The 72089-nt window shown below is 40.8% G+C and overlaps 3 protein-coding genes and 1 long non-coding RNA gene across 5 annotated transcripts; 3 read left to right on the top strand and 1 right to left on the bottom strand.

Moving 5' to 3' along the window:
* Positions 1-16504: 16504 nt before the first annotated feature.
* Positions 16505-47147, top strand: tcf7l1b (transcription factor 7 like 1b). Of its 2 annotated transcripts, none has more exons than XM_075468618.1 (12): positions 16505-17424; positions 17545-17617; positions 17715-17842; positions 34549-34632; positions 41389-41524; positions 41988-42090; positions 42601-42684; positions 44826-44966; positions 45079-45238; positions 45325-45432; positions 45597-45648; positions 46232-47147. In XM_075468618.1, exons 1-12 carry the CDS (start codon positions 17239-17241, stop codon positions 46720-46722), a joined length of 1746 nt encoding a protein of 581 aa, XP_075324733.1. In that variant the 5' UTR covers positions 16505-17238; the 3' UTR covers positions 46723-47147. The 2 variants fall into 2 exon arrangements, with proteins under 2 accessions (XP_075324733.1, XP_075324732.1); XM_075468617.1 differs by having other exon boundaries at positions 45076-45238.
* A 3630-nt stretch (positions 47148-50777) lies between these two features.
* Positions 50778-55177, top strand: tgoln2 (trans-golgi network protein 2). The gene is made up of 4 exons (XM_075468615.1): positions 50778-50986; positions 52340-53235; positions 53849-53932; positions 54020-55177. Exons 1-4 carry the CDS (start codon positions 50932-50934, stop codon positions 54023-54025), a joined length of 1041 nt encoding a protein of 346 aa, XP_075324730.1. The 5' UTR covers positions 50778-50931; the 3' UTR covers positions 54026-55177.
* On the bottom strand, positions 54534-56650 carry LOC142382588 (dual specificity protein phosphatase 18-like). The gene has a single exon (XM_075468616.1). It carries the CDS (start codon positions 56603-56605, stop codon positions 56063-56065), a length of 543 nt encoding a protein of 180 aa, XP_075324731.1. The 5' UTR covers positions 56606-56650; the 3' UTR covers positions 54534-56062.
* Positions 56651-58025: 1375 nt separating this feature from the next.
* On the top strand, positions 58026-63368 carry LOC142382586 (uncharacterized). Its single transcript, XR_012769939.1, has 3 exons — positions 58026-58524; positions 58961-59403; positions 59941-63368. It is a non-coding gene; the product is annotated as an uncharacterized LOC142382586 (long non-coding RNA).
* The last annotated feature ends 8721 nt before the right edge of the window (positions 63369-72089 follow it).

Genomic DNA, 72089 nt, shown 5'->3' with positions numbered 1-72089 from the left:
ATTTTAGTTGGTATGGACCTGTCTTTTTTTTAACCACCTGCATCATATGTTGCTAACATTTGAAATAGTCTTTTTATGTGAAACTTTTACGTTAAACTTTTGTTTTATACTGTGTTCTTGGCCAGGACTCCCCAGAAGAAGATATTTTGTATCTCAATGGGACCTATCTGGCCAAACAAAGTAAATAAACAGATACAAATGATCACCATCAGTACAGTCGTCATCCTCCCAATTAAGTTTGCATGGGAAAACAGAGTTATATTGAAAATGGCTTCAAGGATTACACACTGACTTGAGCACATCAACTGAAGCCAATTGTCCACAAGGTGTCACTATTTGAAAAGAGCAAAACACATAGAAATTACATAAGTGGATTATTTTAGATTGTGAAGTAAGGCTTTGGCAGGAAAGTGTTTCTGCAAGCTTCACCATGTTCATTTACTAACTGAAGACTGCATGCTAAGAACAAAATTACGCGTATAAAGTTCTTCTTTTCAAATGATATTTTTCAAGTGCAGACATGCATAACAATAGATCAGTATACAATGAAGCCAAACACATGTGTCATTTACAAGAGCAAAAAGAATGGAGAAAAAAGTGTTCATTCAATACCCGAACACTGTAAAGGCATATTCATCTGAGTCAGCTGCATGCTCCAGTTTCTGCACAGCCTTGTCTCGCAAAGACTCATGAGCTTCCCTTTATATGTCTTAAACAAGGGGGGAAAAAAGAGCTCTCATTATTTTAGTGAGTATGTATGAATGGGCCGCTGTGTTCATTCTTCTTAAATGGCTGATTCAGTGTCAGGTTGAGGATCCTATCGTCAATGTGACACTGAGAGGGACCATTTTCCTTTGGAAAACTGAAGATTCCTTCAGATAATATCTTATTGTTTGCTCATCTCTGTGCTCTCAATGACCTGTCTGTCCTCAGGGCTTGCCAGTAATCAGATTCAGCTAACAGCAGAGGTAGCAGTTTGGGTCTGGTGCAGCAGGAGCCTTGTTTTCTGAGTTTGTCAACTCAGAAAACAATTTTCCTGGCCATTTATCAGCATGAGGTTTTCAGACACAGTCAAGACCACACTTTGTTGCTTTTAAGCCTCAGCTCACAAAGCCTCTCAAGCTCCCCCTACAGTAGTTTCCTCTGAAATCACATTGGTTTTCTTGCTACCATGTGTCGAAACCTACAAGGTTTGTAGTTTCCAGCAGGACTAGCGATTTCAGCAGTTGAGGCATGCTCGGTGCTGTGTAACAGTTCAAAGCAATAAATAAATATGTTTGTTTCTATAAGGCTTGGCGTCACTGACGTGTGTGGGGAATTCCCCATCTATACCCGGAAGTTGAGTTTTTAGTTACAAGACTGGTGTGCCAAGTTGCAATCTGATGTATGACCTAAGGTGTGATTGTGGCAGAAGTGGGATGATATGGGTGGGGGCAGGAGCTTAGTTGACCTGTCTCTTGAGAGTATTGCCTATAGTGCTGTTATTTGAAACCACAGACTCAGCAGACCCCCGTGATCTGTCTTTTTGGTCACATGAAAGTTCAATTGTATAACAGAAAGCACTCCACTCATTGTGACAATTAAGTCAAAGCTGTGTCTGAGCTTTACTATACACCCATCGATGTCTCTTTTCCCATGGTTGCCATGACAAAGCACATATGCTCACTGTCATTTTCAAAATTAACTTAAATGGGTCTTGCTAATGTCTAAATTATCCAATAAAAGCCCAACCAATTAATGCTGAGCACAAGCTAGGCTCACAGTCCCCAGAGGTGTTCTACCTTCGGTCAGTCTATTAACTTTCTGAGGTCTCTCATATGGAACAAAGATCCATTGTTCCTGCATACTGAGAGATATTTGTTCACTCCTTGTATCAGTGGTCTTGATTTGATTATACACACAGGCAATATGTGCAAGCAGCGCTCATGTTTGCAGTGAAGTCAGCACTCTGCACAATCAAATAATTCTTGAGCTAAGCAACTGGAAAAAGGATCATTATGTATGGAGCAATCAGAGTTTCATGGCTCATTTCCTTAGCTGTGATTTGATTTTGCTTGTCAGTGTTAGAGTGGCCTCTGACCTGGAAAGTCTGAAATTATTCGTCAAATTCCCATTTTTTGCTTTCGTAGGTATTAGTATTGTTGAGTTTTAAAACTTGAATGAATACTTAAAAGTCCATTCAAAGAGTTTTCACTTGAGTATTGAAACAAGCTGGTACATGACAGCATGTTTTTCTTTTTCTTCTTTTCTTTTGGCGAACAAGGTTGACATGATGCAATCACATAAACATTTATAGATTCAAAGATGTGCTTATTAAATGGAGTTAACGAGCATGTAGGTTTAATTTGATGGGATTTCTTATTTACAAGAGGCAGTCCTCGCGCAAAAAAACATTTCTTAATTTTACTGCAAATACCACATTTGGCTTGAGCACGAGTCTTGACTCATTTGCTGAATGATGTTTTTATACTATTCATTCCAAAAACTGTATCAGATTCAACAAGTATCAAAAATACAGATTTTTAAAACTGCTCCCTTAAAAACTTGTGCCATTCTTATCCAATACTTATCTTTGTAGTATTGTTTTTAGATTCCAAGTTCATGAGGTGTTTTGAATTATTAGTGGAGAAGTAAATAGAATGTGGAATTTTTTCTTCACACATTGAAGAAAAACCTGTAACGCTCTTGTCCATGCATACTTCATGATAAAACCAATAGAGCATAACAATGTTAAGTGATATTGATATTAAACACGGTTGTTATTGTAATTTTTTCTTGTGCCTCTCTTGAGACTCAGCAAGCCTCTGTTATGGATTCATTCTCCAAACTGATTTAAGGGTATTTTTGTATTCTTCTGTGATTAACATGATTTAATGTCTCTTCAGAGAAAGCAAAAAGAATGAGATCAGATCCAGTCCCCTGTGTCTTTCCTCATCTGATCCACCCTTATCAGATGTATATCATGTGGAGCACAGACAAAACCACACATATAGTCATAAAGAAGCAGTAATCTGTTGGGGTTAAGCTCTTAAAGAGCAATCCCCAGGGCCCTCTGTGTCTCTCTGTTGCACCACACTTTTGGCAGGATGATTGACAGCTCTGGAAACTGTTTTACTGTGATGCTCTTGCATTGAGTAGTCTCCAGAGCCTAGGTAATAACTAGTGTAGAGTGTTGACTAATACATTTAGTGGTGACTCTCCCTAATCAAATGTTTTCCAGCTGTTTAAGCTCTGATGATAAATTCAGGTTTTCCCAGTTTGCTGAGCTTCCTTGAGAGACAAAGAAGGGATTTCCTCTGAAACAGACAGGCAGTGGCAGCACCAACAAATGGCTTGGTACTCTTTTCAAATAGAAAGTTTGACTAAATATAAACTTATTATCTGCAGCCTGAGCCAGAGGACAAATGAAGCAGAAAGCGACAGCTGTACATGTCTCCGTAGGCTGTATGCTGGAACGGAGAGAGTGGGATTTAATGATAAATGATGCAAACAGTATCCATGTAGCTGCAACATGTTGTGACGTAGGTGGAAGTAAAATATCCTTGTTAACTTTCTCCTTGTGTTACAGCCAAACACAGGAACTTGCAAATGCAGAAGTTTTCTTCATGAAATATGAGACATTTGAGCATAACTTCTGCAACGTGGTTCAAGTTTTAAAGCTGCCACCTGTTGTTTGACAGGGCTTTACTGTGTAGAGGTGTGTAGTTAGTGTCTGTGATTGTGTGTGAAAGTAAGTGACTGGGGCATGGGGGGGCTGTCCATCCTGCTGCACAATAAACAGTTTGTTTCCCAGGAGCACCCCTCATGTTCCTGTTGTTGGCTCCATCGCTGCTCACTGGGAAACGTCCTGGCCTCTATTGTCCAGGAGGTCAGAGGTCACAGGATGCTCCTAAAGGCCCAAAAGGGGAGGTAAGAGGTTGGATAGTGTGGCAAGATAAAGAACTATAGACCCACACAAACTCTTTAAAACAAAACGCTAAAATAGCTTCTGGTCACATCGTCCTTTATTGGAAATCTATGTCACTATCAAGAGTTTCAGGAAATGAAATCACAGCAATGCTCTGACTCACTATTCTATATTGAACATCCTGATTGCTTTAAGTTCATGTTTAGAGCTATGTACTATGTCCATTCTTTGCATTTCTTTGATGGATAGTCCATATGCTTTCTCATACAAAATCAGAATATTCAATCCAAGCAGCAAACAGAGGGGGAAAACCCCCCCAGCCAGGACCAGTTTGGTTGTATTATGTATTATACTTTAACCACAGTTTGAGCTGAAATGCTGGCTGTGTCATTGCGCGGATATGTACCTCTGATTGCAGTGACCTTTTAAAAAGAATATCGCATAAGAAACCAGATTAATCCTGTTTTGCAGTCAAATTAGGTATGTCATGTCAGAAAAACAATTTAGGATAGTTGAACAATGCTGCATTACAAGCAGCATGGGGACTCCGTCTTTTTACTCTCCAGCGACAATATAGAGTACAAACTGAAAGCAGCTAAAGGTGTGTGCCTATTTCAGTTTCTATGTGTGAAGCAGTATTCATGTAGCTTTTTTCAACAGAAGTGTATCTCTTAAGAGATTTGAACCGTCTTTTTTTTTTGACTATGTGTTGAACCTGAGAGCTTTGGGGCCTGCTGCCTGTCCTGTGCCTCAGTGTACTGAAGGAATGGGATGAGAAGACATACTATTCCCTGGATATTCATAGGGACACATTTATCTTTTTTATGGGCTAACTGGAGCTTTGAGTAGTATTCCAGATGATTGCTGCATTGCATTGTATTAGCTGTCTTTCGTCTTATTACAATTATGAGGAAGCAGTAGTGAAACTTACATGTCAAGTAACAATGGCAGTATAACGGTTTGAAAATAGTAAAAGGTTTTTGCTTTATATTGCATGTAGAAAAAATGACCCCACAGCAGTTCATGTTCAGCTGCATAATATGAGTCTTCAGTTTGTGCTGGCCTGTTGAACCCAACATCTGTTTGCACCAACACAAAGCACAAATATTACATCGGAGCATTACTGGATTCTGAACTTGTCTCTACACAATTAGCCAACATAAACCATCCATTTATCCATCTGTTTTCTATACCCGCTTAATCCAATTCAGGATCACAGGGGACTGGAGCCTATCCCAGCTGCCATTGGGCAAAAGGTGGGGTACACCCTGAACGGGTCTCCAGTCCATCACAGGGCCAACACAGAGACAAACAACCACACATGCTCACACTCACACAATTTAGAATCACAAATTATCCTAACATGCATGTTTTGGCAGTGCAAATAACCACACCCCTATGCAGCCTAACATGAACCACAATTTTTGTCAATAAAAGGACGATCCTTTAAGAAAACATTTCATGACATTTCAACTGAGAGGATCTTAAGCCCTAAACTCCAAGTTTTTAAGGTTCGATCCCATGTTTAGTGTCCTGCTTTGGCCTCTCCAGCTCAAGCAGACAGCTGCCACTTTAAATCAGCACATGACCCAGAAGGACAGATGCATTTAGCTTTTAGATATGTCTATTTCTAAATTCAATTTCCAGTTTTACCATCATGTGTTGTCTTGTTCACTTGTTTTAATGTAGATAAGTTTCACAAAGCTAATAAAAAGATACTGTCATCAGCTGATGCTTTTTATGCCAATATGCTCTGTGCCTTTTGCTCTCTACGTGACACTTTTCCTGCATGCAACTAAAGCTTGCTCAAATGTGGTTGGTCAATAACTTGTACTACAAATGAAAACCAGAAGCGTCCAGTATCAAAAATCTTTTCTCTTGCCTACAGATTCTGTATTGTATAGCCTATTTATCTGCAGAAGCTGTTTTAAGAAGTTACCTCTTGAAAGTGTTCTGACAGGAACTGCTGGACACTGAAGAAGTTTCCCTTGAGGATTTCGGTCAGAAAAGCTGTCTAACATGTTGGAAACATTGTGAAAGAACTATTCTAATCTAAACTACAAGTTCTTTTTCCAAACCTCACCACCTAGTCTTGTCACATAAACTCAATAGCCAGCTGATAGAAAGCTATAAATGCTTTCAAGAAATCAAATGATAAGGGCAACTAAGTCTGAAAAAATGTTGCTTCAGATCATTCAGGTTTGTGAACATTTGATTATGCACAGCTCTCTTAAAGTCTCGCCACAACATTTTTATCAGGTTGAGGTCTGGACTTTGACTGGATCATTGCAAAACTTTGATTATTTTCTTTTCAGACATTCTGTTGTAGATTTGCTGCTGTGTTTGGAATCATTGTCTTGTTGTATGACCCTATAGCACTCAAGCTTTAGCTGTTGAACAGATGGCCTCACATTTGACTCAAGAATCTTTGATATACAAAGTTCATGGTCAACTCAGTGACTGCGAAATGCCCAGGTCTACGGTTGTGAAACAAGCGCAAATCATCACCCTTCCATCATCAAGCTTGTCAGTTTGTGTGGGGTACCTGTGCTTACATGCTGTATTTGGTTTTCTCCAACCATGTGCCATGTATTCTGACTAAAGGGCTCCACTTTTGTCTCATTTGTCCAAAGGAAATTGTTTCAGAAGTCTTGTGGTTTGTTCAGAGGAAAATTTGCAAACCCAAGTTGTGCTACCATGTTCATTTTAGAAAGAAGATGTTTTCCTTTGGCATCCCTTAAAAAACTGCTTGAAAAGAACGCAGCAGGACTGGGGCTCAAAATAAATGGAGGGAAAACCAAAATAATGCGAGTTAACAACAAAAGCACAAGTCCCATAAACATCAGGGACAGCCCATTAGAAGAGGTAGACAAATTCACATACCTAGGAAGTGTAATTGCAGTGGATGGTGGAACAGAAGAAGATGTGAAATCAAGAATAGGGAAGGCAAGAACAGCATTCAACATATTAAATAAGATCTGGAAAGCCAAAAACATTTCACTCAACACCAAGCTCAAAATCTTCAACTCCAACGTCAAAACAGTGCTGCTATATGGATCAGAAACCTGGAGGACCACCAAACAAATCACCAATAAGCTGCAGACCTTCACCAACCACTGCCTAAGACGCATCCTCAGGATCTTCTGGCCCAACTGCATCAGCAACACCAGCCTGTGGGAACGCACCAAGCAGGAAAAAATAGAGGCACAGCTCATGAGGAGGAAGTGGAGCTGGATTGGACATACCCTGCGAAAAAACAACACAGCTATAACCAAACAGGCATTAACATGGAACCCACAAGGCAAAAGAAGCAGAGGGAGACCCAAGAACAACTGGAGAAGGAGCACAGAGATGGATGTAAAGAAGAGGGGACTGTCGTGGAAACAGCTTGAGAAAATGGTACAAGACAGACGAGGGTGGAAAGTCTTCATCAATGGCCTATGTTCCGAAAGGAATATAAAGGCCTAAGAAGATCCCTTAAAAAAGCTCATACACACTATACCTTCTGACTGTACTGTCATCAGTACTTTAACATTTCAAGTGCTAACTGAGGGCTGTAGAGTCTGAGATGTAAGTCATGTGGTTGTTTGCTTTTTCTCGAAGCATTGTTCGCTCTGACCTCAGGGTGAACTTGCTGGGACGTCCACTCACAGGAAGAATGACAACTGTCTCGAATGTTCCCACTTGTTAATAATCTTTTTCTTTGTAAAGTGTTGGACTCCAAATTGTTTCGAAATGGCCTTATAATCCTTCCCTCATGAATGAACTTTTCTCAGATCATGCTAATGTTTTACACAATGCTCCAGACCAGCAAACAACCAACATTTCTGATTTTATAGAGGTGCTCACACCTGCTGATGAGCAATTAATCAAGTGCTTTGATTCATGAATTTGATTATCAGCACTTGGCTATTACTTAACTTCCTAATTTCCATGGGAGAGTGAAGAATGTGCTTACATTTTCACATACTGCTTCTGCTTTAGTTTATGTGAAATCAGTAATGACTGTGTAACATGCCATGCGTTGCAGCTCATTCGAGGTTGAATTTTCTCTCATTTTAGGACCTGGTAAGGATTATGTTTCTCATGTTCTGATATGTAAAACCTTACAGTTGAAAAAGGGTGTGGTTTCTTTTTCACATGACTATAGGTTCATATTACACAATTGTGTCACAATTCCGTCATCATGGTTTATCCTTACTAATGGATAGTGTTGATGGATGATAGAAGGGAAATTTGACTGAGAGTATAAACGTCTCTTGGATGAGTCATTTCAAAACACAGTTGGATAGTTTAATGTTGCACATTTAATGTTTTTCTTCTTTTGAAGGTTGATTTCAAAGTGCTAGTACATGAGTTAGTTCAGCAGAAATATAGCTAAGTAATTGAGTAGATTAATCGATTAAATGCAGATGATTGCAGTCCATCTTTACATATTTGTGGTATTCTAATGTTCTTTGGTTATTTGAACACTTGTAGAGTCTAATGTAAGACAAGAAAATCGTGAGGGTAACATGAGAAACAAAAGACACAACACATGGCCGTCTTTATTTTTCAACCACAGGCAATTATGAATATAATGCTCCCAGTTCAAGTTACGTGTTATGAATCTTCCTCGAGGCCTGACCCTCACCTCACTTTGCCCTGTCATATCGGGTTAGGTGTTAGACTGGTGCAAGGATGTGACAGCTGGAAATGGTTTGAGGATATCTGGACAGTTTGTTTTCAAAGCACGCAATGGGACTGGATGAGAGACACGTGTGAGTTCGCCCTTGGCTGCAATCTTTTGTGTCTCATGTTGATTAAATGGTTACTTGGAATGTTGTCACCATTGAATACCTGTAATGCAGCATATTTAGAGAGTACTTAGTGTTCAGTCTGATCGGAACAGTGCAGGTATCCCAGTCACATTATCCCAGTTAATTGGCCTCCTCTGTGTTTTGAGCACTTTGACCTATCGGGGATTCATTTCCTGGTCTGTTGTGTTTCTAAGTGTGCAACAGAGTTTCTGGCATAATTTGCACTCTTACTTCCCAATCCCTCTCAGATGGAGGGGTGCTTTTCCTTTCTTTATGACCAAATAAATCTGACCGGTGCCAAAGAAAAAAAAGTTGGGGGGGATTAAAATTCCCCATTCGCTGTCTTGAGGAGCCCAGCTGCACTGCACTGTTTGTTTTCCACAGTGCACAGTGCAGCTGCAAAGTCGAGCATTACAGAGAGGTAGGCCAAAGCAAAGCAGAAAAAGAGGACTTATTTTTGTTGGCACATATCTTCCCATTCACTGTGATAATTGTGTTGTGGAATTAGAAAGCAAGAGCATGTTTTTCTTCATCTTCACAGAAGCTCTTTTTCTCACAATGAAATTCTCTTTTGTCACCACAGTCAACTTTAGAAGGCGTGGGTCTTCTACTAGCTGCACAAACAGTAGTACGTTAACAGCACGCATAACAACAGAAGTAGACTGTCGCCACAAAACAAAGAAAGATACGTCTACGTGGATTAAAGATTAACAATATTTACAGTGGTTTAGTTACACCAAGATCATTTAACAAACAGAAGTTATTTTATCAGCCACACATGAGTGGACACTCAGTCACACAGCAGAATGAGAGGCGTCGATGTACTTACAGATAACATGGGATGAAATGTGGTGTAGCAGGTAAGACATGTCTGTGAGCAATATTATCTGGGCTGCTCGGGTGATTCTCAGAAAATGCTATCTGAATGTAAATGAGCATGGCTGCCCAGCAGGTTTATAAAACCTCACTTTCTCAGCTGAATGTGATCGCTCAATACCTGCCATGACCTTGGTGCAAACTATGACCGAGAAGACACAAACTGGGGATTGCTCTTTGTTTTATAATTCAGCTATGGTCATGCTGTTTCTCTTGACATGTTTTTTAAAGATTTCTTCTAATTCAGCTGTTCAATTTTGTATTAGCAGTCCCTGAAGGCAAAACTCTTTCACCTCAAATGAACATAGCCCCTACAAAAGACCTAATGTAAGTGATACTTAACAGCACATCTTGAACCCAAATCAGTGTTGAATTGATCAACTTAACAACACGGTATTTCTCATCTTCAACATTACACCTTTGATTGTAAACTTGTTCACATCAAGCAACAGCAACCATGTCTCCATTGGCAGAGCTTGCACTCACACTCACACCCACACACAAACAGACTTTACCAGCTGCAGATATTCAAGCATGAGTCAACCACCATGGAGGGTTGTGCTGTGATGAGGTAGCAAAAAGATGAACCAAAAAGACATCCCTAATAATAAGTTATCCATGAGAAAACAAAAGTTCTTGTGGACTGGGAATTAGTTTGTCTTCTCCTGTGAATACTTGCATACAAAAAACAGCGAGGACGCTAAAAATATTCAAAAAAACTTGTGGTGCAGTTTCCCAAGGCTAGAGAAAGGAAATAGACTGACAGTTTCTCCCTGACCCCTTCACTACCCCCCTGTAACCTCCTAACAACCCCCATGGGGGATCCTGTCTCTATGTGTAAAACAGACAGTCAAAAAGCATCCTGGAAACTTTAGAGGCACAAAAACAAGTGGACATGAGGAAGTCCAATAAGCTTGTACGTGGAGGACCAAGTCGGTAGATAATCTCAAGGCCACACAGACCAGGCGCCAAGCCTACAGAGCCTAAAAGCTGTGCGCCCCCGCTCTGTAGCATGGTCATTGTTGTCTTTGGAAAGTAAGCAGCTCCAGTGAGGCCAGTGGTGTGAAAGCCACCTCTCTTCTTAAGTGTCTGCTCCAGACCCTGATGTTGACATACAGGGCAGGTGCAGCTGCTCTATAACTGCACCAAGTATAACCCCCTCAACACACATGCACACATACTCTCACATTCAAAAACACACACACACACAGCTTGGATGTCACAAGACAGGGTTATTTGGACAAAGACAAATCTACCATTTTCTTTAATATCTCTGCAACAATCAGCGCAGGGCTGCTGAGTTAACACAGAGCCCACAGAGATGAAAACAAAGGATGGATTCTTCTGGCTTGAAGATGGCTATGGGAAATGGCAAGGATGCCAGGGCTGATAAGTGACCGAGGGGCTCAAGTTACTTCCAGCTGTCTGCTGCCATGCATGCCTGTGCGGAATGTATGGTTCACACATAATGCAAACCATTTCATTTGTGTAACGCTCATAAAAATCTGGTGGACATATTAAATAAAGTCAACAGCCTCTGACTTGGGCAGGGTTTGCATCACGGGAACTAATCTCCAGTCCTCTAAGGAGCAATGCAGTCCGTCCTCAGCTGAGAAAACACAGACAGTTGAAGACTGTGACCTTGCAAACGATAAATGGATCAATAAAACCAGGGAATATCCGAAAATCTGGATACAGCATCTGGAAAGAGTCTGACTCAGATTTTCTAGACAATTATGGTAGTTTGCAAGGCTCAACATAGTAAATAATGTCCATGAGGACCTGTTGGCATTGTTGGCTCTGCTTATGTTTTTCCCCTTAACCATAAAAGCCAGATTTCCATATGGACACAGCAGAATGAAAAGTATATTTGTCTTGCATTTAAAAGGATGGTAAATTAAAGCGAATGTAAAATAAAGCCTGTAAAAGACTATTACTTTTTAATACTGGCTGCATTTCTGTGCTGTAAACTGCCATACACACACACACACACACACACATGAAAAAAAAAAAAACAGCGCCACACTGCATTAGCATCACCTCAATACCAGTGAGGGCCTCTTCCTGTCCATTTGGAAAATATAAGTACATTTTCAAGCTGCAGCACACTCCAAAAGGAGAGTGCTTTTGGCAGGCTTTGAAGTTCTCAGAAGTAATGCTCCTTAAAAGCATCCTCTGCAACACAGAAAAACATGAACATGTATTTCAGACAAGAGGTGTGAGTGAGCACTTCTTAGCTGCCATGCAAATCCCTACTGGAGGACTTGGACATGTTTGATGTTTTTTTTTTTTCAAAGGCTGATTATGTTCCACCCTTCATATGAAAAATATTAAACTGGCTTTGTAAACATCCAATTCTGAACGAATCCACTCATTCATTCATCATACTTTGCAGTTTTGATATGATCAAATAGAAATAAACAAAATCCACTCTTTTTTTATTTTTTTTTTATTTGTTGTGGTGGACAATCACTTTCTTGTCTGTAAAACAGGACTGTTCTTGAAAAGGATACTGCAAATGCAACAAAACACCAGAGTCCAAGAGAAAGGCAGGAATAAAACTTTGCAGCACAGTCTTTTATTTTCTCCTCTCTGCACAGTTTAGTGTTTCAGCTACACCCTTTGGGCAGTAAAAACTGTCATCTAATCATATCCTCGCACAGTCTTAAATGCCATATACGCCCATACCAGCCTAGAAAGGGGACCTTTCTGTGGATTAAAACGGATATGAGGTTATTTTTGTGAGATCCATGATTGCATGAGGCACTCCCATCCAGACTTAGTGTGATGACTGAGGAGGTGAGCTAATATGGCACAGTGGTGATGCAAAAGAGTTGTGTAAGTTCAGCAGTGGATCCTGCCCTGAAAAAAACAAATGTAAAGATTTATGTCTTCTATCTGTTCATGGTCTGCCATGTCTGTGAGGCATACGTTGGATATATAAACACTTGTGACATGTGATGTGTGATGAAACCTACAATCAGTCTTTTTCTGATTGTGTTTAGTAGACTTCTCCAAAATCCTGTGATGCAATGATATACAAATAATTAATTTAAATGAAAATTGTTTGACACTGAGAAAATAAAAAGACATTATTCTGAATATCATGTGAGCAATTCATTTAAAAAAAAAAAAAGGTATGTCGTACAATGAAAACAATTTTATAAGAATAGAATTGATGAGAAAAAAAAGTAAGATACATAAAATTAAACATCTGGTGGAATCTATTACAAGCTGTTCGATTCATTAGCAGCAGGTGAGTAACAGTGACTGGGTACAGAAAGAAGTTGCAAGACAAGCGGAGTAAAAAACTCTGGGTCTTCGTAAAAAACATTGAAAGTTATTAAAAGATTGAGAGAAGAGGCAGGATTCTGCAGTGGGAATCACTGCTTAGCCTTAGGAACTTTTCTGGAAAACATTGTCAGTGAACACAGTTTGTTGCTTTATCTAAAATACAGTTCAAGTTCAAACTCAAACTATGGAAAGAAAAAAAGATCAAATATATTTAAAGGGCCAGAAGTGTTGCTGCCTTCGCTGGGTTCAAGCTGATTTAAGATCCACTGAGGTGAAGTGGAAATTCACCGGGCGGTTTAATGAATCAAAATTTAATTTTTTTTTCCTTTTTGGAAATCATAGAACCTGCTTCCTCTGGGCTAAAGAGGGATGAAACCATCTAGCTTGTTATCATCATACAGTCCAAAATCTGCTTCTAAGAGTTGCATTATGCACAAGCCATTGATAACTTGTACATCTGTGAAGGCAACATTATTGATGACTGGTATACAGGTTTTGGAGCAGTGGGCTTTTTTCAGGGTTGGGCTAACTTCTTTATATCCGTAGGTTGATTTTAAGCATCCAAACTTTTTCGGAAGCAAATTTTGTATCATGATTGTTCCATATATGAGGTGCACAATATCCTTCGCCTGAATCACCACATCCTCGAAATTCAAGCTGGGAGACAAACAAATTGCGACAGTCTGGATGGCTCTTTGGATAAATGAAAATAAAAAGGGACTTGATTATGCCTAAGAGTCAAATCAAGTGAGACCTAAATCTTAGGAGGAGAGATAGATAGAAGCAACAGTAGCCCATTGTGTGATTTGACATGTCCTCTGTACACTTTAACTGATTGTATTAGAAAACTTGACAGAGTGGGTTTGGCCTGACAAAGCATGTTGGACACACTGCAGCAGATCAGAGAAAAGACAGGGGAACTGATCTAAAAGCACTGAAACAGTAATGGAAGAATATGGTGAGGAGATGGGAATTACTGCTGAATTAAGCTCCTCTTTGATTGGAAACTGATTGGCCGATGGTTGGCAGAACATGAAAGGATGACCTTGAATTCTCCAAAGCGAGTATGGATTGGCACACGGCATCTCTGTCTCTATCCCCACCTATCCTGCTCTCTCTCCCCCACTCTCACAGTCTTTTTCAAATGTACAAACACACACACACATATACACGCACACACACACACACACACACACACACAACACCGCACAAACATACAAGCACTAGCTGACAGGAACACACTTCACACAGAGGAACACATGCATGCGAGCTGGCACACACCACTGCTCCATCTCTTTTTCACACTCTCTTTAGTGAGAAAAAAAAAATGTACACACAGTCACGTACAACATGCCAGAGTTGAGAGAGCAACTTCAAAGTAAAGCAGATGCAGGGACAGCACCCTCTGAATAAATTTTCTGGCCACCAGTCGATCTGCCCCCAGGCTAAGATTGTGGCTGTTCGCATCTCTCCTGACCCCCTCATCAACTCCATGTTTAAACCAATCCCTCTCACGCATTGCAGTCATAGGGAAAGGGAAGCATACATAGGCAAATTAAAAGAGATAAAAAAAGATTTTATATGTTGCAGGTGTGAGGAAATTAATTTCCACCAAATGTTCGGTAATCAGATTAACCGACAAGCCAAAATGCAGCTGATTCTGAGAGGGGGATTTGTCATAGCATACAATTTAAAAATAAATTGAATGTATATTCCTGTAAACTTATGTTGTTTTCAGCAACAAATGAAGGTGCTTTTTTTTTTTTTTATCAACAGGCACCTGTTTTGCTCTTGAAACTGCAACCTTTTCACACCAGAATAAAAAATGACAGAGAAACTGGATATTCATTCTTTAAATTTTTCATACAAATATGATTTCTTACTGTAGCTTTGCAGCTCACTGCGAACTACAGTCTACATACTGCATGCCACACTGTTGAATCTCTCTGTGTGTAAGGTGTCGCTATTCTAGAAATACTCCTGTAGAGCAACTGCTTCTGCATGTCGTTATTATTTTTCTGTGTTTACTTGTTTTAATATTTGATTTCTTTATTAATCATTCATAAAGCCATGGTGCATGAGCACTGGATAATTGTAATCACACCTGCTGGGACATGAGCAGTGTATCTTTTTTCTGACATATAGGCCTATAAGTTTAAAATAAATGCATTTTCTTTGTTTTGTGTTTGTTCAGGGTGTACCGAAACAGTTCTGTAGATCAGTATAAGGGAGTCACAGCAGATTTGATGAACAAAACTTACTGGAAAACTCAGCCGTTACATTCTCTGCATACTGTGCCCCCCCCCAAAAAAAAATCAACAAAAAAACAATGAAGTGTTGCCCCAAGGCGAAATATTAACCTGTGTATGTTCATGGTAGCACAACAATGTGTATTTCAATGCACACAAAAAAGCCTTTATCAGTAGGCTGCAATACACAGAAGATTGCAGCTACACTATGTTGCTTTTAACTGAATAAAAATACACTTACAGGCATGCGCACACACACACACAACCAGAAGGAATTTGGGGATCTAATGAGGCCCTTGGAGACACTGCCGAATTGTCAGTCAACCCTCAGCTTGCTGACATGCAGTCAACAACATCAATGACTTCTTTTCTCAAACAAGGGCAGACTGTCGAACGTCATCAGCAGTAAGAAAAGTCTGAGGTCCATTGGCAGTGGGCTGAAAAAGGTGAACACAGGATATCAGGAAAATGTTCTTAAAGCATAAAAAACTGCTAACTTGTCTGTATTGAACCTGGGAAAACTTCACTTCCATGTCTTTTTTTAATGCACTGTAAGTACATCCCTGCGTTGCTGTTGCGTTTGAGAATTATGTGCAGGAGACTCGACAGGAACAAAAGAATGCGAATGTAGCAACTACTTCCCGTGTCCTTCCAAGACCGCTTGCAAAACCAGGACCATAATCCTGTTCCTCAAATCAACAATGGGGCAATGTGCCTCAGTCTATAGAGGTAGAAGGACAACAGAGAGCCAGGCATGTCCTGCCATGGAAGGCCTGCCTATTCAGCCTCTCGCTGTCCCACCGTCATGCATATAGTTGTGCCATAATAGGCCTTGCTTATCCCAGGTGTTAGTGTGCTTTGTCTTCCCCAACACAGACATGCAATTTGTGTACAAGTGTGTAATTATGACTTTTGCCACTGAAAAAAAAAAAACCTGGCTTGTCATTTTCACCCAGATGGAGGCAGTGTGGTCTCTGGTCCTTGCCTTGACAATACTGATAACATCAGCTGGACAAATAATTTTATATAAACTACTTGAACACCATGAGGGAAACAAGAGATTTGTGCAAAACAATGACAGTTGGAGTATTTGCCATTTCATCTGTTTCTTTATTTTATGTCAGCAACAACAACCACAGTAATGGTAATAATAATTATTATCATTATTATTCTGTTATTATATTTTTTAATAATAACATAATAGTTATTATATTATAAAGTCAACAATTAGTTTGGTTGTCTTCATTTCATTGTGTGGTTTGTGTAGTGGCTGTGCGTCGGGGGCTTGAGGGTTAAGAATAGCTGATCTGCATGGTGCTGAATGAAGTGTCGGTTTTCAGCGCTAACTCCTCCTCTACTGACGGGCTGCGCTTTTCTTCCACTTGAACAACCAAGTAGTTTTCGGAGCACATTCCCCGGCAGCAATGTGGAGGGAAAGGCCGAGCAGCTGAATATTCTCCCCCCCACAGACACACACACACTCCTGCTTTCTGTTGCATTTCTCTCCTTCTAGTTATGAACTTTGCATTTGTTGAGGAACACAGCAAACCGTCCGTCCTCGGGGAAGGCAAGCGTGTCAGAAAGCAGCAGCATAACCGACTCGAATTTTTCTTTTTCCTTCTTTTTTTTCACGTGAGCCATTGTTTTTTTTATACATGGATATCAGGGGGTGAAATCGGACGTGTTGCTTGCTCTTCAGAAGCCTCTCGGTCGCTTTGGGCTGTAGTTTATGTTGTCCCCGGACTCTGTAGGAGGAGAGAAAGCCCCATTCCTCAGGAGCACTAGAAGTGGAGACGTACAAGGACCATAAGTTGTCCGCAAGCTGCGAAGGAGGCGAAACTTTGCCAAGTTGCTGCGCATCCGGCCGCAGACGCCAAATACTCAACTGCTGTTAACTTTAACTGTGGATTATGAACACAATGGACCAGGAAATCCCGTTCAGAGGATGAAAGAGGAGTTTTGAAATATGAATTATTTCTTCTAGTTTACAAACACCAGTGGCACGTTTGGACTACGCTGCTCTGTTAAAGAAAAAAAGAGAAGAAGAAAAAAAAGTCAATTGTTCTCGCGTTTGTTTTTCCTCCTCTTCGATCCCATCGACTGGTGTGCGAAAATGCCACAGCTCAACGGAGGCGGCGGGGATGATTTGGGGGCCAACGATGAAATGATCTCGTTCAAAGACGAGGGGGAACAGGAGGACAAGATATCCGAAAATGTATCCGCAGAGAGGGATTTGGATGATGTGAAATCCTCCTTAGTGAACGAGTCGGAAAACAACAGCAGCTCATCAGACTCAGAGGTAAGTACTCGGCACATATTAAACGCTCCCCGTGGTGCTCAGCATAACGAGAAATGTGATTTAACAGTGTTGAAAGTTTTAATAGTTTCTTCCCCTTCGTGTGCATATCCTCCCTTGCAGCAAGCGGAGAGGCGCCCCCAAACCAGACCCGACTCAGAAAGTTATGAGAAAGCGAGAGATTACTTCAGTGAAGGTAAAGATTTGAACGCACGTAGTGTTTTTAAGACTTTAGTGAGGAAATATGTCACTTGTGTGCCTTGACGAACCCTGACTTATCTCTTCCCCTGCAGCACTGAGAAGACAGCAAGATGGTGGCTTTTTCAAGAGCCCTCACTATCCTGGCTACCCGTTTCTTATGATCCCAGACCTCACCAATCCATACATATCCAACGGTTCGCTGTCTCCCAGCGCAAGAACAGTAAGTGTCCCGGTGGATAAGTTACTTCTCTGCCCTGCTTCCTTTATTCTGTCGCACTTTTTCAAAAACTTTGACCGTGCGTAAAAGTTCCTTGTGCAGTGCCAGACCGCCATATTCCCTCCAAGTGGCCTCTCAAGGAGTAGTACTAACTACTTCTTTGTTCTTTTGGGGGATATAAATTTCCCCCTGCCACCCACCCTCGCAAAGGCTTGCATATGACAACTTTTCATTCGGCACATAGCTCAAACTTATTAATTCTTTATTTCAATGATTCCTTAACGAAAACGCAGCATCACAGAAACTCCTCTTTATTATTTAGTGTCCTTGCCTTACTAAAGCTGATTCTAATAGATGTGCTATCACCATTATTCCCCCTCAGAGAGATATCATTTGGAGAGTAGGGGCCTTTGGTTTTCAAACTTTCACTGAATTGCACAATATTTTTCAGGCATAGACTCCCACTTTGGCAGCTTTCATTTTTGCACTTTTATGTGACTTTTGTGAGGCCTCTCTTCAGTGTGCAGATGAGTAACCACCATCTTAAAGTGTATTTTAAACCCCATTGAGAGGCTTTCTCGGTGAAAGGCTGTTAAGTCATATCCTGCAGTAACTACATTGTAATACCTCGCTTTGACACACATGGGAAGCAGTTGACTGCAGTGCCAGTGACTGACACTATCCAGAGACTTTTAATGTCTAGATAAGGTTGACAGTCTCAAGCAAGTGTTGTTGATGCAGAGTTTGCAGTGGTGGCGTCACACCAGCTGTTTGCAAAGTTGTAAACTCCTTTTAGTATTCAATACTGATTATTGCATTCATTTGCTGCTGATCATTTATGTTTCCTGTGTAGGAAAAGGTTAACTGCAGTGGGATTACTACAGAGAACTTTTTGCGTGTCATTTAGCAGCGATGCATCTCTAAAGAAGACATCCCAAACAAAGGATGTGTGATAGTGATGAGGAAGATTCCAAACAAGCACACAAGGTTTCAGGAAACTTAACCAACAGCGTTTGGGATGGAGACCTATTTAATACATTTTAAATGGGGCTATGCAAACTTCCTTGAAATAATCCCCGCTGGAGAGCTGTGTTTCTCCTAGCATGTCCATCCCCCCCAGCCTTGTCACATCCCCCCAAAAAACAAGTACTTTCGTTAAGGCCTGGCAGGCATCTGACTGAAAAGACCCCCTCCCGCCAACCCACCCACCACCACCCTCCCTCCCCCACCTTTCTGTCTCCTTTTCACTGTTCCAGGCCCAATCCCTTCGCCTCCCCGTACCTTCCATTCAATTAGAAAGGCGTTAGTTGACCATTGTTATTCTGAGCAGTCTTGATGGCTTCATTGGAGGTCTCCATTCGGGCTCATTAACTAAATGGCTACTCTCCACACACTAGATGATGCATGGCACCTTGTAGCTTGTCTGTCTTGTTGGTTTTAGAGTTTAGGAGGAAAACTACTAACTAGACCGATGTAATATTTAGTGATTGTTTTTTTTTTCAGGAATCCTCTCCTCTTACTAATATCTCTGTACAAAGTAACTAAGTATTTCAAAGTAAAGAATTATCTTAGCACTATGGTCTAAACTTGTAGTCTTTGTTTTTCACTTCCTCCTGTTTTCATCCAGAAAAAAAAAAAGTTGAACGTGAAAATGGCTTTAAGCGAAGTCAGAAATAATTAGAGGGTATTTTCAAATCGAGAGGTTTAATCTGCTGTATTTGAAAAAGAAGAATGAGGTCAATGGGACAGAGTGAGCTGGCTGTGTCAATCATCACTGTGGCAGAAAACAAGCAGGCAGACAATAGCTGGCATACTTAGCGGTCGTCTTAAGGTCTCCATATTGCCCTGCCCTCATGGCTTAGTGTGAATGCAGTGAATGTGATTGATGAGAGGCTCAAGTTAGTACCTTTTTAGGCTCGCATTCTGTGTGTAGGGGTTGTTTACACCTGTGGAACACAGCAGTTCATTGCGGTCCGATTTAGTGAACACACACACACACACGTCTGGCCAACAGCATTGTGGAACTGATGAGCTCTATGGTTACATTTATCTTCATTTTGTAGATCTGAATATGCAGAGTAGCTGGAGGGATAATTTGCCAACAGTTTGACTGGGTTTGGGTTGTCACCTCTTTCTGGTCTTGAGAAGCAAACAGTTCTGGTGCTTGCAAACACTTTATGATTTTGTGTGGCTTGGAAAGCCCAGCTGGGACTGACAGATTTGTTTTATAGGCACAGAGTGGTATGTGGTTGTACTTCTGCTGCATGAGACACATTAAAGTTATGTCTGTCATTCAGGTCATGTGATTAATACCAGGCAACAAAATCCACAGGTTTTATTTCCTGGTGGAGAGCTGCAGTTTTATTGCTTTGAGTAATTTCTCTAAACTTATATGTGCACATGTATACACGCTGTAGAACAAACACGAGAATCGTTATGCAACAATTTCACTCAAAAATGTGCTATACGAAGAAAGATTTGAGTCATGAACTTTATGAAAAAATTTGGATGTGGCAACCCCATCATGAGCAATGAGAGACAGGCCTACATGGGATCAGCACAGAGTTCCCCTGAGGGCCAAGCATAACTGATTTAAAGCCTGCTCAGAGCTGACATTCCGCTGTAATCCACCGAGAGCTGAGGAGGAGGTTTTATGTTTGCAGAGATGTTCCACCAGACATCGGCCTGCTGTGCAGTGAACGGCCAGAGCGCCTTTTTTTTTCTCCCCTAAAAAGTCCGCTTGACAAATCCACCTCATTGTTTGTCAGTGGCAGATTTAATTGTTAGACACACACTCTGCTTGACGCCACCTCTTGTCAGCTTCCTCAGCACTTTTAGATAACTCTGCTAGTACATCATCATCATCGTCACTAAAGAGTGAAATGCCTCATGTGTGTGAGAGGTGGCAAGTAAGCGAGAGCGAGGCTGGCCCCTCAAACATATCTTCATCAAATATGCTTGTCGGACACTCATACTCCAGAGCATGATTGTTGAATAGAAAATTGTTTGAGATTGAGATACGAATAGGGAGCTTGTATAAGTCTGAACATGTCAGTGGCTTCGATTGCATGCCTTTCTGGCTTCTTTTTTTCGAGTCTTTCTGCTGCTTTTGGTGCTTAAAAATGTGCAGACAAAGAAAAGTCAACACAGACATTGTCCAGGAGAATAAAAGGGCCTCTCCCTGCATAAGCAAAGCCTGTTTGTGGAGGTGTCTTTTCATCAGGTGGCTCACTTGGCATTTCACTCACCTTGCTGTGTGTGTGTGTGCGCGTAAATGAGCAAACATGCAATCATGCGTGCCTTACGTTTGTCTGTGCGAAGTGTGTGAGCGCTGGGGATTGAGAAAGCGGGGGGGGGGGGGTTCAGGTGAGGCTGTGTGGATATTTTGCAACAGAGGGAACAGTGTACCAGGCTCACACTCTGACAACCATCAATGTTGTATTCCTGAATCTTAGCGCGCAAATATTTTTGCAGCCAAGCACTGTGTCAACAGAGCTGATGTTTTTCACTAGGTTTATAGTTTTCAAAAGATTTTTTTCTTCAAAGGCAAACACATCGACATCAGTCTGGTGGCACTGTTCAATTAGAAACAGATCCCCAGCAACCACAGAAATGTTGAGAGCTCTTGCCTGGAGTGATTAATTTTGAGAATAATCTCTTTGCTTGGTCTTGAAAAAATAACATATATTTTGCAAAAAAAAAAAAAAATCAAGTGATTAACTGTATACTTTTTGATATATTTCACACATGCAAACTTGCTACTTCCATTTGTATTTCCTTTTCATCATGGATGCCCATGTTCACTCCGTAACATCGCTTGCACAGAGCTGTGTGAAATGGTGTCAGTCCTGGTCTGTATCCTTCCCTCTCCGGTCTCTGTGGAAAGCATGAGCTGGCGTCAATTCCTCCCGCTACGCCATAGATTGCTAGTTCACTACCTAACCCACCCACTCGCCCGTTTGACATTAGAAATTCTGTTTATAGCGCTCTCTGGCTTCTCCAGTGCTTGGCCCATCAGGAGCATCTCTGCACCCTTTGAGGAAAGGATAACCAACATCTCCCCTCTCCAGCCGCAGACTCCCCATGTTCAGTGACATCAATGAATCCCTTTGATGTGCCAAGATGAATATGTGTGCAAATGTTTTTTCTTTTTTCTTTTAAATCAATTTATGTGTTTTTCTCATATGCTATGTTTGGCCAACGCTGCTGCTCAGTTTTGGTGCACTGCTTCTCTCGCTGAACATTTGGGCAAAGCTGTGTTTGAGTTTAAATTCTTGCTGGCTTCAGGTGAACATCTCGAACACACCTGAGTTCACTCCACAGTTTCCTCTTTTCAAGCTTTGAAACGGGCATTTGATTTGTTATTGACCCCTTCGTGACAGACTAAGAGCAAAATCCTCCTGCTCTAGAGTTGAATATTAAGGTGTTTCAATAAAGTCAGGATCTGGAGCTGTTTATTGGAGGAAAGCGGTGGACATGCCTGCACATGTCATTGCTCCGCTTTATTGCTGCATTGTAATCCTTAGTGGATGATCATCACTGCAGGTTGCTGTTGCAATGGAAATCAGAAGCATTCTCCCTTTTACACTGTGCAACTGCTAATTATCCCAAAAATGAAAGAATTTTTTTTGTAGGAGAAATAAAGCTCTAAGAGATGGAGGAGTTGGGGTGTGGGGTGGACTCGTGTATCATGTGTTTTGTGAATACCAGCTTAGTCCTGTCTGTTCTGTGGATTTAACCCTGAGTTCTGCTGCAGATGGAGAGGGTAGGGCCCCTGGAATTTGTAAGGAGTTTATAGTTGCACTCAATCAGAGCTGACCACAGTCTTGAAACAGCTTGTCCTGGAACAACTGAAACAACTTTGCAGGGATTAATTGTTAAGATAACGAATCCAATACTATGTTCCGTTCAACCAAAAGAGACAAAAACTTTATTTTGGTTTTAAGTCAGACTGAAAATGTTTGTTGGAATAACTCATCATAATTATTATTATTGTTATTGGTTTTTTTTTAAGAGAGCAATTGGATTAGCTTTAATGAAATGTTCTTTTTAGAGGGTTAAAAAATGGAAAAAAGAAGAAAAAGGGACGATATGTTTGGCCCACAACAAGTGGACATTTTTGCACTGCTTATTTTGAGGTATCAAATGAAAAAGTATAGTATATGATTTATTGATAAAGAAAAAGATTATCACAAAGGAGTTGCTAATTTAAAAAAAAAATTTGATAGCCTATGTTTTTTTTTTTTCATAATCTTTTCATTCGACAGCTCTATCTACCTCTAGAAGACTACACCTCAGTGAAGCTTCCAGATTAAGTTATCATGAAAACAATCCTTACTCGTTGGCATTCTTGTATATATCTGTTTGGCAAGGGGTGCTTTGACAGTAAACTTATTATTTATTGTTATTGTTATTTGACTGCCTTATATAAGTGTATGTGGACCATTCATACCCATGACCACTACTGTTTAGCTCAGCTAAAGAAATGTTTTTTCCCCTCTGTAATTGTACCTTAAACTCCTAGCTCCATGCTAATAAAATCTGATTGTGCAGCAGGAAGAAAACGAAAAAAATCTAAACAGGGTTTCATCAGTCTGGTATTCCAGCCAGCTGTTTTCAGTTTAGCACTGCAGGCAGCAGGAGATCGAGAGCAGGCAGGAGGAGAGATTGTTGATGAGATGTGGTGGTGGGAGCATAAACTGGGGCAGATACGGGTGCTGCTATTCCTTTGCCTGTTATCCCGAGGTGGGCCTGCTTCCAGACCTTGAGGCACTCACTTATCAGAGGGATTCTGTCTCCCACAGAGCACAGCTTCTCCTCCGGAGACCACAATGCTTCGCCATTCCCTTACAGTCACAGTCCAATCAGCGAAACGGCTGGAGGATATCAGATCATGTACGTGTAGCATCAGCACTGCTAAGATTTACATCGGGCTCCTCTTTAGGTCACATACAGGACACATGGTTCGTTAAAGGCCACGTCGTACAGTACGTGTGCAGTGTCAGTGAGGTTGTAGTGTCATACTAAATTAAGAAGTGGATGGATATTCCTCTAGGATGACGGCAAGCAGAGCAGCTGTTCTGCTTGTTGAAGCTCTATATCATCTTTGTTGCTTTCCTCTGAGTTTGCCTGCTGTAATGAGAGACAGACACACACACAACCTCACCTGCAAACACGTGTGACCCTCTGCTCACAAACCTTAAACAGTTTAAGGTTGATTGGGCTAGCTTGGGGCGGTGTGGTGGTTAGCACCGTTGCCCAACAGGAAGAGGGTTCCTGGTTTGAATCCCAGCTGGGGCCTTTCTGTGTGGAGTTTGCGTGTTCTCCCCGTGTATGTGTGGGTTCCGTCCAGGTCTAATGTCAGCTTAATTGGTGACTCTGAAATTGACCGGAGGAGTGAGTGTGAGCATGCCTGGTTGTGTGTCTCTGTGTGGCCCTGTGGTGGACTGGCGACCTGTCCAGGGTGTACCTTGCCTATCGCCCAATGACAGCTGGGACAGGCTGAATTGGATGAAGCAGGTATAGAAAATGGATGGATGGGCTAGCTCAACCTTAAGATGAGTATTACTTTAAAGATGAAGCCGATGCATCTTCTTATCTCTCACATTTCTCAACTCCCGAATGGGCGTTTCTTGAAGGCAGCCACGTGCGATACGTTCATTAAAGTAGGACCCATGCCACTCTTTAGTTATGTTTGGTTTCAAGTTTTTTGATTTTGAAAACAATGGGAGAATATGGGCTGAAAAAAATAGGTGTTTGAAAAAGTGAAAAAATTATAAATAAATAAATAAGACTTTCATTATTTGTGTTCTCCTGATGATTTAGATGGTGCTATATAAACTGTCCTCTGCAGTGAACATCAGGCAGAGTTTTCCTTACATGTAATCTTTAACTGTTGATTCAAAATCACACAAGCACAATTTTCCCATGAGTTCAGGCTGCTCGTCCTAATATTAGTAATAACTTCACCTTTGAGTGCCCCTTTCTTCCCCCTGTTACCCTTATAAACCAATTGTACTTGTTAAGAAGTCACAATGTTCTGCAGAGCATCAAATTTAATTAAAGGCGAGCAATGGCACAAGTCATCTAAAATGTGTAGCCTCCTTATTTCGGAGCAGACTTGTGGATCCTGTTAGAATAAACAGCAGAAGCAGCAGAAACCTCTGAGGGACTGAGGTTCTCACATCAGCCCTGGCCACAGGATATAACTCTTTTTTGACCTTATTTGCTTCAATTGAAATTATGAGGTAATGCTCTTGATTAGTTATGAGTAATGGCTTTGATTGGGGGCCTTGTGCTCAGCAGACATAAGACAGTCTTCACTGAGAGTGGGATTCCCCTTATGCCTGCCCTCAGATAATCAGCATGATTAGGTTTCGTTGTTCTGAGATTATATCATGTGATGTACTCAGGTTGGGCTTTCTGTGCTACTACTTTTAAGGAAAAGCGTATTAGCGAGAGCTGGATCTTATGTCAGCTCAACACCTCCACAGGTAGAATTCTGCATCCATTTACATTGTTAGACACTAAATCCCCACAAATTCAACTGACTTTTTCTTTAAATATAAAGGAGCTACATTAAAAAAGAAAGATCTAACCAACCTTATATGACATGGAACGGGCCGAGGAGCCCTTTTGTTTGATTTGTACATGGGTTGGAGGGGCAGGCTATTGGAAATCCCTGAAGCAGGCTTTAGGGGCAGGTCTGATTCTCGTGTGAAATGGGAAGGCTCTATAGCTCTCGGCTGACTTGACTGGGGCTGTATGGGTGTGTTGGCAGGGGGAGCGCCGGTCATGAATAGGGTCTTTGACTACCTCAGACTTGCCCTGAAAGGCAGGACAAAGACCCTAGGGCAACGGCTTAGAGCCTCACAGCTGAGCTACAGAATGCTTGGCCCAGTCTTCCTCCCTCCTTGCCCGATTTAAATACTACAGTGGCTTTCAGCATTCTGGTGACGGAGGCTCGCATTCACCGTGGCACATTTACCATCGACCACCATCTCTGTGTTTTTGTTTACAGTATACTAATCCCAGAGTCCTTTACGTAAGCCATTGAACAAAATCTATCCGAGGTGCTGGTGAATATGCATCAGTGACTCTCTTAAACCCGCCTGAAAACACACTCATGTTGTTCATATTAAGCAGATGATTTTGCTACAGACAAACTCTGGGCACATGTGTGCACCACTGCTTATCACAGCTCTTTTCAGTTGTTAATTACGGAGCACTTCTGTCTTTCTTCGTGCAAGACTGAGATATTGGCAAGCAAACAAGATGAAACTTGGTGCATACCTCTAATTGCTTGATTATTTTTGACAGATCTGTGTGACTCTTCAGCTTTCGAAATTTGCAAGCGGAGAATAAATAGCCATAAATCTTCTCTGCAAAGTTAATGGGGTTACTTGAGTCCTGTCCAGACACTCTCTCCCCACAGAGTGTCTAGTTTCAGATGTCACTCAGAGCTTTGTTTGTCCCCCCCTCCCGGGTGAAGGGTCGGAGGTCAAGGTTCAGGGCCAGTTGGCTGAGTGGCCACAAAAGCCCAGGCTTCCCCTCAGCACAGCACATCCGATCCCTTCTTCCACACCAGCCTGCAGTCACAATGAAGGGATCAGTTTGCGGCATTTGTCTTTTCTTATTATAACCTAAACTATCTTGGATTCATGACAAGAGTGTAATTATGAGGGTATAGTTCATAGTTGCACAGTAAGCTCATAAAACTGGCTTAAAACTTTGGAGCTGCAAACGTGCTTAATTGTTTGGATACTTGCAGTCCATATTCTATCGGACCATTATTACCGGAGAAGTCCTTTTTGTTTGTTTTATTTGCATATTTTGAGACCACGTACTACTAATTTTTCCCCCAAAGTCCTTCTTATTGTCTCCTCTGCTGTCATTAGCGCCAAAATAAACCACCTCAGCAAAATCTCTTGCAACATTCCCGGTTTCTTTGTTCAGAACACCTCGAAAGTTTCAGCCCCCCCTGCCCACAATCTCAACTTTTCTCCCTACCCCACCGCCACCACCCAAACATGTCCTCCAGCCAGGTTTATTATGCCGTTTCACGCAGACCAAAATTGCAGCTGCATGGAGAACAATCTGGAGAACATTAGCTCAGGCGCTGTGATTTATAAATTGTTTCTCAGGCCATAAATCCCTGCTGTAATTGTGCACAAGCACCCCTCTCTTTCTCCAGTCACCCCCCATCCTCTCTTTCTCTCTGAGCAGCTTACAGTCCTTGGGTTAACATTTAATTGTTTGCAGAAGTGTGCAGTTTGGATTGAGGAGAAATTTGTTGCATTGTGGCACAGAACCTGAGCTTGCAGAAACAGCCCTTCATGCAGGATAAACACCTACTTTTTTACGCTGTTGTCAGTTTTTATATTTTTTCGATTGCGTGGTTGGAGCTAAACTTTTTGTCTTCAGCTCCATGTTTCTGTGGTTCATGCTCTACATTCCTGAATACTGTGTAATTGTAAGGGGCCTCTCCTAAACTCTGTCCCTGGGAATCTGATATTTACAGCAGCCGCTGATCGTAATCACCTTGCTGTTCTCATTATATTGTATTGAGACTGAAAGATAGCAGCAGCTGTATACATTGTTACGTCCAGTGCTGAGGTCTCTGTGGTCTGGTTAGTGTCATAAAGACTTTTTTTTTTAACTGCAATAGTCCCTGTGAATCAATTCATGTTTCACAAAAATATATTTCTTCCACCAAAAAGTCACTGTTTTGCTTTCTGGAGACCTAATGAACCTTAAAGTGGTAGAAGTCTGCACGGCCAAACCGAATCCTGCCTTGCATTTTCTCCATAGGTTTTTTTTTTATCCCACCCTGAAAACCTGCGTTCTGACTGGCAGATTTATTCTTTACAGTATTTCAGACGTGTAAGGGGAGACCTACATGTGAATGAAAATTGAATTTATAGCCAAGGCAATTGCTACAACATGATTTAGCGCTAAGTATCACTGTGAGCAGTGTGATGAAAATGAAGCCTCGAGACTGCAAGGAAATGACTTTTACGAAAGTTTCAGGTGTAAAAATGTGCTGGCATCCTTCCAGACCTCCCTGCAGTCTGCTGACAATACGCATAACTAATCCTGGGGAATGTCGTGGTGATTTTGTGCTGTGTCACACATTGTAGAGGCCTGTAAGTATTCTTGTAAAATATTCTCTAATTGGATTTGAAATAAGTGTGGAATATGGAAAATGTTTTTATTTTGATCGAGATTCTTCAGTTATTGTTTTTCTGATTTAGTCCACTGATGATAAATAAGTGTTTTTAATAGATTATTTACTCACCAAAGTATTTTAATTTTAACACTTTTTTTGTCATTGACCCATAAATCTCTCTGAGACAGCTTGTAAGTCGTGTGTGTTACATTTCTAACAGTCCTTCTCTGTCCCTGTACGACAGGACTGAGCGCTGAAACATACCTGTGGCATTTGAGTGTGTGTGCGTGTGTCTGAGTCGGACAGGGCAGGAGGAGACGGGGAGTGGAATGAGTGGGGTTAGCAGTGGGGTGATAGGGATGTCAGGTAGTTAAAACTGAGATGAGGCAGGGCCCAGAAGTCTGCTGGGTCTGGAGATTTGCGCCTTTGCACTCGGAGAGCAAACACAGCGGGCATCTGCAGGCAGCTGTATGTGTGTGTGCAAAAGGGTGGGTGTGTGTGTGTGTGTGTGGGGGGGGGGGGGGGGGGTGCTGCTGCTCAGGACAGGGGGTTGGGGGAGTGGAGCTGGGTGGTGGTGTTGGGTGGTGGTGAAGAGACAGAGGGGAGGGCGGGGGGGTGGACTTGCAGAGTGAACACAATCAGCCCTCTGTTTTCATAAGACTTGTGGTATGTGAGAGCAGAAACAAATGTGTTTAATTTAGCCTCTTTTTTTTCTCCCTCTCTTGCCTTCTCCACTACACCCACTTATGCCCACCTCAGTTTCTCAAAACTGACTTTTTCCTTCAAGTTGCTTCATTGCCTCTCATGCCTCTGTTAGTTGTGCTTATGACGTTTTTTAAAAAAACAAGCCAGTGCAAGTAAAAAAAAAAAAGAAAAAAAGCAACAATCGCCCACTGTGCCCTGACAGAAAAACGGATACTTTTAGTAGACAAACTTAAATTTAATCTTTGAGGGTGGAGGTAAATATTTATCTGCGACTTATGTTTTCACGGTGCGTTTGGAGTGATCATCCCGCTGTGGCATTTGCCCTGTTCAGTGTGCTGGACTTATAATTGCCTCCTAAATGCCTTGGCAAGAAAACACTGTATTATATTGGTAACCCAGGCTGTCTCCAGTCAATTTGTGTTTGGTCATAAATGAAAAATTCAGGTCTCACTTGTATGTCATTGGCATAGACTTGACACATACACACACACAGACACGTTTAATTTCTAAGTTGAGCTTTACTGTAAACATCCAGCCGAGTGCTGGTAACCACCTTGTGTTCTGGAGTTAATTATACAGACGTTTACAGCTGTGAATTTCAATGAAACAAGGCTTCTCCCCAAACAATAAAAAGTTGTGATCCTGTGTGACTGGCTAAACAATGCTACAGGACATGGACCGGGACAATATCGTTGACATTTGAAGTGTAGCTCGTCCTGACACCAGATCACACTGACATTAAGGGGAGCAGATCTCCCAGGTACAGGAAACCACATTACTGACTTCATGTAATTGACTTGAATGGCTTTGCACCCTCCTCTCTGTCTTTATGAGATGGCCTCGCTCTTACCAGATGCATAATTATTTTCTCCTGTGTCTAATTATACAGTCAGTTTTATGTGACCTGCTGTTGTGCTCCCATACCAAATTACTCACTTATTCCTAACTGTAACCTCACTCTCCTTTAAATATTTGATTGAAATTATCTGAGAATCAGCGAGACAGACTAACTTATATTTGCTCCATGGTAGCAGTCTATATGCAGGAAGCAGTGACTCTGTGACCACGCCAAAGAAAGACAAGGAAAGAAACTCAGAGACAATTAATTGCTTGAGTTGCAAAAATGCAAACTCCTGCTGAAAGTGCAGCTCACTCACCGTGGTAGAAGGTTATGGAAGCTTTTCAGGGGGGTTTAAACGTCTTGGCCTTGTATTCTGTTAATGCCATTTTATTACTGAAACAGCAGTAAATTCACTCCAAGGACTTTTCAAATAAACCTGGATTGTTGTACAGTTTGGCCTTGAACAGAATATGCATGATGTAGTCATATGACACCATTGCTATTCGAGTTGAATCTTGGAAATCTATCAACACAAACATCAACACGAGCATTTTTTCACAGTATCTGCAGCAGACGGTCAGATGGTCATGCATCCTACTGTCCAGAATCAGGGGATGTTGAAATTGTGTGTATGCTACACGTGAATGTGAACGGAGCTGCTGGCAGCGTGTGGAGCCATATTGCAAATCTCGGAGGAACCTTGACGCCGTGTTGTTTGGACCTCCCCGGCGCTGCCTCCCCTCTTCACTGCCCTCTCTCCCTCTTTCCACTAATAGTTCTTTTGTGTACAAGAGCATGTTAAGAGGCCACTGAGCCTGGTCTTAATAGGCCACGTCACCATAGAAACCACAGCACTCTGGATGTCTGACCTTTGACCCAGTTTTTCTACTGGCTGTGAATAAGAGGTGCAGGACGACCAACCAGGTCACAATAGAAGCCCGGCAAACTGAGGGAGTGCCCCTGTCATAGTCACTTAACTTCATTCCTCTATGGCCTAATGGACACTTCAACTGTGGTTTTCCATTAGCAGCATGCTGTTTCCTCCGCTGCATCGTGCATTCTGCGGGGTTAATATAATGGAGAATAAAATTCAAGTGATGGGCTAACAAAGGAGACAAGTAATAGCGTGTTTTACATGGGTGCTTAATTTATAACACATTTAAATGCAGTCAGATGAAACCTATCTGTTCTAAATTTGTTAAAAAGTATGAGAATCCATGTAGTCGTTTCGAAGGAAGTACAGTATCTATTCGCTCTCATCAACATGCTTCTCTCTTATTGGACCCTGCTTCGAGATACTTTTGATGAATAGCTTCCCCCCTGTCCGATACACTCAAGAACCCCCCCCCTTCTCAGAGAAATTTCCAGCGGCCCAATTGTACAGTGCAGGTCTGACCAGCTGAGTTGCTCATCGTTTCCCCATCGATTACACACTAATTAGCACAGTGACTGCTGAGGTTTGCTTAAGAATTGTCAATGTAATTGCCTCTAATGTTGGCAAACAATGAGGCTTAATGCAAACTCTGGGAAAAGGCGGGGGCTACTTATCACATTGTCTTTATCCTGTAATCTTTTAATTGTGTTTCATGCATAGATCAAGTCGAGGTGTCAATGGCCCTGCAAGAGCAGGTGATATCAGTAGAGTAAACCAGGGAGGGACTGTTGTGTGGGGACCTGACGGGGTTATTGTCTGAAGTTGCTGTTCATATGGGCTGGGGACGGTAATTAACACCTCAGTCAAACAGCAAGCTGTGTGGCCCATTTGTTTTCTGTTGGGGGGTAAAAGAAAACAATGGGGAGGGGTTCTCCACACAGTAGGTGATTGACATTATCTGCTGGAGCGATCCGTGGAGGCATTCCTGCTGCTCCACTATTCACCACAGTTTGGGTAAAGCCATTTCACAAGCGTCAGGCCTTGTCTGAGCAAACACTTTTGGAATATTCACTCCTTTATTTGTTATTCTCTTGATTATCTTAATTCAATTTAGTATATCGTGCAATAGGATGTAATAGATAGTATTGGCTGTTAGGTATGTCAGCTTTTTGCAGTCACAAAATTGTTTTCTTTTTTCTACCTAACTTTTTGTGAGATTAATAATCAGTTTAAGTCGACAGATAGTTGCAGAAAGTTTGGAATTTTTTCTGTCTCTTTGGCAAAGTGTCTGACTTAGTTTCACAGCAAATGTCCAGACATCTGCCTCTTCTCTGCGCTCTGATGTTGGCCTGCAGTATGGCACCACACACTTCAGAGATGACAAAGACTCTTGGCTGTGTTTTTCCCTCCTCTGTGAGAGCAATGTAACAATTAGAACTCAGCTCTGGCAGGCCACATGCCCCAGAGCATATGTTGTATTCTCTCAGTTCAAAAAACCGAAGGGCTCCAGTGTAGCTTTTTGGAAAAATTCTGTGGCATCACTGCCACCTTTGTCGCATCTGGGTCCTGTAAAAGTAGCACATTCTACTGATGTCTATTCTGAGTGCTGGATGCAGCAGGGAAAGCTGGAAGACAATTAGAGAGCTATGAAAATGGATCAGCTAAATTTCACTTTAGATTCTAATTTCTTTCAGTTCTCTGTCCGAGTGCATTTACCAGAGTTTCCAGTTCCCATGCTGAAACAGGCATTGCTCAACCCTGCGCATATGTCTATATTTTTTTCTAATAAAATAAGGACATGTGTAGAGCATTACTAAATGCCTTGCAGTTAAGTTGACATTAAGCTATCTCTATATAAATCTTTTAGAAGCATCCAGGATCACTTAAGCCTTGGCATAACTAATTGAATAACCCGTTTCTTATTCTCTTAACTTTTTTCTGACATTTTTTAACGACTTAAACTCTTGAGAGAGTTTTTGCTGAGCAGCATGGCCAACAGTTCCTCGCCTTTTGTTTTCTGAAACTACTCATACACGCAGCCCCCCTCCCACTCTTATGTCCCAGTGAGTGGTGTGTTACTCGAGTCTGGATGAGGGCTAATGTGACAGTGTGCGGCTGCTGTTACCTAGCTGGATGTTTCGTGAAGTGTGTGAACAGTTCCTACACAGGGCACACTGGCAATTAAAAGAAAAGTAGGAGCTCAGAGAAAAAAAAAGGAAAAAATGCGCCGGAGGGCATGTTCCTCAGTCCTGGCAGAAGCTGTCAAATAAGGGATGGATTGGGTGGGAGAGCTGGGGTGGGCACCGTCGGACCAGACCAAACACTCACAATAGCGCTTGTATCATTTGTGGAGGGACTCATGATTGACATAGATTAGACAATGAAAACTGCATTGTTTTGGATTTTCTCTCCAGAGAGCAGCATTCATTAGGCACCATGCACACAGCAGAGTAAAGTTTCAATAGGGAGCTAGCAGCCTTTAAAAGCAACTGCCTCCTGACAGTTGTATGGACTTGGGCCCATTAGTGGGAACCTACGATTCAGCCTTGAGCAGTATAGTGAAAATGAAGAGGGCTGATGTCAACTCCAAGAATTCCCCCCCTTTTCGAAGGGAAAAAGGGACCCCTTCCCCCTGCCTTGGTGCTCTGTTGGACCCCAGCTGTCAGGAAACAATACCTTCTGCCTGCTCCGACAAACTCATTCCTGAAAATGTTTTTTTTCTTCTCCCTCCTCTCCCTTTTCCCCTCCTGCTATAATGTCTTTTCCATTTTTAACCCACAGTCACCCAAGCTTCCTTCCTCCTTACAAACCCGGAGTGACGAATGGAGTTTTAAAAATCAAAACCTGAAGGGATGACTCCTCCACTTTGCTTGTTTGTCATCATTTATCCTGCACACTTTTGAAAAGAAGACAGAGCTTTGCATATATTCTTTAGCTGGATTTGTCCATCATTTTTCCAAGTGTCATATGCTGCTTATTGTCATTTCCACTCAACAGATGTTTGAAAAGGGTGGATGGCAATCTGTTTGTGCAGAGGAATTCATACGTGCAATGCTCTGCATATAGCATTGACAGTATTCATTGAAGGATGCAACCACTTCTGACAGAATTTATAACCAATTATCTTCTTTTTGGCCCCGAAGGCTATGCAGAAAATGAACTATGATACCTTAACTATGATGAGCCAACCATCGTCTATAATAAAACACCCTTTTAATGAATTGGAATTTTTACCAGGGAGAAAATCCTCACGCAGGACAAGTTGCTGTATCCGGTATTTAAACTGATTCATAAACCAGATGGTTGTTGTGCTTTGGAGCTCTGGATTCATGCTATCATAATCGCTGGAGGAGAAAAAAAAAACAGCTCAACTTGCTTTATTAAGCAGCAAATCACAAAGACCTCTCCTCTGGTACATGGCTCTTTTTTTTTGACGGCACTGCAGCCAAGGGACAAGCAGCTGTAAGACCTAGACAGATGGTTGTAAAACTTTCTGTGTCAGGTGACAAGAAAGATGGAACACGACAAACACACAACTCTTTATGATAACTTTTACACATGTGAAATACTGTGATAGCGGAAGGAGGAGGAGCTGTGTTTGGGTCAAAAGGCCAAACGAATTGAAGCGGATAGTCAGGGGTGAGCTTCAGGTCCGCAGCTCAGCCCTTCGCTGATGTGTAGATGAGGCTTCCTTCCAGCTGTCTCTTCCCACCCTCTCAGCGATGGGCGCCCACAGCTGGCCTCTTGTTTTTCCTTGACAAACGGCAATTTCACAGTCCCCCACCACTCCGTTGTGTTCACACCGCTTTTCCTACTCTGCCCTGTGCCAGAACTCACTGTCTGACGCCAGCAGCAGTGTGAGTCTTGTACAGGTGTTTGCTGTTGATCTCTGTGGGTTTGACACCATTCATACAACTTCTCATGGAAAAGATTAACTGCCTGCCCTTGTATGAGTGATTTCTGCACATTACACTCTTGAACTGGTCAATTTGACCTCCAAAATCCTGCCTGTTTGAATGCATTTAGTCAAATATTGTATGTTTTTATTACTTTGTATGTATTATTGTTCATGTGTATCTGGTTTTGTTGTTAAATTAAGCTCATTTTTCTCTCACCAACAGTACCTACAGATGAAATGGCCTCTCTTGGATGTTCCCGGCTCTGCAGGAATAAAAGACTCTCGTTCTCCAACACCAGGGCATTTAGTAAGTGGACACTAATTCTCAAAAAGAAAAATGGGATTTTGAATAAGCAGAAAAAACCTACTACAACCTAAACCATATTGAAGTTGAGACATAATGTGAAGCCGTGGTTGATCATTCACAAGAATTGCAGATTACGTCGTGTTTGCACTGAAGACTTATGTCCTCAGTGGTTTTAATTGAATGAATGGTTCAAAGAGGCTGGAATAAATGAGAAGAGAAGAGCAGCCTGATTGAGGGATGAAAAAAGAATCCCTCAAATCTCCTCACACCATATAACTCCACCATTTACCATTTCTAAGTTATGACTCTTGCACTCTTGTTTCCTCCTGTCAACATCCTACAGGACATTAAACCCATTATCAATCAAATCATGTAAACTTATTGGGGAAATCCATTTACAGAATGCTTTAATCAAACTATAACCATAATGTGGTTACACACAATAATGAAATTATAGTGTGCATGTAAACCTACTGGTTCTCATCCATTCATGTACAGTTTCTCATTGCAAACACTCACAGCACCCGCAGGCCAGCAGCTGAGCAGTATGTCTGTCTTTACCACAATAACTCAGCCTCCCCCATAAATCTCTCGAGCTTGATGCGCCTTGCCATTCCTGAACTTTCCCACACAGGTGTGAACTAGTCATCACGGTGTCTCACTCCACTTAGACAATGCGGGGCCTCAGCAGACCTGTTTGGTTTGTGGCTTTGGTGAAGGATGTGTGACTGGGATTGAAAACACGAGATAACATTGAGCATAGAGCACCTATCTAGCATCTCACCTGTGTGATTGTATCAGGGCATTTTCTGGCTCTGGAAGTCATTTAAATACCAAGCAAAAAGCCACTCTCAGCGGTCTGTGGAGAAAAAAAAAGTCATTGTGACCTCACATGTTCTGACTATATGTACTTGCCGAGTTTGTGGTTGATTCACTGGATCCTACGATAGCAGCGATGCATGACATAACAAAGTTCTCATTGAGAGCGGTCAATGGGAAATTGTGAGGGGGATGGAGTTTTCCTCATGGGAATCCAGCACTACGTGTCTCAAAGGCAACAAATTAAGATTTTTTATTAAAATAAATACTGACCCTGTTAGTGACCCTTGTAGTTTTTCTCTATGTGAAGTTTTATTGTTGTGCACAGATGATAATTTTAGGCGTTTAAGCCAACATGTGAACTTATAAAGTGCATTGATCAATGCTGTAGGGAAAGCGAATTAAGCAAAGCAGTCATAACAATCAACATGAAAATGAATAGTAACTGAATTCAAAGGAAAGGAATTTAAAAGAAGTCGTGGTATGTCAACTGAGATTCATCTCTGCTGGATCGTTTCTGCTCTGACCTTCAGTGGTTGCTGCTACATTTTATGGGGCTCTCTCTGTTTATTGTTTGGCCTTCGTCTGTTTGAATGACATCAAACCAGAAAATTCAAGACATAAGGAAACAATGTAGAAAACTGAGAATGTGAGGACTCAAACTGCTTTTGGTAGAAAATTTGATCCAAACCTGAATAATACACATCATTCAGTCTTTGGCACTTAAGTATGCATTTTCTTTCATTTTGAAGCATTTCCCCATTTGCCATTTAAGTGCTATGAAATCATTTCAAATAACTGCCTTGCAATTTAAAATATCCTACACCTATATATATCCTATACTGTTGAAAGCTAGCTGCTATTTCAATAAGGTTTTAAATGTGCCCTCCAGTGCCAAATGTCCCTTAAATTGCCAGTAAAAGAGATAATGCAGTTTTCTTTGACCTCAAGCTACACTTTTGTTCCATTGGAGTGTGAAAGGTATGGAAGCTCGTTGAAGGTGTAACAGCTTTCATTCTGTTAACTGAAAGAGGAAGTTGCTAACCTTCATCCATTGACCTGTGACCAGAGGGTCAATTCATGGGATGGAAAGCTCTATTTCTGTGTACGATGCACACCAGGCACAGAAAAATCCCTTGTGCCCTAACCCCCCTACTCTGGGCCAGGTGCCCGCATGCCCCTCTGGTGCGCTGCTACTGACAGGGAGCCAGGCTGATTATGTGCTCATTACTCCAGCCGAGGAGAGAGAGGGGGGGGGGGGGGGGGGGGGGGGGGGGGGAGCAGCAGGCTGGCTCCCCAGGCCTGCAGGCTCCCCAGGCCCCAACACTGCACTAATGAGAGCAGGGGGAGCGGATGGGCACACACAGGGGGCCAGGGATTACTGCCCAGGGCCAAAAAGAGCCAGGGAAAGAGACCTGAGGAGGAGACAGCAGCAGCGACTCCTGAAGCTGACCTGTTCTTCTGCAGTTAAACGTGACACTCTTGGATTTCTGTAAAGACGGACTGGGAAGATTTGGATAAACTGCAGATCCCTGCTTTTGGGCACATACTCATCATTTATTTTATTTGCATGTCATCTCATAATAATAATGATGACAGATAACTTATGGAGGATTGGCTGTCAACTACATGAGACGTCTCCTCAGTCAAGCTCCTGAGATTCATAAATCTTACGAGTCATCTTGCATTGATGCATGCAGTTGAAGAACCAAGAACAATTCAAATTTAGACAAATTCAGACTATTTTGAATTAGGATGATGTAAAATCAAAAACAGTAACCTTGGTTACAAGAAGTCCAGTAAAAAACACTCATCATGTCACTACAGATTATAAAGCCTGTATGCTAATCTGAGCCTGCTCTGGCCTGAGATCCTCAATTATTCAACAGACAGGTTTGTTTAGCATTCAGTTGGTATTGCTTTTGGTGGTAGTGATGATGAGCTGGGAGGACTGGGAAGTAAGAAACAAGCTTTTTTTTTTACCTACACCCGGTTATGCACACACACACACACACACACACACACACACACACACACACACACACACGTGGGTACATATGCACACAGGCATCCAGAATTCCCCCTAAAAAAACCAAATCAGCTCATGTGCTCAGAGGACTGCCTCTTCATGTATAATACATCAAAGGTGCTTCAGGGCCAGGTGATGCAGTACGGGGAACTTGTCAGCCCATCAGTAGTGACCATGCTGAACTAGAGATGAGAGGAGTTGATGCAATCTCATACTCATCTCCCACAACGTACACATTCACAGTTATTAACACTCTGCTGATAATGGTGTCATGGCAGCTTACTCTCCTCTCTGAGGTCATTCAGTCACTTGCAGTCATTTGTCCATCAGGCCTTTTCTGTGTCTCATTACAGACTACACTGACTCATACTGTTATTCTAGATTAGAATGAGCTGTGACTTCCTAATGAGATAGAAGTGACCAGAGTGTCTGACATAGCGCACTCAGTGCTCAAATATGGGATGATATAAACTTGACAGGGGGACAAGAATCACCTTCTTTGTTTCAATATTGTATTAGAGTCTAGATTAATCAAGACACAGAGGAACCTGGTCCTCTCAGCGCGTCATAAGTCACTTAGTCACTGAATTCTTTAAATGAATTGAAGTGGCAAGGTCTAGAGCAGCATTCCAGAGATGCCTGTGTATGTTTGGTGCAATCTTCAGTTCTCAAGGCTGGATGACATTTTTAAGTAGAGATATTAAATGAAATGCTGTTTTTCAAAAACCCACAGCCTTACATATACTCGCTTTCGACCTATATTCTTTTAGCAGACCTTTTTCTGGAGGTCCGATGAGATTTTCTCGTTTTGCATTAGGCAGTGAATACCCGGGATCCATCATGAAATCAAAGGCTTTGAGAAGACTGAACTGAATACTGATCTAAGGTCTGCAGTCCTGCTGGGCCTCTGCAGACAAGATCCACTTCAAAAATACGATAAGGAAACAGCGCTTTGATTCCAGTCAAAGTCTGTAGATGAGCAGATGCAGATTCAGTATTGCAGAATAAGTTCATGACTGAGGTTACACAAGACAGTGTTTATAAGTGTCAGATTTACCAGAAAAGAATGTTACTATATGTTGTTGTTTTTACAAATATTTATAACCACACTCGATCCGAATGAGATTTGCCCATGTTTTTGTCAATATATAATATGCTGATTTTGCTAACTCCCTTAATTTGTTTAATAACCATTAGGGATATTCCCTCCAGTAATCTGATGCTGCCCTGCGCTGTACTATTCTAACCTAGAATTATAATGCCATTGACCTTTTCAGAGGTGATGACCAGATGTAAAGCACACGTTGTTCCTGATGAATAGCATAGTTTTGAAATGGTTGATTTTAAAGACATATGACACGGTCAGTCTCCCCTCACGTCCGCTTCCTGTTGGCGTTGACAAACAAGGCTTGGATTTCTGAGCATGCCAGGCATTCTTTTCACCCTGTCTTTCCTGGAGTTTTGAAAGGCCTCTGAGCCTCCCACCCAGAATCGCCGAGCATAAAGACACACAAAGCTGCAGGGTTATTCAGTTTGTTCTAAGCTCTCTTCCCCATCGGCTGTTTGCCTAGTAATTCAATTCAGATGTGCAGGATCCAAAAACATGTTTGCTTGAATGAAATCCACCCCTCCACCCACACTGACCAAGGACTGTGCTTTTCTTAGCGCCATTCCAAATTGGACAGCCAAGCAAGGTACTGCCACCTCTGCCTTTTTAGCTTCAAACCCTCCGACAGACAAGTTCTTTCTGCATCGCCTCAGAAACTTTCTGCTGAGTTTTTTTTTTCTTCTTTTAAAACCTTCCTGTTACTATGTCAAATTACTGTAAGACCAACTTTGAGTGTTTTTACTTGCTAGCTGAGAGTTATGTGCCGCTGCATACCCATACGCAACAAGCACATCTATGTAAAGAGCATGATTTCTATCTGTCAGCGTAGATACCATCTGGTATCCGCTCTATCGCGTAGATGTTTATATTTAAAACAAGGCTCATGTTCCCTGTGGTTTTCTGATTACACTTTGCTCGTGGATCATGAAACCAGACATATGACGCTGTCATGGGCTAAAGGAATATTACCTCTACACATAAACTAAGTCAAAGAAGGCATTGATGCATTAGTGTTTGGAGCCATTAGTCTGGTTTTTCAATTTTGCAAAACCACATTTCATGCTCTCAGGAGTCTAGAGAGCTTAATTAATTTGAATTAGTTTCAAACTTATGCGGACTCTGATTGATTTGATTAAAAGTTTTACCCCTAAAGAGAGTACCGTAGTTTACGTGAGAATGTTGCCATCTTTATTTCAAAAGGAGAACTCTTTGCAGGTAGGACACAGGTTAGGACATTTTTTTCGTGGTTCTGCGCTTCTTTTTTCTCCACATTTTCTACGACTGCTGAATTGAAATGCATCCTTGAGTTCAAACTAGTTCCTTCAAACTTATGTTTAGAGCACACGATTCATGTATTCCAGGATGTGAATAATTAATGGGCATCATTTCAAATTCTCACTGAACTCCTTTCCAAAATGTGCTGGCACCCAGGTCTAGAGGTCTCAAACAACCCTCACAATATAGGAAAAATTCAGGCATATTGTACATGAAGTAGAACAACAAAGCACAACTCAAATATACATGACATGTGGGACCTGGGATTTTAACCCAGTAAGTCAACGCTATTTCTGCCATGGACTTTTATCAAAGCCTTTTCTGTGTTGTGTGAAATGTGCGCGCTGCACATCGTCAGTTGCTTTCACCTTATGTGCTCACAGTCTGCAGAAACCAAAAATGTCCTGAGCAAAGTGGTCTTAATATAGCCGTGTTTAACAGCGGTAAATATTTTCCTCACTCTGTCCTTACTCATTCGCTGAAGATTTAAAAGGAAGAAAAAGTTGGACCTTCCTTTACAGAAAAAAAAACATTGAAAAAAAAGCCAAGATTTGGAACAATTCTAGCAAGAGAGTATACATAAGTCTCAATGCAAACCTTGTTCCCCAGCAGACCACGTTGGAGAGAGACAGAGGTTGAGAAGGGGGTGGGGAAGGATATTGAAGAAAGGTTAGCCTGGAGGAACAAGACTCCTTTCTCCCCTCCCACCCCTTGACCCTCCCATGTGACAAGTTGAGCCAACAAGTGCTCTATTCAGCCAAGCAGCCAGGGGAAATGACTGCTATGCTGAGCGCTGCCTAATGAAAGTAGAGACGCTGGTTATTATTATTGTCTTCATCATCCCTGTAGTAGCTATAGTACAGGTCAGATCCAGCAGGGATGTGTGCTTTTTCTGATACACACAACACTGCAAGTGAAAGGAAGTTTAATCTCTACACTGTTTGTTATTCACATATCTTAGGTTTTACAGAACTTTTTACGTGGTTTTCCAACATTAGAAACATTTGTAACCCACTCATGGTGGTGGTTGGAGTCAGACAGAGTGGGAGATAATGTCTCCACATGTTTATGGGTATCCAGTTTACTTCAGCTTGATTGTGTTTGTTTGTGGCTTGCTGAGGCAACTTTTGGACTTGGTGGCACTGTTGTTTTGCTTGTTGGACTGAACAAACAGTTCTCCCCTCAACTAAATGACTGTAATGATCTTGGCATGCGTCTGCAAGGCTTTTAAATGCTCCTTGGTGCCGGTCCAGATTGCATCACAGGGCTGGTCACACGCATAAACTGTGATGTTTACCATGGAGAGCATTCACAAATGAAGACCTATTAACTCAAGGCATTGCTCCTGTTTGTTGCAGTTACAATCGTAGAAGCTTTGATGCATATAAAAGACACAAGCAACAGGCAGAGAGCAAATATACAAAAATATAAAATGGAATAACATGCCTCTTCTGACTATCACTCTGCTTCAAACATTACATGTCCGAATTATGCTCACCTCCAGCTCTCTGTGTCTTCTCTTTAGTCCAATAAGGTCCCAGTGGTACAGCATGCCCACCACGTCCACCCACTGACGCCTCTCATCACCTACAGCAATGAACACTTCTCCCCTGGCACGCCACCATCACACCTCTCGCCAGAGATCCTTGACCCAAAGACAGGTAAAGTTATGGGTGGAATTTGATCTACATCCCTGTACATTGTAGAACTAATACTCTGCATAAAACCTGTCTGGAACATTGACAGGTAGCAATAAAAACTGTAGTTTTGTGTTTATGGAGTGAAAATGTTAAAACGTTTACAGAGACCATAACCCAGGATCTGTTATGAGTTTGACACGGACATGATGTTTTCTAAAAAGGAGGGACATTGCTCCTCTGGTCGTTTTTCAAGAAAAAAAAGAGATGATTTGTTTTGTTTGAAATATATCATGCAAGTTTCTATGGATTATTTTTTGTTTGTTTGATGTTAAATTCAGTAAACTCAACACCCCACAGAATTACTCTACTAACGATACCCCTTTTATTGTTAGATATTGCCTTGATTAGGTCCTCTTTGTCGCCTCATCCAGTGCGTGTGACATGTTAAAGAGTCTTTTTCTCTTTTCCTCTGGGGTTCCTTCAGGTATTCCTCGAACGCCTCACCCATCAGAACTCTCTCCGTACTACCCCCTTTCTCCCGGTGCTGTCGGTTCGATTGCACACCCTCTAAGCTGGCTCATGCCACAGTGAGTTCCTTATACTATAAACTGTCAACAAAGATGTAAGATTTTGTTTTGTGTGTAGATATAGATATTCATCCAACTGATTAATGCGTAAGAATATGTTGATAACAAATACATCACTATCTTCAGCTTTGTTCGATTTATAATTATTTGCACTTTCTGAAGAGTTACACATTGTGACTCAGTGATAATATGCAGCGCACATGAAGAAAAATAGAAATTAGACTAATTCCGACATTTTGTATTAAACTAAGTTTAATGGTGCAATGTCTTAGAGCAGGTGCTCCATATCATAACAATAATAAATAAAAATATTTAAGTGTACCAGGAGGAATTTCTGAACATTTATGAGTTTTTCTACGAGTCTGAGAATCAATTGCAACGGTTGTGTTCCACTAGCAGGGGATTTGAAGTTGATGAGTGGAGGATTAGTGCTGGTGGGTTAGCTGTGAGCTGTGTTTGATCCACCTCACACTGGAGCTTTCACTGACTTTGTCTACCTCTGTCTCACAGGCAGGGCCAGCCCATGTACTCCATCCCTCCGGGGGGATTCCGTCACCCCTATCCAGCGCTGGCGATGAATGCATCGATGTCCAGGTGAGTGGATCATGTTCAGTAACACCCCCCATCCCCCCCCCCCCCCCCCCCCCCCCCAAAGGGAGACATCTGATACGTGCTGCTTCCATGACATGCTGTAATCACATTTCACCTGTTTCTTTGCCAGACTGTAACAAAATAAATGGCTGGCATGCAGTCTTAAACTTCTATTGTTCACATTGTTAGAAGGAATGAGTAAATGTTATTATGAAAGGAGGATGCTTGACATCTCCCAGCCTCATAAATTTAGGATCTGAAGCTAAATTAAATAACATAGCTCAACTTGAACAAAACACTGTCAGATCAGGAGCAGGCACTAGTGTCGAAACTACAAAGGGATACAAGGTCTAAGTCTGCAAGAGACAGGTTCAGCTTCTTAAATAGACTGAACGTGTTATTGGCATTCAGCACTTCTCTTCTGTCTTCTCTCTCAGAGCTAAACTTCTATGGTCAGGCCAGAGTTCTGACACACGCACACACACACACACACACACACACACACACACACACACACACACACACACACACACACACACACACACACACACACACACACACACACACACACACACACACACACAAACAAACACACACACACACACACAACACACACATAACTCAGAGATGAAAGAGCTGAGAATCGATTACGACAAATCAAAGCTTATCTGAACCCACACGTCCCATCAGACTAAACTCTCTGACCCTCTGTCAAAATTGGAAAGATTTGTAGCGAGCCTTCCGGTGTTAGTAAGAGATTAAATATTCAGAAGGGTCTCTGTGATCAATAGCATGTGTAGCTCCATCCTGATATAAACTCACAACAATCAGAACATACCTCATGAAAGTGTGTTTTTCTTCTTTTTGTTGTTAAATGCAATAGTTTAACCAATAACCACAGTTTCAGTTTTTGATTACATTTAAATGGTTTACATAAAAAGTGAGTAAATGTCATGATATGTTATGTTTCTGACATTATTAATTGCACAGAGGAATTGGCTAAGAAAATGTCTTATGGAAACTGTATATAACTGTATATAGCAAAAACAAATCTTATGGCAACCGTATCAGTAAATGGGAAAATTTGTTTTCATGATATGAAGCTTGAGCACATAACTTATTTAGTGAAGAATAAATAGGATGTTTACATAGTTAGCTGCTTAAGGTTTGTTATCAAGGGAGATGATAGGGCATATATGTGTTTATACTTAATGAATTATTAAGTTAATCAAATTTTTTAAAAAGGCCAATAAAACACAAGTTGAGAATTGGTTCCTCTATTTTTTTTTTTTTCAATATAAACATATTTATTTTTCTTTAGATCAAGAACCAGACAGTGAACATTGGATGAGAAGTTAAAACAAGCTGTCAACTACCTTCTCGTGTCCCAGTTAGTAACCTGGTTTAAAAACAATAGAATGGTCTCTTTATATTGGTTAATTATGGGTTGGTCTTTAGTATAAAGTAAAACATATATTGTATGTATATCAATCAATCAATCAACTTTATTTCCAGACTCAGGGTCCATTTTCAAAAATCAAAACACAGTACATAGACAATACATAAAGACAAACAGAAACACACTTATAAAAGACACTTGTACCAGTATACTGTGGATTGTGTCTCATGACAGCCTAGCATGTTAAAGCACTTAAAAACAGAGTCATTTTCCAGTCTAACATTAATTCAAGTGCGTGCTGCAGGGTTATAGAGCTTAATTTTCTCCTTTGTCCATAACAAAGCGCCTTTGTATTCACAATTGGACATTGAGTGAGACACTTTGCAAAGGTGTTCAGTGTGGACGGCTGTCAGAACACTCTCCATGGTCTGGAACATGGTAGGAAGAGAGGTTTCAGGTGTCAGTGCCATGCTATCACCATGGTAACACCACACTCTACTTTTCTTCAGCCGTTGGTGAATAAAGGGGCTTTTGAAAAAGTCTTTATTTGAACAAAAAAGCAAGCATGGAACACATTGTGTGAATGAATTTAGTCTAGACAGAGGCAGTAGGCACAGTGAGTTTCACCTGGAGGCTAAGGCTGGGCAGTAATGTGCCAAATGAGCCGGACTTTTTCTTGTCAAGTCGACAGAGGTTCACTGTTAAACCCTGACTGTTAAAATGTTGCCTTCTTTCACCCTCCCAGTTTGGTGTCCAGCCGTTTCTCCCCTCATATGGTGACCCCTCCTCCGCACAGCCTCCACCAGACTGGCATCCCCCATCCTGCCATCGTCTCGCCTGCCATCAAACAGGAGCCCTGCGGAGACATCAGCCCCTCGATGCATGCGTAAGGACAATTCAAACAGCTGTCAAAATCGGCCTCTGTTCCTGCACATTATTCGCCCTTGTTTGCTAAAATTTTCCATTACTTCTATCTTTTGAATGTTTCGAATTAGCAGGAAGTCCCCCGTTCCTGCCAAGAAAGAGGAGGACAAGAAGCCTCATATCAAGAAGCCTCTGAATGCTTTCATGCTTTATATGAAGGAGATGAGAGCCAAAGTGGTGGCAGAGTGCACTCTGAAAGAGAGCGCTGCCATAAACCAGATCCTTGGAAGACGGGTACAGAGCACTGACACAGACATGCGTGCGTTTGTAACCGTATATGCGTGTGCATGTTTTCAACAGTCCTTTGTCTTGGTCCACAGTGGCATTCTCTGTCAAGAGAGGAGCAAGCCAAATACTATGAGCTGGCCAGAAAAGAGAGGCAACTCCACTCCCAGCTCTATCCTGGATGGTCAGCACGAGATAACTATGTGAGTGACACAGTTAAAATGAGAATCAGTTCTGGCATCAACAAGTCGGAGAATTTAGTACAAACAGACTTGGTTTTGACAATGTCAGTAAATTATAGTCACTGAATCCATGAACTGTTTCGTGATGAAAAACCTTTGTTAACAGCATTGTTTTATGTGTGCAGGGTAAGAGGAAAAAGAGGAAGAGAGAAAATAAACCAGACTCAAAACCAGAGGGTAAGAGGCCTTTTTCTTCCTGGCTGCCTTTATTTATTTATTTATTCTAGTACTTCATAATCAAAAAGAAAGAAAAACTAACAGCAAAAGCTTTATTTGTCACATGGAGCCCACATGTAACCTGAAACTGCATCTTTGTTCTCTTATTTTTTTGTGCCTTTTTTAAAACAAATGATGTCGCTCACAAGCACTTACTATCTTTTTCCCTGCTTTTTTGTACTTTGACAAGCAGCTTATGAGGTTCAGTGCTAATAGTGGCAGGTATGTCTGTGGTGGTGCAACCAAAAGACCACTGTAAAGTGACAAAAACAAAAGCCTAACACTTGCACAGCGCACATCTCGTGTCATGTTCTTTTTTTGAATCATACATGCATACCCATTTGAATATGCCGTAACATCCTGTTTCACTCTCCTTGTTGTGATGTGTTAACGAGTGCATACGAAAAACCTTCACATCATGTTGATTTTTTTAGAATGGCTCATTCACCTCTGTCAGCTGTATCATTGTGGGACTAGACCAGATGTGAAGCAAGCAGCAGAGCCATAATTCAGCCTGTTCAATTCTCCTTTGTTTACCCCCCAGACTTCTCGATCAGGAGTAAGAAGCAGTGCGTGCAGTACCTGCCGTCGGACAAGATGTGCGACAGCCCCGCATCATCTCATGGAAGCATGCTGGACTCACCGGCCACTCCCTCTGCAGCCTTGGCCTCCCCTGCTGCTCCTGCTGCCACTCACTCTGAACAAGCCCAGCCGTTATCGCTCACCACCAAACCGGAGGGACGCATGCACCATCACTTCTCCCTACCTGGGAAGGCCTCTGGATCCACATCCTCCTCCTCTTCCTCTTCCTCCTCCTCCTCCTCTTCCTCCTCCTCCCATCCCACCATCTCCATCCCTATTGGTACTTCAGGTAGCCAGTCGAACACACCTATCCTCACCCGGCCAATCCCCTTCACCTCTCTGCACCCCTCCATGCTCTCCCCCCCTTCCCCCTTCCATCAGGCAGCCCTTCACTCCCATCATTCCCTGTTCCAGTCACAGCCCCTCTCCTTGGTTACCAAACCAACTGAATGAGTCCGCAGAGGCAATTTTCTCTCATTTATTGTGCTGTATATTGCTTTTCTTTAAGATAGGTATTAGATCAACATTTTTTTTTCTAAATAATGAAAAGGAAGAAATATTATTGGTCAATATTTGACTGCCTCCTTTTCTACATCTCTCAATGAAAACAAATGTATTTTTTGTAAAGTTTACTGCAGAACTGGGTTCTTTTTTTGATGCATTTATCCAATGAACCTCTTGTATAAAAGAACCAATGTACATAAAGTTTCTTTATAAAAGCAAAAAGAAACAAAAACAAATTTCCTTGTTAGCCAAAACCCCAATTAATGTTAGTATGAACCTAAAGTCCTAGTCCTGGCCAATAATTGCAACCCCCTTTTCAATTCACGCGTGTGTGTCCCTTCTTTGACATGTTAAATAAACATTTGAAATTGTTTCTTAAAGAATATGTCTCTGTCTTCTGTCTGCTCATGTTTTTCTCATTTAATGAAGAAATTTTTCTAAAATAAGTTAATGTGGTTTGGAGTAATATACTCATATTAATCACTATAATGCAAAATGAATTAAGAATACCTTTATGTAAGAGTAGTATAATTTTATCCCAGACATACTTAAGTTGAAAAAGTACACACACACACACACCTGTTGTCCTTTTTCATGCTAGCGTTTTGCTTCAGTTCTAAATAGGAAACATGTTCATAAAAACCTTGTTGATGGTGGTGAGTACTTTAATGTTTAATAAAGCAGAATGAGGCTAACCACACTGGAAAATGAGTGCTAGAACCAGCAGGGTAACAAAATTTCAAGCCCAAAATAAATACAAATAAAAAAATTATAGACATCTGCTCCATCTTGGAGTATAGCGTCCCACAACAATGACTGAAAAGCAGGTCAGCCCGATCCCAGCACAGCAAAGCATGCTCCGGTTCCCTGTTCCTTTTGCACTTTTACTGCATCTTTATTCACCGTTTGGCACACTGCTTAGACTTTAATTAACTCAGAGGTAATGGGATGGAGCCCTTGGGATCTCATTAGGCATTTCAATTAGTGAAAAATACACAAGGTAGGTTACAGTTTTTGGTGGCTTTGGAGATGACGAGTTGTGCCAGGGATGGACCAATTATGTGGGAGCAGAGGGGGGCTGGCCTGGACGAGCCCATTGAAAACTGATTTTAAGACTATAACATTCTGTTATATAGATTTTAGATTAAAGGAAACATGATATGTCCCCTTTTCACAATATGACATGACATGATTTCCTGAGGTCTTAAAGAAATTTCTGTGACGTACTTTTGTTGAAATAATAGAGACACTACAGTTCTTTTTCTTTAATTAAGCTACACTTCTGTTCAGCTCAGTCGTTTTAGAGTGACAGGGTCTCTACTTGACTTTGCAAGGGAGGTACGTATGACTCAGATTAAACTTATATATAGCAGTCATTATTTATCATTCATTTACTGTTAATGTTTTGTGACGCAATCAGTGGTCAGTGAAAAAAAACAAAAAATTGCCTCCTCATGCAGACTCTTAAAACCACAAACAGATGGGGTAAGGATGTGTTTCTGTTTTGGCCCTGATAGAAGCACCAAACTGTCAAAGTGTGCCTCGCGCTGTTTTAAGCAATCATTAGCCATAATAAGTCTTTGCTTGTTTGCTACGTCGTTTCAGGCACAAAAGCCACAGAGTCTCTGGTGCCACGGCTGCCTATTCTGAGCCACTTCACCAATCCGTCAGTAAAATTACAGATAATGAGTTGTCAAAACAGCAAGCAAATGTGTCTCCTCATGGCCATTCGTTGAGCGAATTCAAGTCTCTCAAGAGTGTGCCTTTATTGTCAAACTCACACGCTTACCTGTGCATTCTTACTTATTTTCATCTAACTTTATTGAAAAGAATTACATCAAAGATAAAACACGACTCTGACAACCTGACAAATTTACTTATTTAAGAAAAAGTGATCTTGAATACGAATTCAGTTTTATACCAGTGTTTCTCTAATGCAGTCTATCTGCATGCTGCGCCACTCAACATCTGCCATGTAAGCACGGGGTCAGAGTTAATACATGTTAATTTTTGCTCATTAAATCCTTCCAATCTCTTGCCAAGGTTCTCCTTTTTTAGGGGCTTCCCTTTGATCTTGAATTTATTACAGGTTAACCATTTGATTTCACTAGGGTAAAACTGTAGCTAAATCTTTTATCTGTGTTTATACAACTCAGAAAAGTACCCATAGAGACAAACACATGCATCAGCATCACTTAGTCCACACTGTAAGTATTGATACAGATGGTTTATGTCACTCTGTTCAGATTAACAACCACATGAATGTAATAAGAAATGGTTGATCCTATATCTGCCATTGAATGCATGACCTTACATCCCCACTAATAACAGGATGCTGTGCTAGCTTCACATGTGGTTTCCCAAAGTGATATTAATTGATTGTTTCTGTAACATTCACTGAGCTTAGCAAGACACAGCTGGTGCCTTTGTGGCGACAGGTATGGCTGGCTGTGAGCTTAAGAACCTCCTTAATGTATTATTCATACCCGTTTGACCTTAAAGATGGAAATGCAAATGGGTGTCAAGAATGAGAGGGATCATTGGACTTTTCAAATGTCAACTAGCCTTCCACAATTAAAACATATTCATTACAAGAACCCACAGGTCTCCCACACCCTGCTGAGATGTAAAACACCTCCAATTAACATTTAGATCATTATCTCATCTCTGAAGACACCGCACACCTCCAGTTGTAATGTCTGCATTATTGTTGGAGTTATCAGGAGAGAGACTGTTAAGGTATTATTACTAATAAGTGGTACCGTACTTTCAAGCATTACTACTGTTCCATTGTCTACAGGATTATTATAAGAGAGTTCAGTTAAGATATATGAAATAACTTATTTATGAAAACTCCAATAACACACACAGAGATATCTGTAATCTGTAATGATGAACAAATGTATTTTTTTTAAAAGTTTGCTGTGTATATCAATACTGCCATCTGCTGATAAGGTCAAATACTGCCACAACTGCCACATGTAAATATCCTCTCTTTCAACCTGAGAGTGGCAATAACTCTAATACTACGTCCTCCGCTTTGCATGTGTTGAATATATTGCAAAAAATACATAGACTACATATGGATAATTTTGGGTTTGATGCTTTATCAGAGACATCTTTACTTTTACAACTTCTTCTCAGCCAAACATAGTGGAATATCAGTAAAAAGGGATGATGCAGTCCTCCATACTTAAAGAAGAGTGTCTTTAAAATAAAGTAAACGCAGCTACCACATCCTCCCAATTAATGTGTCTCTGTACCAAAAGTCACTGACACAAACTGCTCCAATCATCTGGCTGAAACGTGCCTTGCCTGTTTTGCTCATACATGAGGTTCCTCAAAACCCCCCAAAAAAACAGCTACGTGTGCAGGCATGTGAAGCAAATGTGCTGTGGAAAAGGGGAAGCAAAACTTTACATCTTTCTTTAAGCTGTTGTCATACATTTCAGTGATATTTGAGTAACAATGCATTTTGGTCCTATGTGTCGGTCACTTCAGTCATTTTTGGATGCCAAATAGGACATAGAATTTGCTAAAGAGGCCGTGTACTGCTTTTTTAAACAGATGCACAATTTGTTGTCTGCTAAATTTGGCATTCATAGAATTTGATTTATAGAATTTTCAACTGGATTTGATTAACATCAGTGATTCAATGTCATGAGGCTATGTTATTATTAAAATGTCGAATTTTGAAATAATGAATCTTGATTGTCTGTTGTACAGAAAGCCGAAGGGGGTTTGTAACCAAACTGGTGATCTGACAAATTATTTATAAGTATACATACAGTGGAGGCATCAAACTCCTCATGTTCTACTAGGCAGTGTAACTACTTTAAACACAGTTTGATAAAATCAGCATGGAAGTAAATGTAATGTATTTAAGTAGGTCAGTTGATCCTCTCAGCTGAGACCTAAACTTTCCTGCTCTGTAATATCATCTGTCAGCCTGTAGGCGGCAGTAGACGCAAACTGTGTTTACAGCGGAAAAAGAAGAAGAAAAAGGACACTTTGTACACGGAAGCAGAACAGGACTTGTCAAAACCTCCAACCTGTCGAGCTGCATTTGTCAACGCGGATTAGTTCCTGAGTTGAAAGAAGAAACAGATTAGTTTTGACAGTTTTGAGATACTTTAGTGTGTGGACACAGTGGAAGCAATGAGGGCTGCTTTTCTGGTACTTTCTATATGTCTGTGCTGGTGCTTGGTCAGAGGTGAGTGCAGTTTAGTATCGTTGTCATTTAATCATTCATTATTTGATAGGTGTTTACTTTAATCATAATTCCTGTTGACTCATTTGGCTAGTAGCCAACAGTTATGGTACAGAACAAATCTTACTTTAGCCGTCATTTGCCGCGGTTGCATTGAAATAAAATGAAATCCTATGTTTATTTGATAGTGGTAAAATGTACAGCAGGGACCTAGGTCCCTGCTGGTAAAACAGTACAAAGAAATACTCCCCAGTTTTTCGTATCGCTGTGTTTTGTTTACCGTTGCCAGTTTCAGTGGATCATTTTAGAACTCTGTTTAAAGTTTGCCCAAACACATTGTTAGATCTTAGCCGGTCATCTTGGGCTGAGAATATTTTTCCATAGTCCACAGCATGCTTCATTATAGAGAGGCAGTTAGTGGTCACAGGTGGTATTTTACAATCTATTACTGCTCAGCCATAACTATATGATAGCTAGAGGAAGTCATTGTCAGACAACCAAGAGAAAGAGATAATAGGAAGCTTTGTATAGCAAGATTAAGCCTAAAAATTGTTTAACTGGATTGTGTCATATTGTTTAAATACACTTACAGATTACACTGTGTTTATGTCCGTCCTGGATAACAAACAATTCAAAGCTGTTTTTTCAGAGGGGAGAGGCTGTTTCCTGGTCATAATGTTATCTGGATCACAGCGACTATGATCTAATAATCCAAACAAATAGGCTGAGTGAAATTAATCACTTGGGGAAGCTGATGCAAACTCCTTAGAGTGTCGTAATGTCTTTTATTTCTCTTTAAATGGGAATGTAAAATAAGAAAACATAAACACAAAGGTGTCTTAGATTCAGAGCCAAGATAAGTAATTGTTGGTAGTTTTAACAAATGCCAACTTTTAAGAGTCCCTGCAGAGGATTTTGATGTGCTTTGTGGTGTACTGTATGTATTTCCTGTTCACACCAATCGGCACCTGTAACGGCAGCTGATCTCTGTCGGGGCCTCATTGAGTGTAAAGATTGGTGATCGTTCATCATTTATCTAAACTGTAAAAGCAGCAGTAAAATCTCTAAATCATTTGCAAACCTCTCAGGGAGTTTGTGAAGGGCAACAGGTTTTGGTGTGATATGGTCCTTTCTCACAGTCGGTGTTAAGCCTGCCAGCTCCTGCAGTTAAAACTCAAACTCAAAAATGTGCAATGGATATAACGAGGCAAACAGAACGAGGTCCAGGAATGTGTCTACTGTAACATTTTACATAATAGATGTCGAATACACATTATCAGCAATTATGACATTTATTGAATTACATTCTATTGCTTTACAAGAACTTAACTGTTACTTTTCTTATTCTATTATTAGCTCAACCAAACGACAATCCAGCCGAACCGAAACCACAAACTACAGAGGGAAATTCCGGCTCAGATGAAAAGAGTTTGGCTCACGTAAATGAGACAATGGTTCAAACTAAACCTGCACCCATTACTGGCAAAACGAAAAAAGCTGAAACCACAAAACAGAACACATCCGCTGATCAGATTGATCCGCTTCTAGCTACTGTCAACACAGATCAAAAAGCTGACGAAAATGCCAAAGCAACAAACGCGGATGAGCAACAAGGGCAGACACCTAATTTGCTGCCAAAAGTAAACGAAGGCAAGGAGACACCCCGCCAAGATGAGTCAAAAGGAACTGGAACTCTTCAAGATAAAAATTCGGTGAACTCTATAGGCTCGGACACCAATCACATTGTCGTAGAGCCGGGAAAAGGAGATGCTACTGAGAACAACGAAGACTTGAACAACAAGAAGGAAACAGAAGGATTAGAAACAGATAAAAAGAAGGAAACCGGAGAATTAGAAACAGATAAAAAGAAGGAAACCGGAGAATTAGAAACAGATAAAAAGAAGGAAACCGGAGAATTAGAAACAGATAAAAAGACGGAAACCGAAGAATTAGAAACAGATAAAAAGACGGAAACCGAAGAATTAGAAACGGATAAAAAGACGGAAACTGAAGGAGATGATGCCAGTGACAAAAATAAACAAGATGGAGAAGCTGGTGAGAAAAATGAAGATTTGAACAACAAGAAGGAAACAATGGAAGAAGACGAAAACAGAAATGGAGGAAGTGAAGGCAAAAGTCAGTATGACCCATCTGGAATGAAGGAGGAGGAAAACAGTCATTTCTTTGCCTACCTTGTTTGCACTGCTGTGTTGGTTGCAGTGCTTTACATCACTTACCACAACAAGCGCAAGGTACTTGTGTTATTATTCAGGCCTGTCTGAGGCATATGTCTTTTTTCCACTCGCAGACAATAGTGTGCTTTTGGGTTGTCTGTTCAAAAAATGATTGAAACACAGCTAGTTATGTTGCAGATCTTTTTTCTTTATTCCCTCATTTAATTTTGATGACCGTTACAAATGTTACAGTAAAAATGCAAAAATATATCAAATGAATCAGTTCCCTGCTAAAAAAAAGTCTTAAAGCTTATTTATTTTGTTTCATGGTCAGGTGAGACTGATGCGTCCTGTCTGTGAGGTAAAAAGGTAGCTAGAGTCGGTGTCTGGTTGGCTTACATTAAAGACTGGAAACAGCAGACACCTACAGCCACAATCTGACCTACAACAAAAGAAGTTGTGTACATGCAGCACATGTGGGTTTTCTCTATTTAGAGCAAAGCTGTAGGCAGTAGCTTCATTTTCACTGCACAAAGATGAGAGTAGCATAAATTAGCCCACTGGGCTTGGGAAAATACAAATTCCCCTAAAAGAAACAATTTTTGTGGTATGCTGGAACTCTAAAATATTTTCACTTAATTGTCCAGGTGAACTTACAAAAAGGATTTGTATTTTCTTTTTTCACTCGCAGATAATAGCCTTTGTTTTGGAAGGGAAGAGATCCAGATCCACACGTCGGCCTAAATCCACAGAGTACCAGAAGCTGGAGCAGCATGTAAGCTGCAGATGTGAAGAAATGCTTTTCTAATAGTTTTTCATTACAAAATGTTTTGTGACTTTTAAATCGGTTGTTTTATTCCAGATTTGATCCCAGAGGCAGGATCTGAAGCCGTTGCCTGGAGCGGGTGAATACACAGCTTCTTAAAAAGGAGGAAAGCGGATCCTGGTGTTGGACAAGTCTTGGGTGTACAGCACATTAAGTTCACCCTGTGTTAAGAAGACATTCTTCTATTTTGTACCTTTAGATGTTTATTGCATGACTATGCAGATGACACTGTTGCCTTATTGAGAGAATTGGTAAAGTGAAGGTGAAGTGAGCATGCAGTTTTTGCACTTGTGTTTTTCCACGTTTTAGGCAATCTGTTAATTTGGCCTGCTTAAGGTCCTGACTCAGGATGCATCTGTGGCAAATTAGCTGTTTGGGTCCCAGTCTTCTTTGTATGGCACAGAAAAGATTGCAACATGTACCTAAATGTGCCATCTCACAGTGTCAGATATTTGTGTTAATGGCTGTTAATTTATGTCCTTTAAAGCAGTGTGTTTTGTAATTAGTGTTGCAGGTTAATGTATATTTGCCTTTCTCTGGCCAGTTTCTGTTTTTTTTTTTTTTGTTTTTTTAATTTTTAAAAAACTTTTTTTTTTTTAAACTTGAACCACTTTTGTGTTGGGACTCTAATCTGAAACGGTGATTGAAGCATAAAAAAAGTAAGAGGGGACTGCTCGGCTTTGACTACTGGGAATGTGCTATTAGAACATGGATTTTTGTGGGTATCGGCCACTAATACACATGGTTTAAGTTTTCCACTTGTGTAGATGTGCGTTTATGTTCAGAAATAACAGATCTGTGCCAAATTGTGAATGATATTACTGTGATTTAATGTGTGGCTCTTGTGTTGTTTGTTTGTGTAACAGTTTCTTTCTAGCATGAGGTGGGCAAAGACAGTAGGCTCTATAAAAAGAAATGAAACTCTGTTGCTTCTTGGCAGGAGTAAGCCCATATTACCATTTAGTAGAAAAGATGTTTTTATTGAGAAATTTTCAAAGGATATTGAACATATTTATGTATATATTTTAAAAGACATTCCTCTAGTGCTTCAATGAATTTAGACACCAGTATTGCACGCTGTAATGAAGACATACAAAAAAAAAGTAATCTATGTCATAAGGAATGACTTTTCAAACATCAGTTTGATAGAACATGAGTGCATATCCCCAAATAAAAGCTGTTTTTTGTACTTTCTCTCCTGATATGAACTGGCTCTCTTAAGTGCTGAAGAGTTTTGAGGTCTGTTTAGGGGCTATAATCTGACATGGTGTGGCAAAAGTAACAAAAGAATGCCAAAGACTAGTGCTGCACTCAAAAGACTACAAGATATCAGGTAAAAGTAGTCATCGTCCACAAAATAAATCCAAGGGCCTGCCACTCGAGCACCGGAGATGGAGAATATCCTTTTTTCTTTTTTAAACTAATTTTCCTCCAAGCTTTTTGTGGAATATTGCATTTCCTTTGGCCTTTTACTTGTTTGAGGTCAAAAGGCAAAAATAGTTAGCAACCATTAGTTTTTACGTGACATATCTAAGTGATGCCATACCTTACTGTGACAGGAGCAAGGTGAAAGCCAAACACGTCCTGTCCTAACTTCCTGAAAGTTCCCTTAAAAACTAAAATGTGTCCTGGTAAATGTGGGCTCAGTGCGCAGGTCGCCGCAGGTAGTTTGATGCTGGAAAGCAGTTTTTTTTTTTTTTTACTTCAAATTCAGGTGAAACATTTATCTGCGCTCCACAAATATGAGTTCAGAACAGATGCAAGATGGAGGATTCTTTTTTCTTTTTTTCTCTCTAAGCTTCAAGCCACGTGACAACTTGAATGAGTGGCAGGTTGAAACCAGAGGCCAATAAGACAAACGTTTAAACAGCAGTACATTCATATCTATTCGGAGATTGAAAAAGCATATACTTGATGGAATGTTTAAGTACAATTAGAAAGGTTAAATCATCCCAGTGCTCATTATTATAGAGGCCCAGCATTAAGCCTGTCCATCCTTAACTAGAAAGTTGTTTTGTGGCTGATGCCACAGTATGTGAGCACCAGGTCCCCTCCATCTGTCAGCACCAAAACGTCTCCTCAGAGAGGCACCATGTTCCTGGCCTCCAGCTCATATAAGTCAGGTATCTCTCCAATGGAAGAAGACACCATTCGGACGGAGCTGCACCCACGAAGCTCCGTCTCGTACTGGATGAGCTGCTTCCAGAAGCCATTATTCGGCCTCACCACGGGTCGACAGCTCCTCACCTGGCTGTGGGCCTCCAGGAGAGTGGCCCCGCGGTGCCTCATCAGATAAGCCATGCACAGGGCTGCCGAGCGGCTCACTCCGGCGTTGCAGTGCACCAAGGTGCGCCCGCAGCGCTCAGCTGTAGTCTCTATTTTATCCACCACCTCGTCGAAGTGGTCTCTAAGAGAAGATAAAGGGGAGTCAGAGACCGGGATGTGGATATACTCCACACCTGGAGGAGGGGAGCGGCTCTTGGTCTCAGTAGCATTGATGATGCAGGTTATCCCGTTTCCTGTCAACTGGGAGGGGTCACAGGCCGCTTTGCCGTTACTCAGATACAGATGCTCGGTGACCCGGCACAGGCCCGAGAGACCCGTGAGACCCGTCTGATGCATGACTTTAAATGTCGCAAATTTGCGCCATCACATGTCGCGAAGGATGTTGTATATGGCAACCGAGGAATGCCAAACTTACACACACACGTGCTTGGCGCCCCCAGCTGGCAGGCGTTTGTATTACAAGGGCCAGATCAAGAACAAAGCCACGCAAATGGTTTTCAGTGGTGTTCATTTTCAGAGTAAAAACTAAACTGTCAACACAGACCAACACAAAGCATTGTTTTTTCCAGGCCTACATTTGATAACTACCCCATTTACAGTAATCGCTCGTAATCAGCAGAGGGAGGTGAGTGGAGACAGAGAGGACGTTTTTTTAAAATTTATTACACTTTATTGATGATTTTATTCAAACTCCGTGTCTCATTGAAATGCTTGGCAGAAATAGTATACTGTCAGTATTTCGCAGATACTCAAAAACTGCACAAATACTAATTTGAGGGAAACGTGCCTAAGAGCAGCTCCCTCAAAGCACACTGCTTTGCATGTTTTCCATGCTTCCCTGGCCCAGCTCACCTGATTAAAATGAATGAGTCTTCATCATCCTTCTGCAGAGCTTAAATAGCTAAAGAGCTGATCCATTTATTTGAATCAGGTGTGTTGGAGCAAATACACATGGAAAACATGCAGGGCTGCGTGCCATGAGAAGCAAGGTTGGAAAACACTGCCTTATTGTAGCAAAGTCTTCTCGAGTGTGGTTTCAAGGTGGTGCTGTACAGGCTCTTGTGTATTTACTCTAATCTTGTTCCTTTTGTATATTTATTTTACTAACTAAACAGATGTAATGTAGATAACTAAAGCCCTTATGTTTAGGATTCTTGTCCTTCTGAATAATAAAACATCCAAGTTTTAATGCAGTCGGCCAAATCTTTTGTCAGATATATGATCAGTGAATGCCAGTATGTGCCAGTTCCCCTGGCAGACACACATGCCAAATGACTTAGGAGGTGGTAAGCTTTGAGTTGAAAGCTGTTTCTTTTTCTGCACAAATTGTTTTATGAAATAAAAGCTTTTATTAATCAAAATGCAGAACTTACCAGCAACTTCTCTTGGGTGTTTTACTTGTCAATCTGCTTTTAAGTGTTCTGAGCATACCTCCCTGTTTAAAATGTACCCAGGTGTTGATCTGTTGTCATTAAATTCACTATTTGCTTTGCTAACATTTAATCCATCTTTACTACAGTTTGTGGCAGCTTAAATCTTTCTTTCTTTATGTGTTTCTTTATGTATGTCACAATAGGGATTTATATTGTCTAAAACAATCTTCAGTGTAAACCTTAAAATGTGAGCACTTGACCGTAAATAGGAGGCAGAACAAAATAATAATTGAACTATGTACAAAAATAAGTAGACCACAGCACACGATTACAGCAGAGAGCTGTGCGTCTTGATTTGAGGTGGTTGCGGTGCATTAGCTGCTGTGCCTGCAGACAGTCCTCTGTTGCCCAGGAAACACAGATGGTGGATAGAGGGGGGCGCATACAAAGGAACATAAACCTGTGGCAGCAGCTGGGGACCGAGACCGCTGATTAATTCAGGTCTGCGCAGGCTGGCTCAGTCAAAGAAGCCACTGTTCTCAATAATACCTTCAGCTCATTTGCTTTGTCCTGCGGCTTCCGTCTCCACTTTATCTCGCTTTGCCTGGACTGGTCCCCGGTCAGTACGCAGCTGTTGGCACTCCCACATCTGCTTGTCTCAGCTCGGCAGCCATGTAGAGGACTCTCAGCCTTACTTGCGACTCGGTCAGAGGAGCGAACAGCTTTCTCCTGCGGGCATCATCACTGCGTTCACCCGTCGGATGTGAGCACGTCGAGCATCTTGCCCTCGGGATGGGAGAAGAAGACGAAGGAAAAGAGGCAGCGATATTTTCGCACCGTGTGACGCTGCGGTACAGGTGCATGGAACCTGAAGATCACTGGGTAGGGGACAAAACACATTATTTATCATTGTTCTGTTATAGTTTTACATTCAACTTTAAAAAAAAATGTTTTTCTGTGATGATCAAATTATTTCAATTGGACTGAGGATGCCCGTTCTTAAACAGGTTACACACTGACTTCCTGAATGCAGGAGGGCCTGTGAATCCACAATCCAACACTGTATGGTTTATGTAGATATGGTTATTTACAGAAAAGCTATTTCTGACCTTGGTTTAGGCACTGCTACTCAAGCCATATACAACAATAACATGCCTACATGGTCTTTCATAAGCAGAGTTAGGCTACAACACAAATCTGTGTCACCATACTATTTTGCATTGATTTGCCAAAGCTGAGGCAAAGTGTGGCATTATGAAAACTGTTAAGCTAATAGATTCCACCAGCTGATGATATGTTAAACTTATTTGGTTTTTAGGTACGCTTGTAATGTTACGTGGACTGGATTCATTTTCAGAGCAGCTGGCATGGCACCTATAAGGACGATGGGAGGATTCAACAGCAGGTGTTCCGGCTGGATCGCCTCTGTTAAAATCACAAGGGAGGTCCATTTTCTTTTTAGATCAATTGAATAACATTAAACCCACAGTAGGTTATATTTGAGTGAAGTCAAGTAACTTGTTTTATCAGTCTTGCTTGTCTCAGATGAAATAAAAAGCAGAGGACATGTAAGAACATGTAGCTCGATGCTTTTGGGCATCTTGGGAGGACAGCTGGGTTGCGTCCCACTTTTCTGCTGCTTTGTGTTATGTCTTCTTCTCCAGTTACACTGATGAAAAAGCAGACAAGGACTCGACAGAACCACATTGTATCCCTGGTGGCATCGCTTCATCGTCCTCTGCTGTGCTGCCTCACTGACCGGTACTGGATCTGTCAGATTTACACCACTGTAACATTTATTTCCCTTATATTCATTTTACACTCTACACTGTGACTTGTTATATAAGTCTAGATGAATACAAACTGCAGGGCCAGTTTTTATGGTTCCTTTTGCCCACATGCAATATGTGCCCTTGTGTATTTGTGTTTAGGTTCTGCACTGGTGGAGATTGTGGATAAATGGCAAACAGAGATTAGTTATGTGTTAAATCACTGCCATATCTCCTGTTATAAGCTGCTGTCCTCTCCAGGATTATGGTAAAGAAGGGAAGATAAACCAGCCTCAAAGTACAAACCATGACAAAATCTGATTTACATAATCCACGTCTAAGATTCAACATTATGCATGATAATTCCAGAAAGAAAACAAATATGTCCATGTTCATCAGAGCGGGGCAAAAATGCGTCTTCTAACAACATGTTGTATAGAAGAGATCAACAGGAAAATGTTCATGCTATGATCGGAAAAGCCTGAAAATCTAAGTATCATTCAGTGTATCTGCACTGTTTCTCTTGCAGTGACTGACTGACGCATGGTGCCATTTCAGCTGTCCTGGACCTTGAGAGGAAGAAAATCCATTTTAGAGTTTCTTCAACAAGAGACAACTACTGCTGCCTCTGTTTATCAGTGAAAAGAGATGATAATTCAGCCATTGCTTTGCATCCGTTATCCATGTGATAAGATTTAGCAGGAAGGTGGTGGGTGGTGTTCAATCCCTTCCTGGCGTTTTTTTCTTTGTCGTTTTTTCGCCCCCTCTCTCTTAACTGCTGATGTTTTCTTCAGCTGACCTCTTTACTCTGTCATCTGGTTTACTTTATCCAACAAATTACCCGATTCTCCCTGAATAAGACGAGCCTCACTAAAAAAAAGCGTTTTGCCGCTTGCAAGGCAAGGCAATTTTATTTATAGAGCACAAATCGTACACAAGGCAATTCAAAGTGCTTTACAGCTACATAAAATCACAAGAAGGCAATAAAATCATTCCAAAAAAACATAAAAATAATCATTAATTAATTAATTTAAAAGTGAAGAGTGCAGATAAAATACTTTCAGGTGTCATATGCACAGCTAAATAGAACTGTTTTCAGCCTGGATTTAAACATTGTCAGAGTTGAGGCCTGTCTCACATCTTCTGGAAGACTGTTCCAGATTTTAGGAGCATAAAACTGAAACGCAGCCTCACCTTGTTTAGTCCTGACTCTGGGCACCAGCAGGAGACCCCTCCCTGAGGTTCTCAGAGCCCGAGTTGGTTCATATGGCTCTAACATGTCAGAGATGTACTTTGGCGCTTGACCATGAAGAGACTTGTACACAAGCAGAGCTGTTTTAAAGTCTATTCTCTGAGCGACAGGAAGCCAGTGCAGAGACCTGAGCACTGGACTAATATGGTCGTATTTCCTGGTTCTAGTCAGGACTCGAGCAGCAGCGTTCTGGATGTACTGCAGCTGTCATGTTTAGAGCCCAGTGAGCAGGCCGTTACAGCAGTCTAACCTGCTGGAGACAAACACATGGATCAGTCTTTCTCAGTCTGGTTTAGACACTATTCCTTTGATTCTGGCAATGTTTTTTAGGTGGTAAAAAGCTGCTGATGTTACAGATTTAATGTGGCTGTTAAAGTTCAGGTCTGAGTCCAATATTACCCCGAGATTTCTAACTTGATAATTAGGTTTTAGAGAGAGAGTCTCAAGGTGACTGATAACACTTTCTCTTTGTTTCTGTGGGCCACAGACAATGATTTCAGTTTTGTCTGAGTTTAGCTGGAGGAAATTGTTTCGCATCCACACACTGATCTGTTCGATGCAGTGACACAGTGTATCTACAGGCCCGTGTTCTCCTCCCGTCAGTGACACGTAGATCTGAGTGTCATCTGCATAATTGTGGTAGGACACATTATAGCTGCGTATTAGCTGCTATTTTGTGCTTCATTTTATGAAAGCTACCATGTATCAATACCAGATCCAGACTTGGAAAGTTGTTTTATGTCAGGCATGTAAGGACAAAAATATTGTATGGCAGAGTGTATAACAATGACTGTTTTCCACCTTCTAACAATGTGTGATTCTCACAGTTTTGTTTGCTGAGAAACTGCTTAAGTTTGGTGTGATTCAAACTGAATATTTTTACAGCACTATTCACAACACGTTCTGTAGTGTGTGTGTGTGTGTGTGTGTGTGTGTATGCGTGTGTACGTGAGTGTGTTGGAGTGTCTGTGTGAGTGCATGTGTTTCTTTGCATGTGCTTCATTTGCGTAGGCGTTTGTACTCATATGTGTGCATGTGTGTCACGTTAGTCTGATACAATGCATTTGTAATGGGCCTGAAGCTGAAACTACAATTACTACAACTACTTTTACTCTGGATGTGCCAGATAAGGGTTAAAACATTATTTACTAATGATTTTTAGCATTTGTTAGAGCCTCACTAGCAGTAGTTACACTTGTGATTTAGATCACAAGGACGTCATTGGAAATTAGGGGTATGCAGTTTTCTAAATGATGCCTGCTGGCTTGAATTAAACTGTCCTGATGCCAGCAGCGCCATCATTTAACACTTAACCAAATTACTGAAAATGCTAACAATTATGTGTAAATAGCCTTTTACCCAAGCCTGGATTGTACTAACAGTATCTGACTAATATCTAACAATACTAATGTCGGCTAACAATTCGAGGATTACTAACCTGTGTTGAGAATGCTGACGGCTTGCATTTCTAACCCACTGACTAACCCTCTGCTTTACGCCCGCAGTCTAAGGCACACACTTCTCTCGAATGATCCTGCAATCCTTCTGTTAGAAATTCCCTATTCAGATTAATTATTCGAGGAGAAAGGATGCTCATTGAAAAAATGCTACAGGATGCGAGGAAGGGTTTCAGGACCTGGAAAGGGAACACTTACTGACCGCGGGAGAAAAAGAACCGCAGCTGATGTCAAACTGGGTTGACCACATACTGAAGGAGATTTTTTTTGAAAATTTGATTTCTAATCTGATATCGAATAGTTTCACTCCACAGGCTTAATGGACAACTTTTAGGGATCAGTTTTTAGTATCTCTGAGCGTGATCTGTGTGGTCAACCTCTGCAGGTTAGTGCCTGGCTTGCTGTCATCACATGTTGTACAATAAGACAGAAGCCACGCAGACCTCAGCTCTCATACTAACCTCTTCTGGTGTCGATACTAACAATGGTGAGGCTCTAACAGTCAACCTGTCACGCTTACTAACATCTTGCTGTTGTTTGATTATTAAGTAGACTGAAGCATGTCTTGTAGTACCAGTTGTGTTCATGAGATCACATCACACAGGAATTGTTGTCCAAAACATCTTCTGGTGTGACAAGTGTGTGGTTTTAACGGGCAATCCAACAAGGAACAACAGAGGTTTTGTCTCCTAAAACTTAGTTACTAACCTGAGGAGCTTTTCGAAGCTCTCTGCAAACTAACACACTAACCGACTAATAATCTAACAAAAACTAACTATAACCACTGACTATGTGCCTAATGAGAGAATCGGTGGCACACCCTGAAACTAAAGAGCTGCATCACTCACTACTGGTTTTAAGAGAAATGTTTGTGCTTGACTGTGTGTTTGAAGTGTGTATGCATTTGTACAGAATGTGTGTATTTGTGGAAATGAAAAGTTTTGAACTCAACGACTTAATACCTGATTTTGTCCTCATAAACAATCTTTTGATATAGCAGTACAGATTTTATTCTTCAGATTCATTTGGGCTAGTCTCCAAATAGCTTTATATATCAGCTGAGGTGAGCATCAGAATATGTATAAATTGTAATGAACAGCTGTGAGCTTCCCAAATAAAACACTGTAGAAAATCCACAAATATAAGAAATGTAAATGGATACAACTACTTTTGTGTCCCCTTGTTTATCAATTGTCTTAACTCTACACCTTTGCTATAAGATGTTTTCACATTAAAGTAAAGCATGTATTTGGTGTATTGTGTGTTTACTGAACTATGACATACATGAAAAATTTAATGGATGCAGGCAACAGCCACTCCACAACGACGGAAGTTGCATCCGAACTCTGTTGATGAACATGTAATCTGCATCAATCAAGAGAAAAAAAATATCACTTTCTTTATTTCTATGGTGATCTGTGAGATCTCAATACACAAATTTAAGTTGTCCGTATTAAGTTGTAGTTTGACTAAAATTAATTGGGGGCTGCTGGACTCAAACTTTACCTGTAACTTTAACTATAAAGCATTCAGTCTTAACCTGGTCATTAATTCTTAACAATAAATCATGCCTTGCACCTAACCAGGACCCTTGAGACATTTTGACTCATTAGGACCAGGTTTTGGTAGTAATGAGAACTGTGGTCCAGATAAGGTCCACGTTTCTAGTGGAAAACATCCTGAAGAGGTGACAAAACGAACACACGCACACACCTGTGCCCATTTTCAAGGTTTTAGTAATTTTCAAAGTAATTACAGTGATTTTGTGATTCCTTTGGAGTACATTTGATTGGTCGTTACTGTAAAAACACTTGTCTGCGTGTCTCTGAACTGCTTGGGATCTAAAAATGATTCAAAGTCTTTACAAAGTCTTATGTTATTAAGATGCATATAACCTATGTGTGATCATCTTTATTCAAACTTTTTCTTTAAAAAAGTACACAAATACATAGGTTTTTGATAAATGTACTTTTGATAGCAGATGCAACAGGATCACTATTTGTTACATCGGTCAAGATATAAACAACAAGCTTTGTTGGCGACATCTGCATGTCGCCATATTGATAGGAAGCTCACAAAGTGTCATAGACACAGAGTTCCAGCAGGGGGCAGCAGCTCATCGCGTTGAAGGATTTAACAATTTCTCTCCCATGTGGGCTCTGACTATATTCATCTATCTCAGATAAAATTTTGTTTGTGTGGTTTAATATAATCAGTGTTTCTAGCAGTGAATGGTCTGTTAAAGAACCACAGTAGGTGCTTGTCAGGTCAGCATAAAAATAAAACACTGGTCAGGAATATCAGTGGTGAGATTTGTAACAGCAGAATTTGTTTAAATGTAAGAGAAATAAAGTTTTCCTGTAAACATGCACAGCAAATTGTCTACCTGCTTCTTCATTACTTACTGGCACAGTTTTTTTCTCTTAGACCAGAACAGTATGAACTATTTGTTATTTCATTCAAAGCACTTAATCGATCACTTTGTAGCAGACGTGGTCTAAATACATGGCCAGGAGTCCATTTCTGTATATTTGACTGCAGCTGCACAACCACATATACATGGTTGTGGCTGGGACAGAAGGAGAGAAACACACTGTGTGGTGCCCCTTCATTCCAGTCTTCGTCCTCTGCGAAGCAAAATGGGGCTCTACTCTGCCCCCAAAATGAGCCCGATGCGATCCAGATGACTGGGGTTTCCGAAGGTAGGAGCAGCGGGGCCCGGGTCTTCATGGGTCAGCTCTAATTCACCACAGAGCTCAGAGACCTATGTCTTAACACACGCAAAACCCCCAACAGAACAGTAAGGCTCCACTTAAAGTCTTAAATATCACACAAACTCCAGTTCAAAGGCAGGTATGTTGGGATGAAAAACATTTATCGGCTTAATGATGTCCCCAAGAGAGTGGTAAGTTTTGAAAACACTCAAGGGCTCAAGTTTACGGTCACATAGATAACACAGAGACATCTGTATCCCAGAAAGAGATGTAGAGGAAAAACGCAGAGGACTGACAAGCAACAATTTCAAAATTATATAATTGTTTCAGAATTTCTCAAATGATTGGCTGTCATTTACTTCAATTTACTATTTGCTTAAATTAAATTGGGTATTTGACAGCACAGTGCATATATGTGCATGTGTGATGATATGTGTGATCTGAAGCAGCTCTCTGAAACCAGAGCCCCCATCACTGGTAGGATATCAACAGAAATAACAACTCATTGCTTCAAGCAGAATTTTTTGGTAAGTTGTAAAAGATGCTTGGGATGAAGGAGAAGAAAAAAAGTGATCACAGTAAGTTTTTCTCTCTCTGTGGTGCTGTAATCAGCAGCACTCGGCACTACACAGTTTAAAATAGTAAATCTGCTCAAAAACAGTTCAAGCGCTGAGAAGACATTGGTTTTCCTGCAAGCGCATGCTTATGTGTGTGTGTTTGAATGTGTCTCTTTGTATAGATCAAATGAAGACATGTGAATCCAGTTATCATATTGTTATGGGATTTCTATTTTTATGACAAACGTCTTATTCTGGCTTGTTGTTGTCAAAGTATTTCCATCCTGCTGAGATCTAGCATCCTCACATGATGAAGCAGAGTCTCATTATATAGACACATAATCCCCCTATGATAAAGATTTATTTTCTCAAAAACTACCTTTTTTTTTAAAGGTGATGCTTAGATTTGATCATCAAGTCATACTCATCCCAAATAGTCTGGAGAAATTAAAAAGAGTTACAAGTTAATTAATAAAATGTCTGGACAACCAAAATTCCAAAAGGTTTCCATGATTTCCAAAATTAATTCCAGTTTTCTACTTTGCATTAGTCCATTTTGAATAAGATTCAGCCCAGTGAAGACAGCAGTATGTCTGGATCATGTTCACATATGAATTCTTCCTCGCATATTACAGCTTTAACCTACATTTGTGGCTGGCACGGCAAATTGTGTGAACAGACAAAGGTTTCCGGAAGTCTTCCTTAGCCAGTGCAATGATTTCAATGATAGAATCATGCTTGTTTTTTGATGCAGTGCTGCCTTAGGGCTCAAAGTTTCCAGGCGTTCAATAATGATTTTAAGCTGTGTACCTGCAGATGTCTCCAGATTCTCCGAATCGTTTGAGGATGTTATCTAGTTAGCTAAAAACTTTCATAAAGAATGTCCTACTTTCAACATTTATGTTTTCCATGTTCTATTGTGAATTAAATTTTGGTTTATATGATTTGCTAATCATTGTGTTCTCCTTTAATTGACATTTTGCACAGTATTCCAACTTTTGTGGAATTGGGGGTCATAGTTTACATGAGCGAATATATCTACACCAGAGCAATTAATGGTGACTTAAAACATGCATTGCATTAAAAGACAAGTCACCACTATTAAATGTCAGGTGTTCGGTTATAAAGAAAGTGAGATCATGCAAAAAAAATTCATGCCTATTAGAAAAATTAGTTTGCACTTCCTTTGTTTATTAAATAAGTCTTTCCATTTCAGTTGCAACTCCATCCATATATCATAAAGTTAGCCCTTGCACATACAGACTGGGTTCTGGGGTCTATTATTTTAGGGACCCAATACAAGTACTGGAGAACAGGAATGGGAGATGAGAGTGGGAAAATTTAGGTTAGGGTTCGTGGTTCTTTGAATATGCAATAGAGGCTTTAACACAAGGACAAGGGGAGTTCAAGGAAATTGTTTGCAGCCTTTTAAAATATTTTAATAAAGAGGAAAATGTAACTAATATCAGAACAGAGCGATATGTCTTAACCAGGCTGCAAGTTTCTTGCAACATCCAAGGACTGATATAACTTATTGGCTGCAAAACACAAGATATAAAGTGATTCAAATACTGTGGAACATCTGAAAGCACAGGCTGTTGTTCCACCTAGTGTGGCAAAATTTCTTTCATATGCAGATTTTTGTTCAGTGTGTAAAAGTATGGCTAGTTTCTTCTCTGATTCTTCGTCTTCCTTCATGTCTATTTTTCCTGCCTCTGAATGTTTAAGTAATCTTTCGTTAATCTATTCAACACATGATCTGCTTCCATTAAATTATTTTGCACATGATCTGCTTGGCAATACCACTGCTGCCTCCCTTCCGAGTCTTTCTACCACTCAGTCCTGTTAATAGTGTGAAAATCGTGATATTAAGTCAGAAACCTGGTAGTTCCTAAATTTCATCCTTTTCCTTTCCTACATCAGCCAACATTTATAGACTAGATAAGCGGGCAGTCGGAGGGGTCCAATCTGTCCTGCTGGCTGGTGAGTGATGGACAGTAATTAAAAGTTGGCTAATAACCTCTTCACACCTGACATTTCAACAGGGAGGTCCTGGACACCATTATCTACATATAGATTAAACAGCGTAATTGGCAGAGAGATAGGGTTAGGAGGATTGCGAAAGGAAAAGGAAAAAAAGAAAAAAGGCCAGGCCATTGCCAAACCATTAAGCAGAATATCTGAGTGACACTCTGATTTTGTTCCTCTTGCTAATGCGACAGGAATTGAGCTGAACTAAAATGCTAAATGAATGAAGCCTATCTCGGTGTGGTTATTACCGGGGCAAACATCGGCCATGGAAAATAGCTTTAATTTCATAATAATTGCTAGATGGACGTGACTCGTTAGAGACACAACATGTCATAGGGGAGAGGAAGAGGGAGGAGAGAAAGGGAGGACAGGAAAAACTCCTCTAGGAATAAATGCAGTCAGTTGGTCTGCAGCATTCATGCTCCCACACACTGCCATTTACACAAACTGATAAGTGGACTGGTGAGATGAAAATGGAGGAAATTAGTTGCATTGTCATTAGAAGGATTGAAATATGAAATACATAATTAAAAAAATTCGAATACATTCCTGAATGACTTTCTGTAGAGGTTTGAAGTTCCCAAAGCTGAACATGATTATATTTTGCACTGTTCCCCCAACAGTAACAGGCTAATACACATTAATTATATTTTCAAACTTAGGATTTCTCATAATATTACTAATGAATGTGATATTAGGTTGAAAAAAGTAGCCACTCTCGGGGTCTGTGTTTTCCTTACTGTAGAGTGAAGACTTTTGCCTGTTTTTTTTTTTGTAGTATTTTGTCATTTTGAACTGTGTGACAAAACTTTTTTAAAAAGAATAAAAAATTGTTTTGCAGATTTACAGAAGATTAATGCTATTTTCAATTAAAATGTAAAGATATTATTGTCTGCAGCCAGAAAGATTAGTTGATTGTGAGCTTGTGAAACCTGCCCCCCCCCTCAGACTAGCACTTTTTTGCACAGAACATCAACAAAAAAATTCAAATCAAGATTTTACCCGAGAGGTGCTTTTTAAGCAAGCACTGGTTTCCAAAATTTCACAAATGCGAATCAGTCTGGAACCTCTCAGTTCCTCATTGATTTCCAGTGGGTGTTAGGCCTAAATTTCGACAGATGAGACACAACGTCACTGTGTGTGTTTATTAAATTACGTTGACTCAGCAGAGGCTTCTATCCAAAGCCACTTTTAAGTGAGAAGTATGGAGGAGTGTATAGCAGCTATTGCACTGAATGAGTTTGCGACAGGCCCATAGTTGAGAAAGGTTTTAATATTTTATGGGAGAGATCATGACGACTGAGTGTTACAGAGTTCAATTCTGGTCAGCAGAGAAAACAAAGATCATTCTGTAAACCCATACTCGTGGATAATAAACACACTCCATGCATAAAAATCAGATATCCATGATTTATGTTATAAATTGTGTGCCAGACTTTTGAATGACTCAACAGAACAAGGAGATGTGTTGGTGAGTGTGTGCTGCTGCAGAGAACCGTTCACATCTACAGGTACTGATTCTGTCGGACCAATCAGCAGTCTGCAGTGTTTCCACGTCACTGTAGTATCGGCTCGGTTCGCTTGGAACCCCGACTGAGAGGTTCAGAGAGGCACAAAAAAAAGTGCCAGTATCAGTTACATGGTACAATCTGCAATGGACTATCCTCCTTTGAATAATGAGCCCATGGAACAAATAACCCATAAGGTTGTATGGATTTGAGGGCTTATTGTTGTACAACATCCCATAACCTCATGACTAGACTAAAAAGAAAAAAAAGAAAAAAAGATAAAATGAAAGAAAATTCAAACACGCCTAGATTAAAAATCCTTAACAAATGTTTGTTACTGATTCATTCTTGGTATCAAAATCTAGTTTCTGCTATTGTTAGATCCACGTTGCTCCTGCATCTGAATTAAGCTTTGTGGCCCACGATACAAAAGTAGAACTAATCAAATTTGAATAGATCTTTAATAAAAGGATGTGTATGATGGATGCAAAGCCAGACAACATTTCCTTAAAGCAGCAACAGGGAGTCTGTCCACACACCTCAGTCTTAACTTTGATCTTGCAACTCTACCCATCTACGATACAAAAGTGGTGTGAAATGGTGGGTGAGAGGAACAAACTGAAAAACACCCAATAATTATTTTCTTCTTCCAGCATAAATCAGACTGACAACAATAATGACCAAAACACGCAGTCAAACAGTAAATGCTTGCCTTAAACCCTGCCAGGTCACTTTTCTGTGTTTTTCGGACTATTATTATTTGCCAATAATGAATATAAATACTCTCTCAAGCTATGAAAGGTAATTTAGTCAAATTGTAGATGGCTTCAGGTTTTTGGCTTATTATTTCCCCCACCTTAAATAGCAATTACTCAGCTGTTTGATGCAATAGCTTTTATTCAATAGTTGTTCTTGTCATTTTTCTCCATGAGCTCTCCACTGAGAGACTGAAAAAAAAGGGCACTTGTTGGCATTAACAATTTTTCTTTGTAGCCCATTAAATAATGATCTGTTTAATGGCTGAGAGGTAATCTTTGATACAAAATAAGACACAGACAAGATGTCTTAATGTACGTTGCTATCGTCATATTATATAATACTAACATTATGAAATTTGTTAAACGAATGCAACCTGCGTGCTCATTGTCTTTTATGTATCAAACAACGTGGCATTTTGAATAAAAATTGACCAAAAATTTTTTTGTATTGATTGGTTGCATCTTAAGTTCTTAAGAAAATGAACATGTTAACCCTCTTTGTACAAAATGCAGCATGTTTTTGCTCTCAGCGTAAGCTTTCTCTTTCAAAAGCCCCCAGTGTCCAACCACAGTGCAACCCAAAGTGTTAGCTGTGAAAAACCTGCCAAGTAAAATAACACAAGCTATTTTCTTCCAACGGAAACTGCACCTCCTTCATCAGTGTTAGATAAGAAATAGACAAAATGCTCAGAATTGTTGTGCAGATTCAAATATTTAGATAGATAGATAGATAGATAGATAGATAGATAGATAGATAGATAGATAGATAGATAGATAGATAGATAGATAGATAGATAGATAGATAGATAGATAGATAGATAGATAGATAGAGTCAATATTCAAATGTTATCTACATATTTTTAGACTATTAAAATTGTCTAAATTGACATTGTTTTTCCTCTCTTTAGAGAGATCGTTAAATTTGAATTCATATCTACAGTGAGTAATCTCCATTGCAGCTAATCCATTAAAAACATTTGGTTGAGGTTTCTGGATGATATTTTCACCAGTTCCAGCCAGAGGAACGGGGAGTTGGAAAGCAGTTATCTTCTACCCCACTAGATGTCCCTGTTGCTTTATTCTCGAGGCTGCGGTGTTGTGATTGGGCTGAGTATCTGAGCCATCTGTCCATGACTTGTCTCTCCAGACCCTGGGTTCATCTATCATGTGCAGAGGTGTTAGTCTTTTTAAAATCAAACAAGAAAACATTTCTTTACCCACCCCACTGTTCATCTGCTTTTTTGTCTTCCCATTCTCATTCTATACATTCTATTCCTGCCTCCTTCTCTCTGTCTCTCTCTCTGTCCTCCTGCCTTCGATAAAAGGATCACTTTACTGTTTATACAAGGGGATTGGCATTGTTAACAGGTGTAGGGTAATGGGATACCTACACTGGCAGGCATGCACAGAGAGGGTCGCACCCCTCCTTCTCATCAAGCTCACACCCTCACCCTCACCAGCCATACTCCTCTGATGGATTGCACCCACCATTCATCTAAATTATGTCACCGGCAATGAGCTATCAGTTCAATCTGGCCCAAACGAAGCACCGGGTTTGTTTCTGTTGACACTTCCTCAGCACTCACTTCTCCTCCTGATTACTGTCAGGGTCTGTAGGAGTGAAGCAGCTCAGCCAGGCTCAGGGCTGGCGTTTCACTCCATTGCATGGTGTTGGTGTGTGTGAGGCCCAATTTTCACCATCACTTTACAGCTGCTCAGAAGCTGTTATCAGGCAGAGGATTTTGCATTCATCAACTACAGATTTCATCTACACTTACCTGACATGCTGTAAATTTAGCACTTTTTTCATTAAACTTTACTCAAGGGGCAAATTACCTCACTATTATAATAAAAAATGGTTTGACTGTACAGCTCACCATGCCGGTCTGTTTGAGGGTGAGACCAAAGTTAATCATGACAGAGAAATTATATGGGCTATCATAACTGTATAAACAGAAAGGTTTTCTTTCACTCCAGCCATTTTAATCCAGTCCAGCCATGTTGGATCCTATGTTTGTCTTCTCTCCCAGCCATCTAGAAGTACCCCCTCCTTCCCCTCCTCCTTGTGCTTAATTCCTTTTTCTCCTGGCGTTCCTTAGAAATACTCCCAGCTGCATAACAGATGTTGAATACTTCTTTCTTTCTATATTCTTTCTTTCTTTCTTTCTTTCTTTCTTTCTTTCTTTCTTTCTTTCTTTCTTTCTTTCTTTCTTTCTTTCTTTCTTTCTTTCTTTCTTTCTTTCTTTCTTTCTTTCTTTCATTCTTTCTTTCTTTCACTTGCTGATGGCCTTTTTGGTGGCTAAATTCGTTATTCTGTCCACAGAGCCAACATGAGAAACCAGCTAAATCATGATGGCCATACAAGCTGTGATATAATTTACATTTAAAACAACTTATTTTA

Source organism: Odontesthes bonariensis, chromosome 6 (genome assembly GCF_027942865.1).
Source record: "Odontesthes bonariensis isolate fOdoBon6 chromosome 6, fOdoBon6.hap1, whole genome shotgun sequence".
Classification (NCBI taxonomy): Eukaryota; Metazoa; Chordata; class Actinopteri; order Atheriniformes; family Atherinopsidae; genus Odontesthes; species Odontesthes bonariensis.
Note: the sequence above shows the minus strand (reverse complement) of the source record. Positions and strands in the feature narration are given on the sequence as shown.

Bases quoted from the DNA above. Each gene is read 5' to 3' on its own strand.
- tcf7l1b (XM_075468617.1), top strand. From the start codon at position 17,239: ATGCCACAGCTCAACGGAGGCGGCGGGGATGATTTGGGGGCCAACGAT. The intron at 17,425-17,544 runs GTAAGTACTCGG...CCTCCCTTGCAG, and splicing joins GCAGCTCATCAGACTCAGAG to CAAGCGGAGAGGCGCCCCCA. The intron at 41,525-41,987 runs GTAAAGTTATGG...GGGTTCCTTCAG, and splicing joins GATCCTTGACCCAAAGACAG to GTATTCCTCGAACGCCTCAC.
- tgoln2 (XM_075468615.1), top strand. From the start codon at position 50,932: ATGAGGGCTGCTTTTCTGGTACTTTCTATATGTCTGTGCTGGTGCTTG. The intron at 50,987-52,339 runs GTGAGTGCAGTT...TTCTATTATTAG, and splicing joins GTGCTGGTGCTTGGTCAGAG to CTCAACCAAACGACAATCCA. The intron at 53,236-53,848 runs GTACTTGTGTTA...TTTCACTCGCAG, and splicing joins CTTACCACAACAAGCGCAAG to ATAATAGCCTTTGTTTTGGA.
- LOC142382588 (XM_075468616.1), bottom strand. From the start codon at position 56,605: ATGCATCAGACGGGTCTCACGGGTCTCTCGGGCCTGTGCCGGGTCACC.